The sequence below is a fragment of the Myotis lucifugus genome, unplaced genomic scaffold (assembly GCF_000147115.1).
Source record: "Myotis lucifugus unplaced genomic scaffold, Myoluc2.0 scaffold_107, whole genome shotgun sequence".
Classification (NCBI taxonomy): domain Eukaryota; kingdom Metazoa; phylum Chordata; class Mammalia; order Chiroptera; family Vespertilionidae; genus Myotis; species Myotis lucifugus.
In genome coordinates, this window is record NW_005871155.1 from 3,940,338 (window position 1) to 4,012,426 (window position 72,089).

Genomic DNA, 72,089 nt, shown 5'->3' on the forward strand with positions numbered 1-72,089 from the left:
TATAGGATAGTTAGCTTATTTTCCAACAGACATTCAACAATTTTAGTTTTTTAATGCTTAGACTAAATGATGTATAATGTCAGAAATGTCTAAGTCTTGATTCTAGTGTTAGGCTATACAATCAAAGTCTTCATTAAACTAACTCCTTTAGGCTAGCCTGCTCTTCTCTGCCTGTATCCTCTTAACTTACCAGCAATACCTTCCTAAGGACCTGCTGCTGCTACCTCTGAAGTACTCTATTTCCAACCCCTGCAATATAGTCTAAGAAAAAGGAGCCTGTAGCTAAGGAAAATTTAGCTTCCCTCTGCAGCAGATCCTGAGTCAAAGATTTGAGCTCCCATAGTTTATTTGGAAGGTGATCCCAGGAAACACTGGGATCAGGAAATGAGATCACAAAGGGAAGAAGGTCAATAAAAGGTGCTTTACCATTTGGGTGACTTCAGCTTTATGCCCCCAGGAAGTCACCTTACTTCCATCCTATCTGTCCTACCTACTGGATGAGGGAACTCCTCTGGGTCTGTGATTGAGGGCTGCTCCTCGATGGTGATAGTTCCCAGCACTGTCAAGCTGTTGCATGTCCATGGAGAGCATGCTTCGCTGGCCCAACAAAGCCCTCAAGCAAAGGGAAGCAGTTACCAGCAGTTGGAATTTAAACCACATTACACCCAGAACCGAGGACCAAAGTGATGGTAACTTCACCTATACTTCGGAAAAAGCTTCATGAGTTGTTTTCGAAGCTGGATGTTGAATCTGTTCTGGATATAAAGCACAAAACATATTTGCTAATATTTTGATAACGAGAAATTACTGTTCCTTTCATCTGAATCCTGAAAGGGCAAGACTGCCAGGAATAAAAACTAGGTAGAACGTGAAGCAATATTACTTCCTGAATACCATGAAGAATGCTGAGGGAAAAGTAGTTTAAGCTTAGCTGCTTCAAACTGTGGGTTCTTCCTCTGTCAAATTCCACAGATAATAGAGCAAATGTTGAACATTTAGCTGGAGTGAGCAGTAAACCTTTGGGATTGTAAGCCACCAAATTTAGGGAGTATTTTTGTCCCTGCACTATAACTATAACAGATATCTTCCATTCCCCCCTCCAGATACACTCTCTACCCTTCTCTGCTACAGGAAGCCAGCCTGTAAAGAGTATGTCAATTAACTCTCTTGCCTGCTGGCTTTTGCTTGAGCTCAACCATTAGAGAGACCTGGCAGGAGATTAGAGGGAGGGAGGAGAGTGGGAACAGAGTATTTATAATCCCCAATCTCCCCCACTGTAAGGGTACTTTGAGCTGCCAGTTTCACATGAAGACCATGGCTCTTCTCAAGGTGGCCCAGTCCATAAGACTCTCCTTCCAGGTAACTCACCCCTTTGGTTCTAGGGGTGGAAATAGAGCAGTGTCACGGGTCTGGGGTTACCTTCCCTTGATGGCTTCCTTTATCCCACCTAGATCTTTGTAAATAGCTCCTTTATTGAATACTCTTTGAATTATTCTATTGGAATGAACCATCTATTTCCTGCGGGGCACGGAATGATGCGTTATTCTACCTATACTGTCTATTTTAGTTATTCTAACAATAAAATGTCACATTGTTAAAATATCATTCTTCCTGAACCACTGTGGTTTTCACCACATTCAATCTTGCCAAAATCAATAAAGTGGTTAAAAGATCCAAGTTCCACTGTCATCTCAATATTACTTCCCCAGACAATAATGCCTTTATGTTTAAGAAAGCACTAGCACATCCAACTTACAAATCTATTGCTCTATTGCCCAATCCCACCCTATTTTTAAAACGCAGTGCTAATTTTTTAGTACTTCAGGGATGTTTTCTAAAGCAAGATCTTTGATGCTATTTCTTCTTCCTCACATTATCTCTCTAAACTTTACCCCAGGTTAAGTTTATGTTTGTTTAATGTGTTGAAAGGACAAGCTCCATAAAAATAATATTTATTGAGATGTGATTAGTGATTCCAAATACTGGATCTTGGTAGGAGATGAGGACTGATGTGCTTCTAGTGTGTTGTAAAATAATTCATTAAGCCAAGATAAGAGGAAAAGAGATTATTTACCTTACTTGGGGCCAAGGAAAACTCGTTTAATCCCACACTTAAGTGTTCAATGACATCACCTAAGGAAAATTGTGAAAGTATCTCAAATAAATACATTAACTTTCAAAAAGAGAGAGAAACTAGTAAATTACAGATTATCATCTATGGAATATGTTCAAAAGCACCATTTAGCAAGCCTGTATTTAAAATTATTATACATGAAAGTAATTTTTTCATTATAGTTAATTTATGTTTTATGTAAATTTGACTTACCAAATCATTTTATGGAATTCCAGCCCAAGTTTTTTAGAGACCCATAAACATTTTCTCCCACTGAAAATTACTGTTTTGTTTTTCTCTTTTTGGCATTGCTTCTTTATCCTTAAATCTTAATATTTATATAGTTACACAATTTAATGTAAGATCTTTCTCATCAACAGTGGTAGTTTTCGAACATTTAACAGTTCTCTGGGAATCTGAGGACAATAATGAACACCCTCCCTATAGTTATGTACATGGACCTATACATATACTACTACATTAAATTTTGGAAGGTTCATTGATATCCTAAAATTTATCCAAGTGTGAATAACTCCTATAAATCTATAGCTTAATCCTCACAACATTTCTATGAGACAGGTATTGCTATTTCCATTTTTCAATTGAGAAAGTTAAGGTACAAAGAAGTTAAATGACTTTTTCAAGTCAGGCAGCAGAATTTGGTGTTAAACTCAGGCCTTTGGCACTATGTCCAACGTTCCCCCTCTGACCCATGACTCCCTCCTATTTTTGTCAGTATGCATAATCACTGCATTCAACTATGAAGTATTTTATTTAATTAAGGTAGTTTCAACCTTTAATTAATGAGAGTCCTAGGATATCTGAAGTTTTGTAAATAAATTGCAGGCTGTAAATCCCATCTGATTGTTATAGCTCCATTTTCTTTTCATTTAGTTAAATCTCTGCTCTATAAAATTTATTTACTCAGAAGCATTTCTAATTTATCTCATGGTGTTATACAAAATTAAAAGCAAATATCTATCCCCCCCCCAAATAGATGTGGCTCATTATTTATACAGATTTTTCTTTCCTCTGTTTCTCGCTTAGCACCCATGCCAAGCCCACCACCTTGCATTCTGGACCCACTGCTTTGTCCTATTGATACCCAAGTCTTGGTGTGGAGAAGAGAATGACAAGGACACTTGGCTACGCAAAAAGGAGAGCTGGTTTTCATTTTGCCACTTAGCAGATAAATTACCTTAAGTAAACCACATATACACTGTAACAATTTCCTCACCTGAAAATGAAGATGATATAGTCCATGTCTATTATCCAACAAGATAATATTGCCTGAGAAAGTACTTCAGACATTTTTAAAACACCATACACATTCAGGTTGCTATTATTACAGTCAGCAAAGATATGGGAGATAATAGTGATGGCTGAACATTTGCAGCGAATAATTTAGTGGACATACCTTACTGTTTTACTTTTTTAAGAGCTTTTTCTATTAATTTTTTTTAAACAGAGAAGAAGGGAGAGGGAGATAGAGAAATATTGATGTGAAAGCAAAACATTGATCTGCTACCTCCTGCATGCCCCCTACCAGGAATTGAGCCTGTAACCTGAGTATGTGCCCTGATTGGGAAATGAACTGGCAACATTTTGGTGCAAGGGACAATGCCCAACCAACTGAGCCACCCAGCCAGGGCTGTTATACTTTTTTAAAAATGAAATGCTGATCATTTGATATGTGATACTGACCACACTGGGATCACTTGTGCAGTCAACTTTGTAGAGGAGATGATGTCCTACTTCCTACATTGAACATAAGCCAACAGGTGAGTCACTTAATACACTCAGTGACCTTTCATGGTGCAGTTATTTACCTACTGAGATTGTGTGGTAGATTTACTATCTGATATTAAATTACCACTTCATTATAAATAACACCAACCCCAATGGTCTTTAAAAACAATCTTCAGTGCCGAAACCGGTTTGGCTCAGTGGATAGAGCGTCGGCCTGCGGACTGAAAGGTCCCAGGTTTGATTCCGGTCAAGGGCATGTACCTGGGTTGCAGGCACATCCCCAGTAGATGTGCAGGAGGCAGCTGATCGATGTTTCTCTCTCGTCGATGTTTCTAACTCTCTATCTCTCTCCCTTCCTCTCTGTAAAAAAATAAATAAAATATATTTAAAAAAAATAATCTTCAGTAAGCTCTGTAAATAAAGAGGGGTCAATTGTTTATAAAAACTATACATGGTATTTTTAAAGATATTGTTGTATAATCGGTTTGGTTGATTTTTCAGAATTTTTAATGCAGTAGGGCTTATTTTTACAAATTTTCTTGCATTGTAATTGTTTAGTGAACATCATCGCAGTATATCTTTCAACACACAGTAAATGAAGCCAACAGAATTAGATCATTTGAGTACAAAATGTGCAATGAAAGTAAGTATAAACAATGAGCAGAAATCAAATGGAGGCAGGAAAACTGTCAGCAGCGGTTCTCCAGGATTATAAAACCCAGCTGGGGAAATTGGTTCAGAGAAAGCTTACAAATTATTCCAAGTATTTTAAAAATCATTTTAAGGAAGAAATTGCAATTTCTTTAAAAGACCAGTTTTTTATGATTTGACACTTAACCTATGACTTTAAAACAAACAATAACTGTAAACATTGAAGTGACCTTTGTAACATTTCAGGATTAGATTCTGTTAAGATGCAAATCTGTAGAAATAAAATGTCTCTGAATAAAACAACTGAGGTTATAAGTCTCAGACCTCATCATGCGTGTACAATTTTTTTTTACTTTATGTTTTCTGAAACAATGACTTCTAGCTCAAGCTCCATTCAGTCCAGTGGCCAGCTCCAGGGTTAATTAGTGTGGTCTTTTTGCAGCCTGAAGGCTTTCTCTACTCACTCATTATCCCAGCAGTGGCATCTTTGTTTCTGAGGGTCAACTTAGTGCCACAGTATCAGTGGGGTTGGGAGAATGTCTGGCTCTCAACTGTCATCTTCTTTGCCATAGTCAGATGGTGAAATATTCACAGTTTACCTATTTCTGGCCATTGGTATCGAACCATATTGCAATATGTCATTGCCATCGGGTCTTAGATCTTTGCCCCATGAAAGTCATTTTGCATCCTCAAAGTCTGCTAAAATACTTCTTCAGGTCTACCAGCAATCTCTTCTCTACCTACGTGCCCTTTTAAGAGGGAGTAAAGGGAAAGAATATCATGTAGAATGTAAGGATCTCTACCGTAAATGTGCTTACAATTCTGAGAATATACTTACTATTTTTCTATGCTTTCCTCATAGTGTTCACACCAAGCTTTACCCACTTGCATATGGGCTTTGGATTCATGGTCTGGGTCAAACCTAAGGTTATAAAAGTTTTCATTTTACCTCGGATACCTCATCTATACAACAAATAGAATAGTATTTTTTTCATAAGGTTGTTGCAAAGATTAAAGTAGATAATAGATATAAAAACAATTTGAATGTTGGCTGGCATATAATAATATTTCAACAAATGATATCCATTATTGGCATAATTATTATATCTCCTTCTCCTCTCCATTCTCTCTTGCAACTTGCCCCAAGCATAGAGATTCATCAATATTTATGACTCCACTAAAAAGACAGTAGGATTAACAAATATTGGTCAGAAGACATTTTTACAAGATCTCACATGTCTTTCTTCAATCTGTCATGTCAGGTTATGAGTATGCAGAATTTCTTATTGCTTGGCAGAAACTTTCCCCAAATGCCTAAAAGATGTATTTTCAATGTGGAGAATAGGGCTAATATTTGGATATAGCCATTAATATCTATTTAGTTTCATAACCACAAGTCAGGATTGGATATTTTAAATAAGGAAAGAGAACAGTATGAATTCTGTCAGCTGTCATCTGTTTCTTTTCATGAAAGAACCCAGTTTTAAAATCCAAAGAACCAGTTCTTCCAAAGCATTACAGTAAAAAGCTCCAAAGATGAAATCAACCCAGAATCACCTCATGGGTAACTAGCCCAGTAAGTTAATTACAGGATTCTTTGTTGCTCTTTTTTATTGTGAGTAAGAGTTCTTGATGCAATATTTTTGGTTAATTGAAGATTTTCTTTAAAACTATGCAAGACAGCCTGCAAATAGTACGTTTATGTATGTAATAGAAATGGTTGTAATATATCATTAAGGCACTCCAGGGCATGCTTTATTGGTTCATTAATACAGTACATGCCTTAGGTGTATTCAACCACTCGGGGCCTATATTAATGGACCAATAAAATGTACCCGGGAGTGCCTTAATGCTACCCTAATATGGCTAAGTTTAAATTAATTTTTTCAGGCTTATCTTTTTAAAAATCATTTTTCCCTCCTTGGGAAGGGAATTTTCTTTACAGGAGAAACAAGTTCATAGTGACAGAATAAAAAAGAAACAGGATAATAAAAATATTTTTGTTTCATCAATTTCTTTATCTTTTTGGATGTTTTATCTTTTTGGATGGTTCTATTTCTAATCTTATGCATTCTACTTCCAGTGTCTCCCCACCAATTCCATGAAAATCAATAATCTTGTAGCTAGAAGCAGGAAAATAAGAACTATTTATTTTTGAAAGTAACAGATTTACTAGAAAATTTCATGTCCTCCTATAAAACTCCCATCACCTTTCAATATTCCACTTGGTCAGAACAAATGCTTACCTTGCTGTAAGGACAACCTCCTTTAATTACTTCTTGTCACCTCTGTAATCAAGGAAATATGCTTCCACCAAAAGTAAAATATTACTCCTAATCATCTACATTTCACTTCTATCTTGGCTTTTCAGAAGTTCTTGAATTCTACTTTGGATCATTGAGGAATCTTCTTGATAACAGAAATGTGGGAAAGAAAGAAAGTGTTTAATCAAGCACAAACTGAATTAAAATCTCAGTCTTACCATCTACTTGTTCTACGATATTGGCCTGAAAGCTTTCAGTTCCTCTTCAGCAAATGAAGGTAATAATGCCTATCTCATAGGAATGTGGCATGAATGTTAAATGAGATGATTTATGCAGAACCTTTGGTAAAACACCTGGCACCTAGGAACCATTGGAAAAATGGTAGTTTTTGCTATTAACTTATGAAATGATACTGAAGAGATCAAAATGAATGGCAACAGTTCAATAGTATGGCCTTTCCCCAAACTAATGCTGACAAATTGAGCATTCAAAGTATGAAAAGCAGATATCCCTGCTCACCTCTTCCTCCTCCCACCCCAAAAAATATATATATATAGTCCGGAACTTTCTTTACTTTGATAGTTTAATTTTCCTAAGGAGTCTAGTCATCTGGGGATGTTCATCATCATCATCACAAATGTCATAACTAAGTCCTGTTCTGTGGAAAAACACTAGCCTTGACTCTGTCAGAGTGGGAAATTGAATCTCTGTGTTCAAAGAAGTTATATTTTAATTGGAACAACCTGGCATATGGAAGAGTATAAATAACAGTACAAGATACATTGGAAATGCTATTTGAGTTTTAATTCAATTTTGAACATAATAGAAAAAAACCTCAGTGAACAAGATCAATCACAAAAAAGTCTACCCAGCCTGTGGGAACTACACAAGACTGTTTGCTTAATGGGGGAGAAAGTAAATATTGAAACTGGTCATGATGAATTCAGAAGGAAGAAGTAGAACTCCACATTGGGGAGTGGAAAAAGAATTTTGATGAAGAATGTTTGGTGAGAGGGCTCTTGGAGAACATTAGTAGGAGATGCAATAGGGCTGGATGAGCTCCACCTTTCAAGTGATAGAAAACTAATACAGGAATTTTTTTAAATATTTTTATTGATTTCAGAGAGGAAGGGAGAAGGAGAGAGAGTTAGAAACATCAATGATGAGAGAAAATCATTGATTGGCTGCCTCCTGCATGCCTCCCACTGGGGATCCAGCCCGTAATCCAGGCATGTGCCCTTGGCCGGAATCGAACCTGGGACCCTTCAGTCCGCAGGCTGATGCTCTATCCACTGAGCCAAGCCAGCTAGGGCAATACAGGAATTTTGATCAGGGAAATGTCCTAAATAAAAGTGGTTTTTAAAAATGTTAATTACTGTGATGTTTATGAACTGGTGTAAAGAGAAATGGTGTAAAAGAGAGCAGTTGAGAGAATATTGTCATATTGCATTCTTGAAGTCGTAGGGATCTGAATAAGATAAAACAAAAAGAAAACAGAAAACAATAGTGAATGAAAATCTAACAAAATAATAAATATTTTATTGTAAAATATTAGGATAGTGTAAGGAGCCTCTGGGACAACTTCAATTATACCAACATTCAAATTTTGAGGATGCCAGAAAGAGAAAAGAGAGAGAGCAAGAAATTGAAAACCTAAGTGAAAAAACAATGACAGGAAACTTCCCTAACTTGCTGAAGGAAATAGACATACAAGCCCAGGAAGTTCAGAGAGTCCCAAATAAGATGAACTCAAAGAGGCCCACACCAAGACACATACTAATTAAAATGGCAAGGATTAAAGACAAAGAGAGAATCTTTAAAGCAACAAGAGAAAAGCAATTAGTTACCTACAAGGAAGTGCCCCTCAGGTGTCAGTTGATTTCTCAACAAAACTTTACAGGCCAGAAGGGATTGGCAAGAAATAGTCAAAGTGATGAAAACCAAGGATCTACAACCAAGATTACTCTACCCAGTATAGCTATCATTTAGAATCAAAGAACATATAAAGAGCTTCCCAGACAAGAAAAAGCTTGATCCCAGGCACTGGTCAGCGCTCATGTGGGAGGCAACCAATCTATGTGCCTCTCTCACATGGATGTTTCTCTCTCTGTGTTTCTCCCCGTCCCTTCCACTCTCTCTAAAAATCAATGAAAAAAAAATCCTCGAGGATTAACAAAAAATAAATAATAAAAATAAACAAGTAGAACAGAAACAGACTCATAGGTACAGAGAACATTTTGATGGTTGCCAGATGAGAGGGGTGTTTCAGGGGAGGGGTACAAATTGGTAATTATAGAATAGTCATGGGGATGTAAAATGTAGCATAGGGAATATAGGCAATAATATTCTAATAACTATGTATGGTGTCAGATGTATATGAGATTTATCAGGATAATCACTTAGTAACTTATGTAGTACCTAATCACTAGAGTGTACACCTTAAGTTAATATAATATTGCATGTTAACTGTAATTGAGAAAAATTATTAGAAATGGAAATAAATAAATATGTTATTATAATATGCAAGGGAGAGGAAGGAGCTGAATGGCTGAAGAAATGGGAAGATTGGAAAACTATTTAGTCAACTCAATTTGCTTAGTAGAGAAAAATTTTTCCAAAATCTCACTGTATGAGCCTCACATGTTCCTGAGTAATAATAAAACACTCTCACCACCTTTATCCAACATGGTAATGAAAGACCTAACCAGAGCAATCAGGCAAGAGAAAGAAATCAAAGGCATCCAAATTGGAAATTAAGAAGTAAAATTGGCCCTAGGTGGTTTGGCTCACTGGATAGAGCGTCGGCCTGGGGACTGAAGGGTCCCAGGTTCAATTCTGGTCAAGTGCATGTACCTTGGTTGCAGGCACATCCCCAGTAGGGGGTGTGCAGGAGGCAGCTGATCGATGCTTCTCTCTCATCAATGTTTCTAACTCTCTATCCCTCTCCCTTCCTCTCTGTAAAAAATCAATAAAAATATATTTTTTTAAAAAAGAAGTAAAATTGTCACTTTTTGCAGATGACATGATTCTTTACATAGAAAAACCCTAAAGACTCTGTAAAAAACGATTAAAAAGAACAACAAAAAACAGAGTAAACATTGCAGGATACAAAATCAATTGCATTCCTCTACTAACAATTAAATTTCAGAAAATGAAATAGAAAAAGCAATCCCTTTCACAATTGCAAAAAGAATAAAATATCTGGGAAGAAAGTTAACAATGGATGTAAAGGACCTATACACTGAAAACTGCAAAGCCTTATTAAAAGAGATTGAAAAAGCGTAAAACAGATCAAAGCAGTACAAAGCCATGGTCATTATTAGAAAATACACTTTGAAAGTACATATTTCAGCATAGGTGTGTTAGCTGAGTGCATTAATTCTATGTCTTAAGAAAAACACACTATGTCAATTACCAAAGCACAAAGTATTGCAAAACTTTGAAAGCCTCCTAGAAATATTTCTCAACATCATACCATGCTCCCTGTATTTCTTTCATTTTGCCAAAAAGGTTTCCTTCATCTTCACCCTGTCTTCTCCTTTCCACTTACCTAAATAATATTTACTTTTTAAAGCCCATTTCCTCCAAGAAACTTTGCCTAACAACTCAAACATACATTGAGCACCTCTGCTTCCTTGAACTCTTAGAACCTTTGCTGAATTAGCCTCTTAATTTAGCACTTAATTATATATGTCCACAGCACACAAGTCCATGTGCTTAAAAGAGAAAAAGGCAAAAGTAGGGAATATATTCACTCACATTCCACAAAATTACCATGGCTAGTCTCATTTCTCCAAAAAGAGAAATTCTAAACACAGTTAGAAAAATAATAACATCATTACAATGAGTATGCCTGTAGTGTAACACTCCCTCCACGTTCTGCGTGGAGTAGGGTTCGGTATCTGAAAGTGGAGCCGCACAACAAATGAGAGAAAAAGACACGAGATAATTTTGCAATATTGGGGGACCAGGCGGGCAAGTCCCAAGGACTTCCTCCTGTGCTTAGGTCTCACCAAGCTTTTATTGATCTGGGATGCACTCATAGCATAGCCCTCAGGCAGGCGACCCATTAACAGGCAGACTAGCCCATCAGCAAGGATTTACATAATAATAAATGGGAGAGTAGTTTCAGCTACCACTGTCTGGACAAACAGAGGTGGCGCCTAGCTCCGACCTTTGCTAGGGCTTCAAAGTCACCCAGCCTTCGGGGGGTTTCTTTGTCTACGCTTATCAGATAGTGAAGGCAATAAATGGACTCCTCCGGCATATGCCTACTCTCTGGGTGACTGTATTGTAATCCTCATTTATTAATTCAAATAAAATATTAATTCACTAGTTCAAAATGACATTGCATTATAAGCATCAATTTTAAGCATCATGGAGATAGAAAGGGTGTTTTTTATTAATTAATTTGCCTAAATTGTCCAAAAGAAAATTAGCATAAATATATGATAATTTAGTCAAATAATTATTTGAAAAGTTAAAAGGGATATATATTTATTTGTTCAAATATCTGCCTCAACTCAAGACAATGTGACCAGGACTGTTGCAACAACGGTTTCCAAGGGCATGCCTTCCAACAGCCATCACGTGGTGAGATGGGGCATGAGAGGGAGGAAAGTCTGCCTATCCGAGGTTGAACTGAATAAGAAAACCCAGAATGTCAAGAGAAGCCAAAATCCATTAAGGAGAGCAATGAGTAAAAGCTAGAGAGAACAGAATTTTCATGTGGACGCCAAAGAGCCAGAGGCAGATCAAAGCTGGGATATATTGCCAAGAGTCAGAGCTGGAACTAGTGAGAAACCCAGTGTTAGCATATCGGTCCTAGTGTTGAAAATTTCGATCAACTGTTTAAAAATAGCTTGGAGCATCAAGGTTCTATTTAATGATACTGAGTAAAAGATAATTTTCTAGTTTTTCTTGACACTTTTTGTCTGTTTTTGCATTCATTTTTCTGTTATCCTTTGTAGTTTTAGACACAGTCTCAAAGATGATTAATTGTTAATTTTAATAATTTGCCCCAAACTTAAGTTGTTAATATTTAGAATTTCACTATATGTTTTAGTGTATAGGTTAAATTATTTCACTACCTGCATAAAAGTTAAAAAAAAAAGACATACAACCACAAACTTTGAAGCTGACAACATATTTTAGTGATCATTGAACAATGATATCACAGGAAAACATCAGTCATAACTAAAGACAGGGTTTTTATAGATATCCAGGCACATGGCTCAAACTTTCATATCAAATAAAATCTTCAGGTAGATTTCAGTTTTGCAAATAACTATTCAAGACTACATCATAGAACCTGAAAATTTCCCCTAGTCATCTCCATAACAGGCTCAAAAAGTCTTTTTACCACAGATGGTCTTTCACTACCATGGAAATGATTGTTCCAACTTTCTGGAAGGCAATTTGGCAACTCATATTAAAAGCTTGCAAATGCCCTTATCATTTGACAGAGCAATTCTGTTGCACTGTTTGTGAATTTTTTACCAAAGAAACAGTCATGGATGTGTGCAAATATTTATCTCAACGATATCCATTGTATTATTGTTAATAATAGCTACAACAATACAAAATTCAAATGCACAAAATAGGAGTGTGGTTAAGTAAACTATGACAAACCCATGTAATGACACTAATTAGCAGCAGAAAAGTATGTTGTAAAAGAGCATTTAATAAATATAGAATGTTAGATTACAAAGAAAATGATAAAAGCAAGTTACACAGTATAACCTCTGAGCTTCTAAAAAATACCACGAGAAAAAGAGCAAAAGAGAACAAGTTGACTAAAAATATTAATATTCTTTATCTCTGATTGTTCTTTATTGTATATGTGTGTGTTTATTGAATTTAGTGGGGGTGACGTTGGTTAATAAAATTATGTAGGCTTCAGGTGTACAAGTCTATAACACATCATCTGTATATTGAACTGTGTGTTCACCACCCCAAGTCAAGTCTCCTTCCATCACCATTTATCCCCCCTTTACCTGCTTTACCCCCCTCACCTCTCTTTCCCTCTGGTAATCACCATACTGTTGTCTGTTTCTATGAGGTTTTTTTGTTTGTTTGTTTACTTAATCCTTTACCTTTTTCACCCAGCACCCTCAACTCCCCTTCCCTCTGATAGCTGTCAATCTGTTCTCTGTATCTATGAATCTGTTTCTATATGTTTGTTAGTTTATTTTGCTCATTGGATTCCACATATAAGTGAAATCATATGGTACTTGTCTTTATCTGACTGGCTTATTTTACTGATTGTTCTTAGAATACAATTTGAGTTCCTTAACATGATGTAAAATGTCCTATGTGATCTGGTTTCTGCCTCCTATTCTAACATCCTCCTTGCCACTCCTTTTCACTCCCTGCTCTCTAGTCATTTGGCCTCCTCTGTTCCTGGAACATGCCCATAGACTTCCAGCTCTGCGGTCAGGTCATTGTAGTTCCTCCATCTAGAAGGCTCATCTGCTTTTCACCACTCCTACTCCCTTACCCTTCTCTTCTTCAGACCTCAGATTAAAAAACACCCTCACAGCACTCCACCCTTCCCCCTCAGCTTAGAATAGGTCCCCCTTCACACATTATCAGGGAACCCTGGACTCCGGTTTCATAACATTTAAATCTATTGTAATCATATAGTTGTTTTTGTGACTGTTTTCTATCTGTTGTCTCTAATAGACTGCAAGTTCCATAAAGTCACAGACTATGTATTTGCATATTCACATATTATAATTCACTCAATAAATTGTTACTAAAGTGATATATGGATGACATTACGGGGACTATTTAACTTCTCTATCATTTTACACCAAGCGTATATAACCTTTACAATAAGAAACATAAAGTTTTTTGTTTTTTTATTAATTTCAGAGAGAGGAAGGGGGAGAGAGAGGGAGAGAGAGAGAGAGAGAGAGAGAGAGAGAGAAACATCAACGATGAGAGAGAATCATTGATCACTCCTTTCCACATGCCCCCTACTGGGCACCTAGCCCACAATCTAGGCATGTGCCCAGACCATGAGTCAAACCGTGACCTCCCCATTCATGGGTTGATGCTCAACCACTGAGCCACATCGATGGGGCAAAACATAAAGTTTAATTATAAAAAAATATATTTGAAATAGTGTAAAATGAATGAACATCAAGTTTAGCAATGTATTTGAATTATTCGTGCTACAACAATTCTCCATTTTACTAGATTATCCCTTTAAACCAGAATTTACTATCTCTGTTACTTATTTTAAACTTGAATTTGACTTCAAAATTTTCCACTGTAATCATTAGAAATTCCTCAGAGTAAGAACATAAATACCAAGTAGGAAGTCTCCATGTGGATGGTGAAGGGAATTTTGCCTTAAAAAGCTATTTCTCAGATAATAAGTACTAAAATAGCAATTCCATGGGTCAGATAAAAAGAGATAATTCAAAGTGTGTGATGGTTCAACGCTCTGTGTGAACTGATAATATCTCTCCCTATTCCTTTCTTTCAGCCTTGACCTCTGTAACAAAGAATTTGGTTTCTGCCATCCAGCCAATCTGAAAATGACTTGTCAACCTAGTACATGATCCACAGTCTTAGTTCATGAATCCTTTGTGATGACGACAGATCCTTATGTTTGTACTTGTTTTAGTTTAGGTTTTTTCCCCCCTGAAGTTGCTTCTCTATTTTTAAGCACATAAAATGTATTTCAACACTTAACAACACAAGAAGTATAATCAAGAGCTGCAAAAAGTTCCAGCTAAATTTCTCGTTTGAAGTGATAACCAAGCATTGCTACACAAGGCTGACTGCATGGTAGCTTAATGGTATGTTGTAAAACCCTTTTCACCATTAAACAGGAAAGTAAACCTGCCAAATTTACTTTAAAATACAAAATTAATTTCCTGCCACTGTCTCATTGCCAAAGTCATTTCTTTCAATGTTGAAGATTTATAAGTTGAATATCTTCCTAAATATTGAAAGTTAAATGCTGTGTTCCTAACTGAACCTCAATTTATTATTTCTACATGAAGAAAAAAAAGAACAAATATAGTACTTCTTCAAGTGATCTCAATTGTTCAATATGTAAGTAAGGTTCTTGGTGATATTTTAAGTTCATTATTATTAACCTGGCAGAAACACAGTTTCATAATCGAGTACAATTTTAATAAAATCAAACATTACTACAATATTGTAAGTGCCTCATCTTGACTTTCTTCTAATCTATCCAAATTCAGTGTTTCTGGTAGAACCACTTGAGTTCACATTAGATTTATTTCACACTATAAAAGCACAATTCATTAAACAGACTAGTCTATTTAAAACAAAGGCAATTTTATCACAGTCAATTCAATTATTTAACACTGCTTTTTTAACTCACTACTTAAAGCTTTCTTTTGACAAATATTCCTTTAAATAAATGAGTTGTAATTTAAAGAAAAAAAGATCAAGTGACACTATATGCAATTAGCCTATAGGAAGATGTTTTTCTTTTAATATATTCTATTTTTTTCAGTTAGACTGAATTTCAAGTAACAGAAGCCATCAAGGTTATTTTTCAGCAGAAATAAACATAAAATAACTTTCTATGTTCAATTAACTTTACTTTGCTCTGTTGCTTGTATTTTCATTTAAGGAAGTAACTATTTGGCCACGCCTACATAATTAAAACATGAGAGTGGTCATCTGAATAATTTATTCTAAAGATAATGTAACCTGAAGTCCATAGAATCAACCTTCTCATCCTACTAATAATCTCATTAGTTACTTTATAATATTAATAAGCAGTCAAATGGAAAGTTTAGTAACCGCCTAGCCAAGTGCTAACAAAAGCAAATTAAGCTAGTGTGGTGGGTTCCTTTCAAAAGCTTCCCCACAAAATGTTTTGTTTAAAAATTATTATGAGATTTAAATTTTATTTAAGGTTACAGACTTGAACTTCAGATAATGAGCTGAATAAGGAATGTTTCCATTATCAAAGAAAAAGGAATTTAGATGTGTTTAGCACAAGCCTTATTCATCAAACAGCGTTAACTTTTCATGCGAGTTGTCCTAGAAAAATAAGGTGAAAGGATTCAAAGGAACATGGCACACATGTCTGTCATAGTCTAAGAAGTCTGTCATAGTCTAAGAAGATTATGATTTTAATATGTGATTTATGAAATGAATCTCATGGCTTTTAGTCAGATTTCAAGTAGTGTTGCTCCTAAATGAAAATACTCAAAATAGATTATTGTTATTAAAATATTTCAGATTGAGGGAATGTTCGGTCCTTTATACTTTTATTAAGAAATATCTCTGGATACTTTCAACTTTCTGGTCTAACTACTCACCATATTTTAATAAATAACTCATTGGATCAAATGACTTCTTTTAATATAAATTAATGAATTAATACATTTTATCAAAAACAATTAATAAATGAAATCCTTTGTCACATTGTAGTCACCTAGAAATTAAACCCTGAACACTGGAATATACCAAAATCAAAATAGTACTAAACTTAATGATAGCTATGTATGTCCCCTGGACTTACTTTGCATCTTCTATATCCACAATAATGAAATAATTTTCAACAAAGCACTACAATATTTTAGTGAGATGTAAGTGTCAAATTTAACCAGTCACAAGTTATAAAACCTAAGAGCCAAGTTGGATAGTATCCTGAAGGTCTCATTTGGATATAAGTTTACATGGATTAATTAATTTAGAAAAGCAATGGTAAGCCAAGCTATACCTGGAGGGAAATGAAAGAAAGATCTAGACAAAAATTTCAAAACAAAATAAAGTTGTAGTATGTGTGTCTATTTTAGAGACTTATTTTATCCCTGTCTTTCATTTTCCCCAGTAAATGTGCCTGGTGTCCCAGTCAGGTCTGGTTCTACTCTAAAAATGTTCTTTCGTCCTCCTGTGGGTCACCACTGGCAAAAACGGCCAAGACTGACACCCAAATATATTGCTGGATCTCTGTAGCCCACAAAGTTGATGCCAGTAGCTGGAAGTGGTGGAATAAGCAGTAATGAAATGTGCTACTAAGAGCATTTACATCTTCATCCTAACATGTCATAAAGCACAAGGATGAATCTCTTTGAGCAATCTCCAAGTTCCATTTCTATACCATCATTTCATGTTGCCAATTGACAAGATTTCCTTTTGTAATTCACTTAGGTAGCTTCCATTTGATAATGGGATTTGTGGCTCTTATCCCACCTGCTTAATGTTGGACTATCTTTTTATCCGTTCATACTAAGTATTGGGAGTCTTAGGATGAAAGAGGTAATTTTCAGACTCAGGGTATTTAGGCAGAAAAAAAAAACACAAAACATTCTGTGCATCCAGTGAAGATACATTTGCCAGCACAACTCTCTCTATGTTCCCTCATCAAAGGACAAGAGGAATAAGAAGTCCCCATTCTTAAGAACTTTCCTACCATGTGGGTTTTATTTTCCTTATAACTTTTTGTCATCATATTTTCTTTATTATTTTCTGTATATCTAATACTTATCAAGAGAAAAAATGAGTAAAAAAAACTATATTTCATGTATTCAATCCACAAAAATATACACTCCTCTCATAATCTAAAAATAAAAAAGAGGAACAATAGTATTAATACTAGTTTTATATAAATGAGGATGACCTCCTTTTCCAAGGAGAAATGTTCTCTTATTCATTCATCAGTGAACATCTATTGAGCACCTACAATGGCAAGTCACTGTGGCAGACACTAGGAAGAGAAGTGAGGAGAGAGACATAGTCACTGCCCATGGAAAGCTTAAGTTTTAACAAGGGACGCAGACAGTAAATAATTGCCCAAGTAATTAACCCATTACAATTATGAAAGATGCTACAAAGTGGTGCTGGATGGGATGGAGTGGGTACAGGTATGGGCATATGAGTGAGATTAGACCTAGTCCAATAGATAGGGACAGTCTACTTAAAGAAGTTGCATTTAATATGGATCCTACGGCTGATAGGAATTCACCAGAAGAGGACAGAGAAGGGCAATCAAGGCAGAGTTGCTGTGCCTTTCACAGGAAAGCTGGTTGGAGAGCAGAGAGCCATAAAACTGCTGCGGAAAGGCTGGTAGAGTAGGCAGGGGCCTGATAGGAAGGACCAGGTACAAAGAGCAGTTAAAAGATCACCGCCCAGCCTGGTCAGCATGGCCCAGAGGTTGAGTGTCAACCTATGAACCGGGGGGTTCAATTCCCAGTTAGGGCACATGCCTGGGTTGTAGGCTTGATCCCCAGTGTGGGGTGTGCAGGAGGCAGCCAATAATGATTCTCTCTCATCATTGATGTTTCTATCTCTCTCCCCCTCCCTTCCTCTCTGAAATCAATAAAGATATATTTTTTAAAAAGATCACTGCCCTAAAAAGGTATTTTACCTCTCGTTTTTTTTTTTTAAATATATATTTTATTGATTTTTTTACAGAGAGGAAGGGAGAGAGATAGAGAGTTAGAAACATCGATGAGAGAGGAACATCGATCAGCTGCCTCCTGCACATCTCCTACCAGGGATGTGCCCGCAACCCATGTACATGCCCTTGACCGGAATCGAACCCAGGACCCTTCAGTCCGCAGGCCGACGCTCTATCCACTGAGCCAAACCGGTTTCGGCTTACCTCTCGTTTTTTGCTCAGTGCAGGGGTGCAGGGGTGAGGGTGGTGGTGAGGAAAATGTTCTTTTCAGAAAAACACTGTGTTCTGTGATCTTTCCAAGGTTCAGACCTCTACTGTGGCTATCTTTGACTTCTAGCCTGAACTTATATCTTCCCAGGTCTCATCATTTCATTCATGCTTTTTGTCTACTCTTCTTCAACCAAGCCTGCAGCACACCCACCTAGTTCTGTCTATGTTAACACTACTGGGAGGGTGGAAAATGTATCTTTACTTCCCGTCCTCACGTACTGAAAACAGATGAGCTGCCATTCTGTCTTTGAAATCCACTATTTAACATATTCAATTAATGAAACACCAAATTAACTCCATTTCAAATATGGAAATACCTTCAAATTCCTAGATGTTATTTAAATTAGAATATGGGTAGAGATATTGAAGCATGGTAGCAATCTCCTCGGGTAACAATTGCCGTTTAATATTTTAACCCTGCTGTTCTGGCTTCTGTAATTATTTGCTTGCTAAAATAATAGAAAAGTTATTTTGATTTCCTGAACTTATATAAATCATCCCATTCGATTGAATATCCCATTGATTCTGGATTGAATACCCCATTGATTGTGGTTTTACTGGTCTTTCAAAACACATTCCTCTGCACCTGGAGACCAGGGCAGCACAATTGCTTTAAATTGCTTCAGTGGCTCCAGAAAATGGGTTGCCATTGACTCAGTGGCCCCAAGACCTGAAATTATCATTGATCTTTATAGATAACTAACTTCCTCAATTTAGCTTCTGTAACAAACTGCTTTTGCAAACCAGGTTCCTCATTCCAAACCTCGAGATGTAATCAATACCTTTGTGATATTTGCCTATATAAGTCTGATGTTTCTGCCACTCGGCACTGCGAGATTTGGAGCCGCTTCTCCCTCTCAGTCTCCGGTTTTACTGATTAAATGACTCATTGATTTGATCTTGCATCCTGTGTGTTACGCACGGGGTACATTACAACAATATGACTCCTAAGCCACTTATGTTTTCAAGTTTTAGGTAAGCTCTATAATTTTCAATGCAAATTACATCCCAGTTTCTAATACAGTACACCAGTTTTTATTCCATGAAAAGATACTTTTACATTAGCTATCTATTTATATCCCAAGGTTTTAACAGAGGATATTGAATTTTTGCAAATCTAGGAAGCTCATAATTTCTATATTCATCCAAATAAAAGACTTTTATCTTGAAACAGAGGCTATTCTTTATAAAAGTTTTCAGTTTTCTGAGGTTCCTTGAAAAGTTTGTCAAGAAAACAAGTAGCATACATTTTTACAAGCCAGCTTCAATATGGTTTCTAAGGAAAATCACATCCAGGATGTTTTACTAACTGGTTGATGAATTAAATACTAACTGGTTGATGAATTAAATAGATGTGAATTCCCAGAAGATTCTATGCATAAGAAGAGTTGGTGATTAGCATTTCAAATTGTTATAATCTACCTATGAATGGAATTAAGAAGAAGAAAGGATGCTTATATTTACCTGTTGTTAACTTGAGGATTTTTAGAAGGTAGAGAGACTGGTGAAGCAAGCATTGAGTGTGTAGTACCATCTGCAATATTCCCTGTTATTCCCTGGAATTAGAAAGAGGTTCTTCTACGAAAATTATACCATGAGGCAGCTGTTTAATTTTTGCATATAATTGATAAAATAAAACTATAGACAGTGTTAAATAGCTCTTCTTCCAAAGGTTTGTTTGTTATTCAGAATCTAAAAAACATATTTCCAGAACATAAACACTATAGTATTTGCCTTTTTAAAATTTTAATTAAGTTCATTTTGGTAAAGTTGACTAATAGCATTATGTAAGTGTTAGGTGTACAACTATATAATAGAACACCGTGTACTCCTTTATGTGCTTCCCACTCGAAGTCTAGTCTCCTTCTGACATCATACGTTTGACCTCCTTGCCCTCTTCATCCTCTCTGCAGCCCCCTTTCCCTCTGGTAACCATCATTCTGTTGTCTGTATCTATGAGTTTATTTTGTTTATTTGTTGCTTTTTGTTTTATTTCCTACATATGAGTGAAATCATATGGTTCTTGTCCTTTTCCATCTGACTTACTTCACTTAGCATGATACTCTCAAGATTCATCATGTTACCAAAATGGCAATGTTTCATCTTTTTTAGGGCTAAGTATTCCATTGTATATCTCACATCTTCTTTACCCAATCATTTATCAAAGGACAATCAAGTTGTTTCCATGTTTTGGCTATTGTGAATAATGCTACAATGAACATAGGGGTACATATATCCTTATGAATAAGTGTTTTCAAATTTTTTCAGGTAAGTACCCAGAAGAGGGCTTGCTGGGCCATATAGTAACTCTATGTTTAACTTTTTTAGGAAGTTCCATACTGTTTTCCATAGTGGCTGCATCAACTTGCATTCTTATTAACAGTGTACAGAGGGTCCCTTTTTCTTCATTTCCGCTCTAACACTTGTTATTTATTGTCTTGTTGATAACAGCCATTATAACAAGTGTGAGATAGTATCTTATCATGGTCTTGAGTCACATTTCTCTTATATCTCGTGAAGTTGAGAAATATATGTACACCAAAAAAAAAAAAAAAAAAAACCCACACACACACTCAAATGAATGAGACTACATCAAACTAAAAGCTCCTGACCAGCCAAATAAACTATTAACAAAGCAAAAAGGCAACCTACAGAATGGGAGAAAATGTTTGCAAACAATACCTCCAATAAGGGTTGAATATCCAAAATATATAAAGAATTCATACAACAAATGTGAACAACAAACAACAAATGATGTGACTAAAAATTGGGCAGAGGACCTGAACAGATACTTTTTCAAGGAAGACACACAAATGGCCGACATGAATATGAAAAGATGCTCAACTTCATTAGTTATAAGGGAAATGCCATTGTTAGGTTACCATGCACACAGAGCTTATTCAGGTTACAATAAAAATAACCCTCGTATTTCTCATGTCTTGGAGTTTTTGAATATGAGTAGTTTTTTAATATGAGAATTATGTAAGGTAATAGCACACTGTAAGGTTTTGAGTACATGGTCTGATTGTCATTCCTTCCTGTGGAATCTAGGGACTCGATTGATACTTGTTTCACTTTCCTATCCCTTGTTACTTAATAGGTTGATTTATGGGAGAATTTGTAGGAAGTGGGGAATATTAATAAAAAAGAAAAAGGGAAAAATAGAGTGACTTCCTCAATATCCCAATACTAACTCTGTAGACACCCATTTTGTTTTTTCCTGGTGCTCAAGTCTTCTCACCATACCAACCTATCCATTCTTCCTGTGATCTCCAATTTGCCAATATATCCCCTTGATCAACCCCAGCACTGCTGATACCAGCTAGGTATTTGAAATGAAGCCATACTAAAATCTGAATGCAGTTTTAAGGATGTTTAAAATACTAGAGACTCTAATTTTTAAATAGGGATGGCTTGAAAGCATAATTGATTTTCTAATTTGTTAAAACTTCTCATTTGTGACAGCTTTAAAGAAAATGTTAGAAAATAGGGGAATAGGGGAAAGGTATTTGACATAATGAGTCTACCAGAAGCCATGGCCAGTATGGCTCAGTTAGTTGGAGCATTGTCCCATACACCAAAAGATGGCAGGTTCTATTTCAGGTCAGGGCACATTCCCAGGTTGCAGGTTCAATATCTGGTCAGAACACTTGCAGGATGCAACTGGTCGATGTTTTTCTCTCACATCAAGGTTTCTCTCTCTCTCACAAAGATTCTGCCAAGAAATCCATTCTTGGGGTCACTTTCCCTGAGCTAGACATGATACTGATAGCCCTTTTGGTGCCTTCACATTTAAACCTATGTCATTGTCTAAAACAGTTTATGTGCCAATATATCCTTAGTGGGGAGTAAAGAGAATAGTCATAGGAGTCTCTTCTGTATTGTCTTTTGTCATCCAATAGGACTGCAGCATTACTATGTTGTGACAAAATTTATAACATGTTTCCAAGAATATTTTAAAATACGCAAAACTCAATTCTCGGAAAATGGCATAAAAGGTTTAAAATTCTGTAATCAGTTTTTTAACTGATAAAATTTCAGTAGTTATCATGTCGTAATTATGACAATTTAACTTCCATGTATTTTATCCTATAATAGAGGCCCAATGCACGAAATTCATGCAAGAGTAGTCCTTTCTCAGCGCAGCGGCTGCCTCGATCCCTCCCTTGAAAGCGCAACGGCTGCCTCGATCCCACGGCTGCAGCCCAAGCTTCATCCGGAAGGTCATCTGGAAGGACATCCAGTCTAATTAGCATATTATGTTTTTATTATTATCTATACTAATAAAAGGGTAATATGCTAATTAAGGTAGACGTCTTCCTGACCACCTTCTGGATGTCCTTCCAGACAAAGCCACAGCGGCTGTGAAGGGCCGAGGCTCAGGCCGGCATTGGCAGCAGCAGTGGGGTAATGGGGGTGGCGCCTTCCCCTGATCCACCAGGTCGCCTCCTGCAGAGGGAGGCCAGACTACGGCTTAGGCCAGGCCGAGGCAGAGGTGGTTAGGGGCAATCAGGCCAGCAGGGGAGCAAGTTAGGGGCGGTCAGGCTGGCAGGGGAGCAAGGTAGGGATGATCAGGCTGGCAGGGGTCAAGGTAGGGGCAATCAGGCTGGCTTGTTAATTTGGGGGGTGGGTTGTTTGTTTTGGTATGGATGCCCAGTTGTTCAAGTACCATATTTTAACCATTAAATTACCTAATCAAAAATTAATTGACATTATGTGCGTAAGTCTATTTTTATATTCCATTCTATTAATCCATATTTGTATTCATTTGCCGATATCGTGATATTTTGATTATTGTAATTTTATAATTAGTCTTAAAATCAGGTAGTAATAGTCCTCCAACACTGCTCCTTTCAAAAAAAATGTATTGACTGCCCTGGCCAGGTGCCTCAGTTGGTTGAAACATTGCATCATATGCCAAAAGGTTATAGGTTCGATCCCCTGTCAGGGAGCATGAGAGAGGCAACCATTCCATGTTTCTCTCTTTTCTCTCTCTCTCTCTCTCTCTCTCTCTCTCTCTCTCTCTCTCTCTTCCTTCCTTTCTTTAAAAAATTAATAAAAATATCCTTGGGTGAGGATTTTAAAAAAGGTTTTGATTATTCCATATTCTTTTCATTTTTATAAATATTTAGAATAAATGTGTCAGTTTCTAACAAGTAGCCTGCAAAGTAGTTTCTTCCTTTTTTTGTATTGAATCTTTTAAATCTAGCTTCCTCCAATATTTTATGTTTATCTTTGGTTAAAAGCAATTCATTATTATCTGACTATTATGGATAGGTATGTGTCCTACTTAGAATTCCTAAAGTTTCTTGAATCTGTGGTTTCATATCTTTATTCTTCTGGGAAATCCTAATTGATTCAATGTTTCTAATATTTTCTTTACCTATTTTCTATATTTCACACTTTTCTTTCTAGGATCCAATTACAGATATGTTAGGTCATATGATTTGTCACACAGCTCCTGGATGCTCTGTTCCTTTTATTCACTTTTTCTCCATAGTGTTATGTCCATTTTAATTATTTTAAGAAATGATACTCTTCTAATGTTTTCCTCACTGTTACTTTCCTCAGCTATATAAACTTATTTGCTGAACTGTTCAAAAGCATCCGTGATGATGTATGTACACATGTGGATGTGGGTATAATTCTAGCATTTCTTTCTCATTATATCATGATACATTCTGACTCTCCTCTAAGATTCGCCATCTGTTTTTACATGTGGTTCACCTTTTACATTATATTCTTCAATTTGTTAATAATCTTTTTAAAAATGTCTAATAGTTCAACATCTCAGTAATCTCTGAGTTTGGTTCTGTTGATTGCTTTGCCTGTTGACAACAAATTACTTTTCTTGCTTCCTGTGAACAATACAATGTTTTAGTAAACATTATGTTTAGAACACCAGAGACATGGTATGTAGAACATTATGTGTAGAACAGTGCAGAACTAAGTAATATCACTTATGATATTTATTTTTTGTGATAAGGCACTAGTCATTAATGACATGTCATTACTGTCAGGACTTGAGAAAAACTAGTAAAAAGTTTAACAGGATTTAGGTTTTGATGTTGCTATGGTTATGTTTCTTATACAATGTGTTTCAATTCTTCTAGTGGCAAATTACCATTGCCTTTTGCTTAGGGTAGGGCTTGGATTGTCAGAGGTTTTTCTTAGTGTTTTTGTTCATCCCTGCATACCATACATCCTATAGTTGCTCGTTCACCATCCTCTCACTTTTCCTTCAATGGTAGACTCCTGTTGTTTGTTATTCCACAATATTTTGGGGAAGCAGAAAGCGTTATTTGGGTGCCAGGGTCTCAGAGGTAGGGTTTCCCTTTACTCTCCACAGCAGCAAAATTCTGACTAGTGTGAGTAGTTAGTCTTAAGTTGTAATTTTCCCTCCTTTAGAAGTAGCAAAACCCTAATGTCATGAGTAGAGAGAGTATGAGATCTTGAGCAAAGAAGAGTTTCTTATTTATCTCCCACTCACCCCAACCATGGAATACAGTGTTTTTTACTTCTACCTTTTAGCCAGCTCAGCTACTATATCGGTTCTCTAATGTCGCCACTTCTTGTCCTAGCTGTTTTCACAGAATTGTCCCTAGACTTTAAAAGTTTTGTAAATTATCTGGTTTTCTGTCATTGTTAGGATGAGAACAATATTTTTAATTTTAAATATTTATTTAAATCTCTTTTCCCTATATACCTTGCAACGAAGTCTTCATTTCACATATATACATATGTGTATCCTAAGTCCTGAATTCAGTCAGCTCATATAATTTTAACCTAATTTTATATACATTTACCTTATTAGATTTTGAACTTTTGATCTAGATATATTTTTAATATCTCCAAATGCTTAGAAAATATTTATTTTAGTTTGAGGTATTGTGTTATACTTTCCTGCTTTGTGGTTGTTTAGAAGGGGGAGACTATTCAACAGTGGAAATTATTTTATTCTGATTTTCTGTTCTCTTCTTATAGTAGTTTTATATAAATGTGATCTGTTTTATGTTTTATTTTTTTTTTCCTATTCCTATTCAATTCATGGACAGGTAACTAGTTCAAGAGTGCCCTCTTCTGTTATTTTAATAAAATACAGATGTTTTAATGGATAAGGAGTAGGTGAAGGTACTACCATTCTTCATTTTCTTTTCAACAGGATCCATAACTTCTTACCCCTTATTTCCTTCTTTGCCTTCCCTATCACATCTCCAAAGGGTACTGTTTCTTCTCTCTATATAGGATTTTTCCTAAGAACAATGCTTCCTCGCGTATATTATATCTGGCCCCACTCATTTCCAGTCTACTAAGAAATCCTAATTCTGTGTTTAGTATTTTGGCTCTTGTTCTGGACTATTTTCCTATAGGAGTGTTGTCCTATAGGAGTGTTTTGTGTGTGTGTGTGTGTGTGTTTGATCTAAATGTCCTCACCCATCTATCCTTTTTATAAATAAAGTCTCTGAAGCCTTACCTCCCTCTTTAAACGCACTCTTAGTATCAGACAGAAGAAACATTCTAGAATTTATTATTTTATTAATATTAATAAGTAATTTGAAAGCTTGAGGTTTTTGAATCATATAATGCTTAACGTATGGCTCATGTATGATTTAATTTGGACTTTTGCTTTGTTATATGGTTTTAGAGGGGAAGATGTATGTAGAAAAGTAAAATCAGATATACACCATTCAAATTGTAGTATATTCATAAAATGGAATATCACACAGCATTAAAATAAAATAATTTTTTATAAATATAACATGGATGAACCTCAAATGCAATTCTTGTATTGAAAGTAGCTAGATACAAGAGTATTCATACTTTATGGTTTTTATTTTTATGAAGTTTAACAACAAGGAAAAATAATTTATTGTGATATAAATAAGTTGTATTTAAATAAGATGGTAGATGAATTCACTGCAAAGGATCATAGGGAACTTATTGGAATGATGAACATTTTATATCTTAACTAGTGCAGTGGTGGCTACACAGGTACACAGTATACATTTCTCAAAATTTATCAAATTTTATACTTAAAATGCATTTTGGTAGGTAAATTTTCCCTTAATAGGTTTCATTTTTTTAAAACTCAATGTATGGGTAAATAACAGATTAGATACAGATGCAAAGAGAATAAATGGACTAGATACACCAGAAAGATAAAATATAGACAATATAAAAAGAAAGTTAAGATACTTAAAATAAAAAAGGAAATTCTAATAATATTTCTGTAATAAGAGTTCCAGAGATCAAGAATATACAGACAAAGGAAATGCAATATTTAAAAAATAAATAATTTTTCTGGAAAAAAAAGAAGAAATAATAACTGATTTTTCTGGAAACAAAAGAAGAAACAAACCTTTATGTAAAAGAAAAACAAGCAAACAGAAATTCAAGAATGTTAATTTATTTTAAATCTACATCAAAACACATTGTAATAAAACTGTAGAGTTTTAAAACCAAAGAAAAAATTTAAAAAGAAATCATAAAAACAGAAAGAAAAAAGAAAACCTGAATGATGAGCAATGTTCTTATCAGTAAAAGCAGGTGCCAGAAAACAAGAGAGGAAGAACTGTCAACATACAATTCTATACCTAACTAAATTATTATTCAAACAGAGATAAAAAATGTGAATTCACATGAAGATAGAGTTTCCTATTCATTGCCACATGCTGAACTTTTAAAAAAAAATATGTAATTCAGTAAAAAGAAAGGAAAAAAGTAGCAATGTTGAGAAATATTAGTAAAAAGAAATAATTGAGATTCAAACATTTTGGAACAATCTTAGAGATATGATTTAAAAATTGTTACGGGAATAGTAGAAGTTGTTAGTTAGTTATTATTTTATTTTCTTTAGAATAGAAAAATTATAATAAACCACTAAAGGAATTACTGAAAGGGACAAAGAATGATGTGGTTTCTTTCAAAATTGAAGAAGAAGAATAACTATGAGAAATTCTGAGAAAGTATTACGTATAATAACAACAATTAAAGCATTTATAGAGGCAATGTGCCATCCTAATTATTAGCACAGATTCTAAAAACAGAATGCATATGTTCAGTTCTTGATTCATCACTTTCTAATTGTATCACTCTGAAAAGGTGACTAAAATACCCGTTTCCTACCTATAAAATGGAAAAAAATTATAGGGCCTATCTCAGAGAGTCATTGTAAGGAATAAAGGAGAACAGCTTTTTATGGAAGTTACGCCTGTTATTACTCTCAATACTTGAAAATACTTGGGCATTTTAACTCTGAAAGCTAAGTGGAACTACAATGGATTTTCTTTGCTCAGGTCTGTTTATTTCTCCTAATAATGAATACCTTAGTAATTCCTTTGTGAGTTTCTACTAGAAAATTTACCTGACAATTGTGAGACTCCATTTGCTCATTCATAAAATGGGTATGAGGTTACATTATATTTTGATGCTATTATGATGAGCAAATAAATCAACCAGGCTAAAATGTTTGACTAATCAATAAGACAAAGTTCTGACAATGACTTACATGACTCAACATGATCTAGATCTCATATTAGTCTCTTAATCTCTCACTCCTCTCTAGCCCCATTCACTTCTTTGCTCTTGATTGACTATTCCAATCCATTCCCAAATCAGGGCCTTTATATTTGCTCATGCTCAGATATTGTCATGATCACTCCTCACTACGTTAAGGTCTTTATTCAAATGTCATCTTCTCAGTAAGAATTTTCTTACCACTCTTACTTACAAACACTTCATATACACATTTCCAGCTTGGTCTTCCTCTGACATACCATATATTATACTTATTCATCTCACTTTCTTTTCTTTGTCCCCATCCAAATGCATGCTTCATGAAGGCAGAGACTTAACTTTTTTTTCCTTGTACTGCTGTTTCTCCATCACCTAGAAAAGTGTCTGGTACATAGTTGGCATGTAATAAATATTAGTTGAATGAATCATTTGAAGGCTCTGTATCAGATACTTATCTCATGTTTCCTACTTCCTTTATGCTCTCTGCTTTCTAAACCTCATCAGCTTCCTCCAATCAGGTCCTGCAATTGTGATGCCTGGGCTTTACAGGGATCAGCGCTGAGTATGCTGGCCTGCCCTTTAGCTTTCACTGTGCAGCCATGCCTACAAGTCACTTCCAGACTTGGATGAAACACTGTAATACGCATAGGGCATGATCTGATATCCTGAATGACCATCCAATGGGCCAAATGATGCAATCCAAAAAGGACAGAGAAGTTAACTCCTCCCTAATGAAGAACCTTGAACAACAAGAAATGAGAGTGGGCTGCAATATGCAGGCAGCTACACTCCAGCTCTTCTTCACTCCCACAACTACTCAGTGATATGGATTCTTCTTGAAACCTGTCTGGAGATATCCCTTGTGCTAGGCTAGGCAGACACACCCAACAAGCAATGTACAGAGTCTCTTTGCGGTTTGGTCTGAAGCAAGAGCAGCGCAGTGACACACTATGTCAGTTTGCTTCACGTCACTCTGCTTCATTTGTCTCCCCACCCATTACAACCACCCTCATCCCTTTGCTCCAATTTTGTATCTTTTAAATCAGGCACCAGCACTATAATCCTTGCCTCAGGTTCTGTTTTCTAAATAACCTGGATAAGACAGGGTCTTTGATGTTTCTATTCCTTTGGATTCAAGGGGCAAACTACATTAATCCCTGCGTAGGTGAGGATACAGTGGTATTAGCCATGTCATTGGAGTCAAACTGAACTAGGTTTGAATCTTTACTAGTTATGTGACCCTGGGCAATTCACTTAATCTTTCTGAGACTAAATGTCTTCATGTGAAAAAAGAAAAGAATGATGAAATAACATAATATACTACATTTCCTGACACAAAACTGTCACCCATAAAAATAGTTAAACAGTAAAAGCCACAGTACATTGATTTCTCTTCACAGCAGAGGGAGATGCTATGATCAATAATTTAGAAAAGAGAAATTCAAAGTATGGTATTAATATTTCTTTTATACTGGTGAACTTAGTTTTAAGTAAAGAAGATCAATAAGTAATTTCCTATAATGCCTCAGAATATAGTAAAAATGATTGCTAATTTTTTATATTTGTTTAAAACATATAAAATACTTCTTCATATATTTTTATTTGATGTTCCCAGCAACTCTTTGAGGTAGACTTCCTCATAATAAATGTATTTTGTACTACAAATTCTTACTGCATATAAAATGATATGATAAGAAAAAAACATGTATGTCTCCAAAGTAAATAAATTTCCCAAGATTTTATATTGTATGTATTAGTTTGTACCATAATACTAGATGCTGTAACAAATAAATTTTAGAATTTGCTAGTGCTTGTAGTCAGTCATCTGTCTTCAGTACAGCCATTCATGACTTCTGTCTTGTGGTTCTGCCTTCTTCAAAGGCCTCAGAATCCTCTGCTTTCAGGTAGAGGTGGAAGAAATGGTTAAAGGTTCACCTTTATCCATTTAAGTGGTTTGGCTTAGAAGTGACATTCATCACTTCTCACATTACATAGTCTTCTGATCACAGTTAGATGCAAGGGGTGCTGTGACACTGAGCCATGTTAACTGGAGGTACATACTTGCTAACCAACAGTCTATGGAATGGAAGTTTGGTGAACAATTAAGCATGTCTGTCAGGAAGAGTTAAAAAAGAGAGTCTTTTCTATAACCAAGGTTCTATGACACTAAAGCTTGTGCTCTTCTCAGCAGATATGAAAGACTCAGTGATAACTCATTATAAAGAGAAAACAAAAAAATTATATGTCATAGCTTCCTATGGTGGTGAATTTTATTTACAATATATGGTACATTGCTTTTAATAAAAGGCAATATCATATTACTATTACATAGCTGCACAGATTCTAATACAAATCTAAGGTATATTAATATATTGCTCATTTTAGATGAATAGTATAAAACAGACGCACTTTGCACTATAAATGCTTACAATACATCTTTAATGGACATGTCTATCAACATAGATCAAGCCAAACTTATAAAAATTAAAACCAATTTTTGATTTGTTTTTACCCACTATCTTGATTTCTCCTTTATTTGAGGTGAATTAAAATCATGCAAACAAAAGGGTAGAAAGGTAAAACACAAGGACAATACTTTCAGTGATGTGCTAAAGTTTATTTTCAACATTTAACTGTGGTTTATCCAATGAAACTGAGTCTGTGAATCTAGTAAACAAAAGAATTCACTATTTCAAATAGAAACATTCATGTATGCAACCAGATATTTTTTAAAAGAGATGAAACAAATTCATTGTTTTAAAATTCAACATATTTATTGTCCATCTCTTTCTTCTAATTTCCCCTCTAACCAGAAAAGTTAGTGTTATGAAAAAAAGACACATACCTAGTATATTTGTCTAAAAGGTGCTGACACATCCTGAGAATTTTCAAACATGTTTGTTTACACATGGTTCTTACTCAGCTATCAATTGTTTCCATAGAGCTTTTGAAAAATAGAGAGGATTTTCATAATGGTAGTATGGGCCACTTGTGTGGTATAAATATACATATTGCTAAGTAAACACTGCATACACATAAATACATACATAACACTATTTCTTGCTTATACAAGAGCTAAAGTAAAGACAGTGCCTTCTGGCTTAGCTCACAAAATGTAATTTCTATAATGAATCATTTTTTTCCTTATATCCTTGATAGTCTAGACCAGGCAATAAGATGAAACTTCACACACAAAAAGGAAACTAGGAATGGCAATACCATCAAAAACTAAATGAAGCCCAAATCAATGAATGCTAAATAGTTGAACATTAAAATAAGGGCAGTGAGTTTTTTACTTAAGCCACTTCATTTTCAACATTCATCAGAGTAAGGGAGAAGCTTCCATTAGTTTTGTATGCATGGTAACTAAATCTGCTTTCCTTTTAATATTCTAAAACCTGCCTGGGTATGGCAATGTTCCTCATTACTGAGTGGCTGTAGGTTTCTGAAGGCTCACTGTGTCTGTCTTTTGCTTATCACCTTACAGAGATTAATCTCCACACAGTGATCTTCTGGTACTGCTAAACTTAGGTTTGAACTTTTTAGTCCATCAAGAAAGAAAGTGCAAGATTTCTTAATGGCAGAGAAAATATCTAAAGTATATAAACAAAAGAGAAACTAGTGTAATAAATTCTCATTAAAAAAATCCCTCATTGCAAAAGGAAAAAATCCATGGTAGAATGTTATTTTCACCTATCCCTTTTACGTATTCCAACAACACCCCCAAATTTTCATGAAAATGTTTTTTTTCTTCTTTTCTCTCCTTTCTGATCAGCTTCCTGCCCAGAATTTGATGATGATTGGAAGCAAGTTCTATGTGCTCAGCAATTTATCTTTCTACATCACCTGTTTCTAGGTGATAAATTTGCTATTTTCAAATTAGCGTGGCATTTGCTCAGTTAATTATCTGCATTAGGAATTCTTTCAATGGGAATGTAATTTTCACCACATAGGTGCTAAAGCAGAACGCTTCCCCAAACCTACAATTACTGTGTGTTACTTTTTAGTCATTTTTACTAAGCAAAAATCTTAAAAGGAATATATTCTGGGAAAAATAATAAAAACTTTGAAGAAACAGTAAACATCATCCCCCACAAAAATGCCTAGAAATAAGAAAAAGAATATAGTTCTCTTTCGAATCAAAATAACCTAAAAACCCCTAAAAAAAAAAAAAAGTCTTCCTAGCCTCATCTAACTTACAGCCTAAATTGTGACTTTAAAAAAAATTTTTTCAGGCTCAAGCTATAAAGCAATAGGCTCATTGTAACATAAGCTTATCAATCCTATACTACTTTCTACCCACATTGCTTAAAATAAAAGACAATTACCAAGATTTCTTATTTTGATTTTTTTACTTCAAATTTCTATGAGGCCTTATTCCCTTTTAATACCATTTTCTATAAAGAATAAAAAGCTCATTAGCTTATTATAACAATAGCTGACTAAACTCAAAAAAATCCACCCTTCACATTTGAGTTTTATTTTTGGATTCAGTTAAAATACTTCTAAAATATGCATGCATTGACTTTGCAAAGATGTAATTGTGATATTAAATTTTATTGAAATTTCTCAGGTTCTGATTTGTGTACAGGCTTGTGCTCTGAGTTCCCACGAAGCAGTAAAACGTTTAAAATACTGTCTGTGCAAATGCAAAATTTATGAATTCACACATCTCTGGTTGATTTATGTGAAATAATAATGCACTATTTAATGCTTAAACATGGCTAGGAGCAATGCCAGGCTATCAAGATGTACAATGGAATAATAGATTTATAAGACGGATAACCTTCTTGCCTAGAGAAGCTTGTTTAAAGGTGTTGTACAGATATATTAAACTATATGTAATTTTATACTCACTTAATGCTGTAGGCCTGTACTGCAAGCAATAAAAGATTACAGCCGTGGCATTTGCAATAATAAAATGATCTGGCTATTCAACATAAGGTATCTGAGGACTGAAAAGAGATAAGGAACTTGTTTAAAACTTTTGTCCCTTTTCATTTATTGCTCTTTACAACATATTGTTTTCCTTTAATGTGGCCAATAAACTCCCTGCCCCAGCGGTTATCTCTCATCATGCAACTGAGGGGAAGGATTTCTATGGGGACAGTAATTGGATGTTTCCAGGAGGCCTCCAGGCACATTAAATCATCACCTGATTTGCTTAGAAAACTAAATGTAAACTTATTAGGAGGAGATATAAGAGAAAATAGTAATTGGCGGTTTTCTGCTAATCTCTTTACTCTTTTTATTATGCTGTGCATGTATTTCCTTCTTAATCAGAGATGGCAACTTTTTTTTTTTTTTTAGTTTTGGGGCTTTTTATCATCATAAAGTAATCACTAAAATAGACTAGCTCAACTTTCATGCTCACACAACTTAAAAGATATACAGAACTTTAGAATTCTTAAAGGGATTGTTCCCGGTGTATAATGCTTTGAGTGTTGTAGTGATTTGCTTTCTGAGTTTGACCCTCTTACACAGTGTGGTGAGTTAATGACAAACGTCTCTAAAATAGATATAAACAAGGTTATAAACACATTAAAAGATCTCTATTGTATTGCAATTTCAACTAAGTTCACCAAATATACTACTCATTTATATGCTGTTGAATAGCGATTCAACAAAGTGATTTTCAAAACCAAAGAGTTATTTAAAAAGAAAAATTTATTTCGACTAATACAGAATTTTTATACAATCTCCTTTGAAAGAACAAAATTTTTGATGAATCAAAATGTTAATGCGATTCCGTTTACATTGATTAATAGTTATACCAAAAATATTATGACAAGATGAACGACTAGTTATAAGGAAATAAATATTAGTCCTAAATTTTCATATTATATGATAAAGAGTCCAGTTAAAATCAAATTAAAATTTGATAACATTTTAAAAATAATTATGAGGGGTTTTTTGTTGTTTTTTCCTTTTAACTTCCCAAACTCAACTGCATGTCTGTGGCTACATTTCCTACTTAACACAATTTTTTTTTAGTTTGACAGCGTTATCAGTTATACTGACCTTAAGGTCAGCTATATTTTTCAAGAAGCAGCCTGCGTATTAACCATCAAATGTTCAACTCCCTTTCTGTGTATATAGTTTCTAAAGTGCAAAATTTCAACAGCCATTGTTATTGACATTTCAGCAACTTTTATCCCTTATTTACACACACAATGGAAACATGTATAATTAAGAAATATCCCAGTGCTGAAATATCATCGTATGTGGGCACTAACTGTTGAATGATTTTCAGCATTTCCAACATTGCCCTGAGGAGATGTACAATATCTAAGCAGCCAGAAATCTCGTAACTAGTTGAAACTTGTCAAAATATGTGGTCAATCTGAGTTTTGAAGGTACAGTTTGTGTCCATTGGAACCAGGGTTCCCGCAAGCTACAACTGCCTGCTTTCCTGAAGTCAGATCAACTGAAACATTTGCAAACAGATAATCGTGGGTCCCTTTATAAAAATGAGATGGGAGAAAGGGTACTGTGGCACTGCTCAACCTTGACTGCTAAAGGGATACAAAAGTATTTTTTCCATTAAAACATTAATGCAAATACAAATGTATGATATAATTAGAAAATATGTTAAATTTGCTAAAAGCCATTGTCTATTTGAGTATTCTGTTTTGGGAGTTGAGACAACTTTTTTTAGGTCTCTGTCCCACATATATTATTTTCTATCTTCTTACCCTGCTTTATGTTTTGTCATAATACATAGCACTTCTAATACCTGAATTATTATTCATTTGTTTATTTGGTTATTGTCTAACTCACTCAACCTAAATGTTAAGCTCTGTGAGTGTAGGATATACAAATACAGTAAATCCTCCCTTAGCGTCATCAATAGGTTCTTGAGCCAAACAACCATTTAAATATTCATTGAAACAAATGAGTGCTCTTTTACTAAATAACTATTTAGCCTTGAACAAGTCATTGAATTTTTCTGGGTTCCAGTCTCTCCCTAATTTCAAGAATGAGGGAATTGGACTTAGTGATCTCCAGGTCTTTCAGATTCAAATGTTTTAATATGATTAAAATGCTTTAATGTGACCCTGTAAACCATCCTTTCTAAAATATGGTATGTTTCCATGAATTTGTTTAGACAAATATGAATTCCTCTGCATCACTGATTATAGTTTCTATTCAAATTAGTATGGCAAAAGATTAGATTTTTCTATTTTTAATTGTTCAAATTTGTGTTCAGTTACTTAAAAACTAGAGTGATTATGCCAGTTATCAATGTACTGCTTTTCAGGTCCACATTCACCCTTCATTGCCCTGCCTTGTGAGACTAAAGCTGGACCCTCTAAGCATTTCTTTGCCCACTGGCACAATGCTAACCTTTGTCCTGGAGGGTGACAGAAGGACGCTGCAGGAGAGGAGTCTCTGAGGGTACTCAGTATGCCTTCCTCCCCCTTCTCCCTGCAGTGCCACCAGCATGTGGGCACCAGGTGGTGCTCAGTTACCCAGCAAGCTTCAGCAGTACTCCTGCAGCAGCCTGCAAGCCAGTTCAGCTGCTGCCCAGAGGCTAGCAGGCCCTGGTGGGAGCTGTGTGGAGGGTTCCCCCTGTGACCTACTGACTTCCCAGTGAGCTTCACTAGCATCCCAGCAGGGGGTTTCTGCTCACCGTCCGCAGCACCTCAGCCAGCCTCACCACCAGCAGCTTCACCACCAGCAGCCTCACCACCAGCAGCCTCACCACCAGCAGCTTCACCACCAGCAGCTTCACCACCAGCAGCTTCACCACCAGCAGCCTCACCACTCTCTCCACGTGTGTCCGTTCCTCCAGCACTTTGCCTTAGCCAGAGTCAGCTGCTGCTCTATTGGATATTTCTATGTTCCTTGGGATTCTCTTTACCTCTTCGTAGTTAATCCTTAGTTGCTAGTTAATAATTTTTTAGAATAAGCTTTACTTGTTTGGATTATGGTGTGTGTTTTTGTCTCCTGGCTGGACGCTAAATAATATAGTTATTTTAAAAATGATTTATCTAATAAAAGTTAATAACTTATATTCTATTACCTCAAATTACACTAACATCTATATTTGAATTTTGTAAAACTTTGGAAGTTCTTATAATTATAAGACATTTTTCTTTCTTAAAATGAAAAAATGAAAAAAACTCTAGTCTAAAAGTATGCTTCCTTAGTTTCTAGTTTTATATATGGAGATTGATTTAAAAAGGATAAATTTCTTTATGAGTGAGGGAAACTGATTTAATAAATACACAAGTCCCTAGAGTCCAATTTACTTTATAGCAGAGGATAAAATGCCTTCATGTAGATTACTACACACTCCTTATATGGGGTTGCACATGGTATTAACCACCAGAGCTGAGCACAGTAGCAATTACAGTAGCTTAAGCTGGATTAGGCATGGGTGCTTTTGAGTTAGAATATGGGATTCATAGACCACATGAAGATTATGAAATATTATATGGTTTAAGGTAAAACATACAATAAATTTCAGATTACTTTTCTCCTTTTGAAAGAGCTCTTTAAATAGCACAACATACATATTTTCATGTATCATCTCCCTTAGCTTTCAAAAGCTAAATGTAATTCTCAATATTTGTTAACATTGTTCTTTTGCTTAGCTGAAAGAGATGATGTCATCTAACAAAAATATACACACTACGTTATATTCCTCAGAAGCTGTGCCCATCTGATCTTCTTTCTAAGGAAGAATTAAAGGCAGAATTGGAACAGGGGCCCTACTTTAAACACCAGCAGTAGCTTCTTAAAAATTAACACTTTTCAAATTTTAGTTCATGTTATTCTTTTACTGCTATTGATGAAATATTTTAAAAGTGCCATCTTGATAGAGGAAGGGAAATGGGGCAATAATGGGACATTATTTTTATACTAAACTATTGCACATTGAGGGCAGGCTGGATGGGAGAATTAGGGAAATATTATAAAAGAGAAACCTCCACCTCAGTATATTTAGAAGAAGAGGTTATTCTTACCTGGCAACCAGGCCAGTGATTTCATCCAGTTTGTTTTAACCTCTTTCCCTCTAGGACAGCGGTTCTCAACCTGTGGGTCATGACCCCTTTGGCAGTCGAACGACCCTTTCACAGGGGTCGCCTAAGACCATCCTGCATATCAGATATTTACATTACTATTCATAACAGTAGCAACATTACAGTTATGAAGTAGCAACGAAAATAATCTTATGGTTGGGTCACAACATGAGGAACTGTATTTAAAGGGCCAGAAGGTTGAGAACCACTGCCCTAGGACCTTCCTGCCATTTCAGTCACCTGGCCCAAGCTTCTCATCTTGCAAGCTAGAAAACTAAGATCTGTAGAGGTTAAGGCCAAGGTTACATGGCTAAATTGCTGGACTGAGTTTTAATGCAATAAGAACTGCAATCCTTTTCATCAAAATCAGTGACAGGGTCTGCTAGTTGCCTCCCAATGTCCAGCTTTCCCTGTCTTAACACAGAATCCCACTTTTTAGATGGGCAGATTCCTATTCAGCCTCCCTTACAGCTAGATGTGGCAATGAGACCTCTTGGCCTATAAGATGTGACAGAAGTTTTGTATGTCACTTCCAAGAAACATCATGCGAGGTATAAGACATAGCCTTTCCTTGCACCTTGCTGTTTCTTGCTGACTCAGTTACAACTAAACAGCTGCCACTCACATAGCCATCTTGAACCCTGAAGTGATGTACTAAACATGGCTGAGCAACAAGATAGAAGGAACATGGGTCTTTGCCACAATAGAGCCATTAACACCAGCTTTGCACTGCTTACCTCAGGACTTCTTCTACATGAGAAAGAAATCATCTTGTTTAAGCCACTAATAGGCATATGTGAACAACCCTGATCCTAATGGCTCAAATAATTGCAGGTCCATAAATTTTATAACAGCTCTTCTGGAAGAGAATAACAAATCCTCACCTTGTTACTCAAAGTGTGATTCACTAACCAGCAGAAATGGCATCAACTAAAATCTCAATAGAAACCCAAAATCTCAGGCCTCTCCCTACCAAACCTGGAAGTGCATGTTAACAAGATTCCCAAGTGATGTCTATTCACATTCGTGTTTGGGGAAGCAATGCTATAAGATGATTAAGAGTTCTGCCACAACTGCCCTTGATAGTGAACCCTGTGGGTGTGGGCAATTTTACTGCAGGGTGTTTCTATAACCAACAAACCATATGGTCTCTGGCAAGATGTCCAGATTCTGCTTCATGTATTATAATCACTTGTAGACAATTAATACATGAAGGTCTACATTTTAAATGTAATAATCATCATAAAGCAATTGTAAGCATGACTTTTCTCTGTCTCAGGAAATCCTAGGAACAAAATAGGTCAATGCTCAGTTTGTCATTGTAAAATGTTGCTTTGAAGAAATGGATAGATTTTATCCAGAAGTGTGTTTCTTAATCCCAGTCTAGATGTGTTTGGGTTTTTTTTCCCCCCACATACTCTGGCTAATTTGTTCAGGAAGGAAATGATACAAGAGCTTGGTGTGTATTGGAGAGCTCAAATAAACTTGTCTAGGGTCACACAGGGAGTCAGAGTTACATGAGATTGGACTACCAAGATTCTGTCTAACAACAACAACAAAAATCTATTATAGAATTCTGACCCTGCAAATATTCTTCAGAAAGGTTCTTATGGAATAAAGCTTAAATTTAGTATAATGTCCATATTGAATAACTCTAATTGTAAAACATAGGATCTCTCTTGATGTTTTATTTAAGTAATATCTTAGCTTCTATAATTATTAATAAACTAGAGGCCCATTGCACAAATTCTTGCACAGGTGGGGTCTGGCTGGCCAGACCCCAACTAGGGCAGATCGGGGCCAGGCCTGTCGAGGAGTAGATGACAGGAGGTTGGCCCGCCAGCCCTGCTCCCGGTTGGGGTCAGGGGACTGGTTGGGGGTGGGGCCAGCCAGGGGGTGGTTGGCTGGCCATCTCCACCCCCTCATTGGGCCAGTTCGCTGGCTGCAGTGGGCATCACAGTGACCTGTCATTATGGCATTCCGGTCGCTGGGTTTTTATATCTACACTAATAAAAGAGAAACATGGTAATTGGCGTACGACCGCTACCCTTCCCATTGGCTAATCAGTGTATCCTTATGCAAATTAACTGTCAGCCAAGATGGCGGCCGGCAGTCATGCACTGAAGCGAGCAGGGAGGCTTGCTTCCTCCAGGAACTGCAGACTCCAACGTTCCCCGCCTCACTTGCCGGCCTCTCAACTGCAACTCTAAGCAACTATTACTATGTTGCAAATAAGAAGCTAAACAAAACCAGCTTTCAGTCAGCCCCGGAACGCAACATTGTATCGATGTTTTCAGCAGCGAGGCCTCAGAGCTAAAGCTGGCCCAGAATAAAAAAAAAAAAAAAGAAAACAAGGAGCGGTTGGGAGCTTTTAGTCAACTGCCAGCGGGAAAACAGCCCTCAGCCCCTCAGCCAGCCTGGCCAGGCACCCCAGTGGGGACCCCCACCCTGATCCAGGACACCCTTCAGGGCAAACCAGCCGGCCCCCACCCGTGCACCAGGCCTCTATCCTATATAGTAAAAGGGTAATATGCCTCCCGGCACTGGGATCAGCGGAGCAGCAAGGCTCCCGGCACTGGGATCAGCGGAGCAGCGAGGCTCCCGGCACCGGGATCAGCGTGACAGGGGGCAGCGCCCAAACCTCCTGATCAGCCCTGCTCTGTGCCTGATAGGGGGGAGCTCCCCAATCCCCCGATTGCCCTGCGGCTCTGTGTGTGACAGGGTGCAGCGCACCAACCCCCTGATCGGCCCTGCTCTGTGTGTGACAGGGTGCAGTGCACCAACCCCCTGATCAGCCCTGCTCTGTGTGTGACAGGGGGTGGTGTCCCAGCTCCCCTATCGGCCCTACTCTGTGAGTGACAGCGGGGAGCTCCTCAACCCCCTGATGGGCCCTGCTCTGTGAGTGACAGGGGGCAGCGCCCCAACCCCCCTGATGGACCCTGCTCTGTGAGTGACAGGGGGCAGCGCCTCAACCCCCTGATCAGCCCTGCTCTGTGCGTGACAGGGGGTGGCGCCGCAACCTCCCCATTGACCCTGCCTTGAGTGTAACAGGGGGCAGTGCCCCAACCCCCCAATCAGTCTATCCTGAGCGTGACTGAGGGTGGCATCACAACCTCCCGATCCGCCCTGCTCTGTGCATGATGGGGCGGCACCCCAACTCCCCAATCGGTCCTGCTCTGAGCCTGACCAGGGGCTGCACCTAGGGATTGGGCCTGCCCTCTGCCACCCGGGAGCAGGCCTAAGCCAGCAGGTCGTTATCTCCCGAGGGGTCCCAGACTGCGAGAGGGCACAGGCTGGGCTGAGGGACCCCCCTTCCCACCCGAGTGCACAAATTTTTGTGCACCGGGCCTCTAGTATATAAATAATAAGTATAATCTAAAGCATAAAATACTTAAGAATGAGCCTAATAACTTTAGTAGACTGAGGAGAACAGCTTCCCAAACGACTGAACCCGTTCTCCCATGTCCTTACCCTTGTACTGGCGATTTGGGGAATTACCTCTAACCCTGTCTAATGTGTTAAATGATGTTGCAAGCAGCCATACTTGGTGACACAAGAGTACTCAAATCAGACAGACCAAGGTCATAATTCAAGATTTTCAAATACATTAAATCGAGTAATATGTTTGTTTCTTAGCTTTATTTAATATAATTAACATACACTAAGCTTTATATATTTAAAGTATGCACTTTGATAACTTTGATACTTGTGAACACTCAGAAAACCACCACCATAATTAAGGCTGTAAACATAGACATCACCTGTTAAAGTTTCCTTTGTAATCCCTCCCCCTTTCCATCCCTACTCCCTAATCCTGTTTAGAGGCAACTATTGATCTGTTTTGTCATTAGACCAGTCTGAATGTTCTACAATATTATGTAACTAGAATCACACAGTATGTACTCTCACTTCTCCCGCATAACAATTCTGATATTATCACTATTGTTTTATGAAAAAAAATAGTTGTTCTTATATTGCTGAGCAGTGTTCCATTATGAGGATATACCACAAATTGTTTATTTATTCACCCAGTGATGGATATATTTTTTTTCTAGTTTGTAGCTATTACAAATAGAGTTGCTAAAAATATATGTGTAAAAGTCTATGTGTAAACATACTCTTTCATTTATCTTGGTCTGGCACTTAAGGTAAATGAATATTTAAATTAAAAAAACAACTGCCAAACTGCTTTCCCATTTTGAACCCCACCAGCAGCACATCAGAGTTGAATTTTGCAGCATCTTCACCAGCCCTATTGTCAGTCTTTCTGATTATAACCATTCCAGTGGCTGTGTGATGGTTTCACATTGTGGGTTTAATTTACTTTCCCCTAAGGATTGATGATGCTGAGCATCATATACTTATTGGTCATCCATATATCTTTTTGGTAGACTACCTGTACAAATCAGCTTATTATTATTGTATTTTGAATATTCCTTCCACGTTCTAGTTTAAAATGTATGTTTTTAAATATGCGATTTGCAATATATTTTTCTAATCAATAGTTTGTTTTTTGCATTCTCTTCGTAGTGTCTTCCAAATAAATTTCTTAATTTGGATAAAGGCCAATATATATGAATATTTTTTATTATGAAACACAATCGATGTTGTGTTTAAGAAATCATTGCCAAACCCAAGATAACAAAGATTGGCCTCTATGCTTACTTCCAGTTGATTTAGATTTTTAGGTTTTACACTTAGGTCCATGTACCCCTTATTTTTGTTAATCATCATCTAAGGACATTTTTTCCATTGATCTTTTGAGAGAGAGAGAGAGAGAGAGAGAGAGAGAGGGAGAGAGACTGAGATGCAAGAGTGACAAATTGATGGGCTGCCTCCCGCATGTGCCCAGACCAGGGCGGATATTGAAACTGCAACCCAGGTACATGCCCTTGACCTAGAACCTAACCCTGGACTCTTCCGTGTGCAGTATGACACTCTATCCACTGAGCCACAGCAGCCAGGGCGGTCCATGTGGCACTTTTAATTAATTTTATGTGTTGCAATGAATGGATCAAGTTTTATTTTTGATTTATTTATGAATGTCTAATTGTTCCAGCATCTTTTGTTGGAAAGACTGTACTTTTTTCATTGAATTTTCTTCCTTGAAAATTATTTGACCATGTATGTTTGAGCTTATATCTGGCTTATTTATTCAGTTTCCTCAATCTATTTCTCTACTTTCATGCCAATGCCACATTGTCTGATGATATAAGTAAAACAATATCAGAACAGAGAGTCCTCCAACTTCATTCTATCTTTTCATGGCTGTTTTTGGCAATTCTAGGTAATTTTCATTTCCATAAAAATTTAAAGATCAGCTTACTATCAAAAAGCTGTTGGGATTTTAACTGGGATTTTATTGAATCTATAGATCACCTTAAGGAGAATGGAACCTTAAAAATATAATTTTCCCAACCAAAACATGGGTCATAGTTTTCTAAAATAATTTAAATTTTTAAAGTTTATATCAATGTTTGGTAGCTCGCAGTGTATAAGTCTTACACATCTTTTGTTATAATTAACTCTAAATATTTTATTTTTGATGCTTTTAAAATGGTATTATTTAATTTCAATTTCCAATTGATTATTACTAGCATATAAAAATATTTTTTTTCTTTTTGACCTTGTATCCTACAACCCTACTAAACTCACTTTGTGTTTCTAGGAAATCTTTGGTAGATTCTGTAGGATTTTCTACATAAACAATTCTATTATTTGTGAATACTGACAGAATTAAGTTATGTTTCTCTCTCATCGATGTTTCTACTGTCTATCCCTCTCCCTTCCTCTCTGTAAAACTCAATAAAATATATTTTTTTAAAAAATTATTATTTGTAAAACTGGAAGTCTCTTTCAAGACATCAAAAACAAAGTTCGATATCAAATAATCAATTAATGAAAACATTAAATATTCTTATGGCCTTAATTGGTTTGGCTCAGTGGATAGAGCATTGGCCCATGAACAGAAGGGTCCCGGGTTCAATTCCGGTCAAGGTCACATACCTCCTTTGCAGGTTCCTCAGCCCTGGTCAGGGTGTGTGCAGGAGGCAACCAATTAATGTGTCTCTCTCACATCGATGTTTCTTTCTGTCTTTCCCTCTTTCTTCCACTCTCTCTAAAAATCAATGGAAAATATCCTTGTCTGCGGATTAACAAATCTATACATATAAAGAGGTGATATGCTAATTGCCATTAAGGTATCCCTATAAAGACCACTTTGCATATTGATGTGCGCGCAGCAGGGGCCCGGCTGCTGGAGCCAAGTTCCAGGTCTGAGGAGAGTGCCTGACAGGAGCCTGGACTGCAAAGAAGGGAGAGGAAGCGGCCACGGGGAGCTCTTCCAATCCCCCTCCATGACACATTACCCCAGCCCCTGCAACCCCAGGGGGACAGATGGACACCCTACCCCAGCCTCTGAGGTAGCTGCAGCCCGCACCTCCGACTCCCGATCTCTTCCCCCGCCACCTGCACCAGGGGCGCCCACAACAACAGCACACCGGCGACCTGTCAGCATCCCGGAGGCACAGCGGCCGCTGCTGCAGGGCCCCTTCCACTGGGGCTGAGCACGCCTCTCCTCCCTACAACTCCAGACCCGGGTGGAGGCAGACCTGAGCGGCCCCCCAGGGTCAGACCCTTCCCCCCCACCCCACCCCCCAGCAGCAGCACCATCTCCTCAGCGGAAGCGTGCTGAACCTCTCTGGGGGCACGGCTAAACCATCCCTCCTAGCTTGCCTGGCTCCACCCTGGCCCGACCCCCACCCCGCTCCAGGAGATTGGAGCCCCATTCTGAGTAGGCACAGCTGCAAAACAGCCACATACAAATTTAAAGAATGGCGCCAAGTGGGAAGGTTTGACAGTTACTCCCCCTTCGGCCTGGCCACCCCCCTACATCCCCCCTAGCTCCCCCCTAATTCCCTGCCCCCCACCAGCGCCTCCAGGGATGACCACCACTACAGGACTACTGACCAGAGCCCGCCCCTCCGAGGCCTGTGGAACCCTCTGCAAAGCTTCCATAGCTACAGTTCCAGGAAACAATCATGCCCTCCTCCCCTAATCAGCACCTGCTACCTGCGAGGGTACCCGTGGGCTTAAAAATAACAGTCCCTGCCCTAACTGGTTTGGCTCAGTGGATAGAGCATCCGCCTGCAGACTGAAGGGTCCCAGGTTCGATTCCAGTCAAGGGCATGTACCTTGGTTATGGGCACATCCCCAGTAGAAAGTGTGCAAGAGGCAGCTGATCAATGTTTCTCTCTCATCGATGTTTCTAACTCTCTATCTATCCCTCTCCCTTCCTCTCTGTAAAGAAATCAATAAAATATATTAACAACAATTAACAATCCCTAACCATTTAGACATCATTTACTTGATGAAACTTTCTAGGTTTATTAGCTCAGAACCTCCTCACGACAACCCAGTGAGGTAGGCGGAGAAGAGATTACAATTCCCATGGTGTATGCGTATGTATTCAGAAAAGAAGCTCAGAGAGGAAAAGTGTCAAGCCCAGTGGTTCCCAAGGTGCAGCACACACTCCACGGTGGGGGGGTGGGGGGGACAATTTGATTTTAAATGGGGGCAATTCGAGAATGAGTTAGCAGTGAATTTTTTGCATTTCTTATGCTTCTAGGGGGCCTCATCTACAGTGTATCTAATCTAATAATAGACAAACATGGTAATTGACCATACCTTCGCTATACCTCCCATTGACTAATCAGCACGATATGCAAATTAACCGCCAACAAAGATGGCAGCTAATTTGCATACTGCAGGCAGATCCCACTGCGCCGCCCCAGTGCGAGATCCTGGCCTGCCGGGTCTTGGGCGGGGCGGGCGGGACGGGCGGCAGCACAATCTGAGAGGCCGCTCGCCCCAGCACAGGATCCGGGCCTGCCGTGTCTTGGGCGGGGTGGGCGGGGCAGGTGGGGCAAGCAGCAGCGTGATCCGAGCTGCCACCCGCCCTGGCACGGGATCCGGGCGTGCTGTGTCTTGGGCGGGGTGGGCAGGGCGGGATCCAGGCCTGCCATCTGCGACAGGGGGAGACGGGGCAGACACTGAGGGATTGGGCGTGCCATCTGCCACCCGGGGAGCAGGCCTAAGCCAGCAGGTGGTTATCTCCCGAGGGGTCCCAGACTGTGAGAGGGCACAGGTCCAGCTGAGGGACACCCCTCCCCTGCCAGTGCATAAATTTTTGTGCATGGGGCTTCTAGTCCTACATAATAAAAGGCTAATATGCAAATGACCGTATGGTGGAATAAGTGGTCACTATGATGCGCACTGACCACCAGGGGGAAGACACTCAATGCAGGAGCTGCCCCCTGGTGGTCAGTGTGCTCCCACAGGGGAGCACCCCTCAGCCAGAAGCTGGGCTCATGGCTGGTGAGCACAGCGGCAGTGGTGGGAGCCTCTCCCGCCTCCATGGCAATGCTAAGGATGTCTGACTGATGGCTTAGGCCCACTAAGCCATCAGTCAGACATCCTCCCAGGGCTCCCATCAGACAGACATCCTCCCAGGGCTCCGGGATTGTTACAGGGCGCAGGCCAGGCTGAGGGACCCACCCACATGCATGAATTTCATACACTGGGCCTCTAGTAAATAAATAAATGAAAAGATTCTTATTAACACATTCATGCTATTGTGAGGGCATGTTTTATAGGTTTATCTGGTATTCCTTGTTGCAACTTAAAATCTCTTTGTGCTTCAGAAATAGTTACTATTTGCATTGCACTCAGTCAGAACTTGTTGGATTCCATCAGCTACAGAGGGGACTGATGTTTTGATTCTTGCTTCCCTGTGGTTTCTCATCCTTGCCCCCATAAAAATAGTAATGACAATAGTATCTTAGGACTCCAGTATTGTTTTTTCAGAATGTTGCATGTGAAGGGAAAGTCTATTCTCAACCTTCAACACTTATTCTTAGACTGATTAAAATTCCCATCAACTGTGATGGCAAACATCCTGCTTATGTTCTAGCAACCAACTTCTTAGGGGCAAAGTTCACTTTATCAAATTTGATGAGCACTGGCTGGCCACTTCTGCAGAAAGTGCACACAAATACAAACATTGTGAGCCACCAGGTAATAATATTGCCTTGAAAATGTTCATACCAGAACATTCATAGCAAGATTATTTCTAAGATTGAAAAAAATTTAAATAATCTAAAATAAATAAAATGTGGTATATCCACATGATGAAATATACTGCAGCCATTAAAATAATGTCTTAAGGAATATTTGAGATTGGGGAAATGCTTAACATATAATACTTAGTGTTTTGTTTTGTTTTGTTTAAAAAAAAAAAGGCATGGAAACAAGCCACTACAGTCTGGTCCTAAGTGTGTGCATATGTGATGTCCACATACACACACACACACACACACACACACACACACACAATTATAAAAAAAATGCTAAATGTCTGTGGACACATCTTAATACTAGGATTATAAGTCATTTTTACTTTACTTTTTCTACTATTCTATATTTTCCAATTTTTTTGTATTACTTATTTTTTGTTGTTTTTTATTTTTTAAATCTTTAATTTCTTTATTGGTTAAGGTATTACAAATGTGTCCTCATCCTCCCCTTAACCCCCAACTTCCCTCCCCACTCATGCTCTCATCCCCCTGTTGTCCGTGTCCATTGGTTTGGCTTATATGCATGCATACAAGTCCTTTAGTTGATCTCTTCCCCTTACCCCCACCCTCCCCTACTTTCCCTCTGGGGATTGATAGTCTGATCGTTGTTTCTCTGTCTTTGGATCTGTCCCTGTTCATGTTGTTCTCTATATTCCACAAATGAGTGAGATCATGTGGTATTTATCTTTCTCTGACTGGCTTATTTCACTTAGCATAATGCTCTCCAGTTCCATCCATGCTGTTGCAAATGGCAAGAGTTCCTTCTTTTTTACCACAGCGTAGTATTCCATTGTGTAGATGTACCACAATTTTTTAATCCACTCATCTGCTGATGGGCACTTAGGCTGTTTCCAAATCTTAGCTATAGTGAATTGAGCTGCTATGAACATAGGGGTGCATATATCCTTTCTGATTGGTGTTTCTGGCTTCTTGGGATATATTCCTAGAAGTGGGATCACTGGATAGAATGGGAGTTCCATTTTTAGTTTTTTGAGGAAACTCCATACTGTTCTCCACAGTGGCTGCACCAGTCTGCATTCCCACCAGCAGTGCAGAAGGGTTCCTTTTTCTCCACATCCTCTCCAGCACTTGTTGTTTGTTGATTTGTTGATGATAGCCATTCTGGCGGGTGTGAGATAATACCGCATTGTAGTTTTGATTTGCATCTCTCATATAATTAGTGACTTTGAGCATGTTTTCATATGTCTTTCGGCCTTCTGTATGTCCTCTTTCGAAAAGTGTCTATCTAGGTCTATTGCTCATTTTTTGATTGGATTGTTTATCTTCTTATTGTTAAGTAGCATGAGTTCCCTGTAAATGTTGGAGATTAAACTCTTATTGGTGATATCATTGGCAAATATGTTCTCCCATGCAGTGGGCCTTCTTGTTGTTTTGTTGATAGTTTCCTTTGCCGTGCAAAAGCTTTTTATTTTGATGTAGTCCCATTTGTTTATTTTCTCTTTAGTTTCCATTGTCCTAGGAGCAGTATCAGAGAAGAAATTCCTTTGGCATATGTTTGCGATTTCGCTGCCTGTGGATTCCTCTAGTATTTTTATGGTTTCCCATCTTATGTTTAAGTCTTTTATCCATTTTGAGTTTATTTTTGTGTATGGTGTGAGTTGGTGGTCTAGTTTCATCTTTTTGCATGTATCTGTCCAATTTTCCCAACACCATTTATTGAAGAGAATGTCTTGACTCCATTGTATGCTCTTGCCTCCTTTGTTGAATATTAATTGGGCATAGTGGTTTGGGTCGATTTCTGGGTTCTCTATTCTATTCCATTGATCTATATGTCTGTTCTTGTGCCAGTACCAAGCTGTTTTAAGAATAGTGGCTTTTAATACAGCTTGATATCTGGTATTGAGATCCCACCAACTTTGTTCTTCTTTCTCGGGATTGCTGCAGCTATTCGAGGTCTTTTTTTATTCCAGATGAATTTTTGGAGAGTTCATTCTATATCTGTGAAATATGCCGTTGGTAATTTAATGGGGATTGCATTGAATCTATAGATTGCTTTGAGTAGTATGGATATTTTGATGATGTTGATTCTACCAATCCATGAACATAGTATGTTCTTCCATCTATTTATGTCTTCCTCTATCTCTTTTTTCAGTGTCCTGTAGTTTTTCGCATATAAGTCTTTTCCCTCCTTAGTTAAGTTTATCCCTAGGTATCTTAATTTTTTTGGTGTGATGGTAAATGGGATTGCTTTTTTAGTCTCACTTTCTGTAAGTTCACTATTGATGTAAACTTTTCCAATTTTTTATAATATTTTAGCTTTTAACTACATCTCGTAATAAAATATTGGGAATATTCATAGAAAAACATTCTAAATATATATTCTTAAGAGGCATACAAATTCTCAGAAATTTAACTAGCTGGAAACCAGACTAAGTCTTGACTAGTAAGCAGACATTCTGACTATGTCACATTCAATGGTAAGAAACATTAACACCTTTTGCCCAATCTCCTCCAACAAGTCATGTAAAGGTTTTTCTTCAGGTTTTCTATCAGCCTAATTAAATTTCATGGGACTAACAAGTGATTTACTGGTATTACCTTGGTGAGGTAACTCAAAAACATCGTCCTTAGGTCTCTGATTTTCAACAGAGTATTGGGTTTTCTGGGTAGAGGTAATATTAGAGATACTTGGAACAAAACAGATATTTTTTCCTGACAGGTTTGAGATAATCAGAGACATGAGCAGTGCTTTTAACCACTCATTATGCAGCCTTCTACAAACTTAAAATAATAATTCCATTTAGGATCTTCAGTGGCAGTTAAATTCAGTAATGTTAAATCACCATTATGAATCTGAAATATTGACTGTGGCAATAACAGCTGATATGTCTTAGCCAAATGTGTACTGTTCCATTTCGCGGATGACATTTTTCACGTGAAGTTGAAGAGCCTACCAGATTATTGTCCAAGGGCACTGTGTTTCATTAGGGTTCATTCTGATTTTCTTCATTTATCTCCTAGAACAAAAGGTATGTTTCAAGTTTTCAAATGAGTTGGCGCAGTAGCTGTATGAGCTGCCCCTCAGCCCATTTGGAAGTCTGCAGGTTATGGGGAGCCCATCCTAACTTTATGGAAGGCCTAGCCATGGAGGCCTGATGGTTTGAGCCACTTCTGGTTTGTGAGCTGCCCCCTCTGTTGATTTCTTGGTGTTGCACAGAGAGAGTGCCAAAGTATACATTCCTCCCATGTCTGCCAGTGACAGCTGCTGTGCGGACATGGGGATCATGAAAACTGAATATTCAGTCACAGCAACTGCTTTAATAAAGTGGTAAGGATATGTCATGACAAGCATATTTATTGCTTGTTGATAAACTGTATCCAGGGACAATTTCTACTTTTGAACTGTACTTTTAGCATAAAGTACTACATTTTCCCAAGGCCAAACATCAAAATTGCTTTTTGGTCAATAATGATAATTATCTGGTTCTAGTTTCTGGATTTCACGCTGCTGGATTTAGAATATCATCCTATCATAAGGTAGCAATTTATTTGACATTTTCTGTATTTTGCATCCTTTAAACTACAAACTAATGGTGGATATTACCCTCCATAAATTGAACTGATTTGGAAATGGTGTGGAACACTCAGTCAGGTTTAATGGCTAGACCCAAATGGAGTTCCACTTCTCAGGTATTTCTCGGACACACTTTAATGCAGTACCCCAGATAAGTCTTTTTTGAGATCATTAAAAATATCAAAGACAAGTACATGATCTCACTTATATATAGAATCCAAAGAACAAAATAAACTGACAAACAAAATAGGTCCAGAGGCATGGATGCATGGCACAGACTGACAGATCTCACAGGGAAGCTAGGGGTGGTGAAAGCCGGGGGTGGGGCAGGAACTGGGTGGAGAGGAACAATTGAGGGGAAATGGGGGACATTTGTAATACTCTCAACAATAGATTTTTTAAATGTCAATCTTGATTAAACCAAGAGGTGCCAATGGAAGATTTTATAATAACTTTTATATATAATGAAATCCTATAACACAGCTCAGAAAAATAAATATTAATCAATGTTAACCAAATGGCTCTGCAATATAAGCAGCAAAAAAATCATGTCTAGGTTTACCCCATACTCCTAGACAAGGTCATATACTTCCTTCCTGGTAGAACTACTCTCTGAAAAAGATGGCGAGCTCTATCATTGCCAATAGGTATGTAGCTCTAGGGAAGCTCTAGTTCCAGGAAGTACATGAGAGCACACAGGGAGATAAAAGCAACTGGTTGAGGAGAGAATCTTAAAAATGCCTGGCAGCACCGGCACCATGAAAGCTGCTAATGGGTCAGGCTATGTTGAGTTCAGGTGACAACCGTAGGAATACCACTTGCCTCCAAGACCTTTAAGGCCTTGAGGAGCAACCCAACAGACCACTGGGATTTTTAGCTTTTTTAGTTGAAAACTTCTGTTTCTTCCATGGTGAAAGGGTGAAGAAAAATATCAGAAGCAAGTTAAAGAAAAAAGGATAAAAGAGGAGGAAAGGAAAAAACTAAAGGGGGAGACCCATTATTTTCAGTACTAAATTATATATAAGTTAATAGAATTTATTCATTTTACAGTGTTGCTTCATTTAATCTGCACATCACCTCCATAGGGTATTGCTATAACCTTCATGTTATGCATAAGGAAATTGAAAGCCAAAGAGATTAAAAAAAAAAACAAAAAAACTTGCCAGATGTCAGATAGCTCATAAGAGTCAATATGGGGTTTTCACAAGTCTGTGGGTTTTTACATACAGTGCCCTTACTGTGTGCCCTACCCACTCTATATGACCAGGTATTTGTTTGCTTTTTGCCCCACAGATTTTCTGTGTAAGTAGAATAGCAATTATCTTCTGGGAGGTATATCTGTTGAGATTAGTGCTCTAGAAAAGTTGAATTGTCAGCAAATGAGTTTCAGAAATGCAGTACCCATTGGAGTGGCTATTGTTTGAGAAGTTCTAAATATCTAAACCTAATTTTTAATCTTTTTTGTTTAGCAAGGTCTGACACTCTCTGCCCATATCCTTCAACTCAAATCTCCCTAGCTTAGCCTTGTTGGTGATATACTAAATGGCTCACCCAAAAAAGTCATATCCTCGTCCAAGATATTTATCACTTCTTTAAAGTATGTACTAATCATTATGCATCTCCTCTTCTAAGCTTCTAGCATAACTTTCTCACACTCGTGTTAATACAATTTATTCACTTTTACTAAAGAAGGGGTCCATAAGCTAAACAATGAAGAAAAATAAAGAAAGCAAAGAATAAAAGAAGGAAGGGAGGGGAAAAAAGAGAAAATAAGTAAAAGAGAAGAGAAAGAAACTAAGAAAGGATAAAGGAAGAGACACAGGATAAAAGAAGCAAGAAGAGGGAGAAAGGGAGGAAGACAGGATGGAGGGAAGGAGTAGAGAAAAGAGAAAAGCAGGGGTAGGAGAGGAGGTGGCGGGTGAAAGGGAACTCAAATCTCCTGAATGATATTAGATTGTTTTCCCACCTATAAATCTTTTTATTTTTTAATCACAGAATTTTTAGATATTGAATTTTAAATATCAAGTCTAATTATTTACTAGACACAAGTAGAAAATTCAGCAAAATCATAAAATTAGTGGTAGATTTGAGACTACTCTTTTGATTATCCTCATTATAGCCATAATATAGGCTGTATTCTCAGAAATAAATTGGATATATTTAACATATATCCAAGTTTTGTGTTCAGATGTTTTGCTTAACTTCTTAAGCATAATAAAATACATTACTTAATAAGGTTGCTTAAGAAACTATATTGTTTTATTCAGCAGTATCAGTAGAACTTCTGATGATAATCTAAAAAAATAGAACTACTTCAAGTTTAATCAGAGGAAATATCTTTTTGTGGAAGTAAAACTTTTGTCCCTGGAATTCTGAGTGAACTTACAGACACAGAAAGCCAATTCCTTAAGACTCACAGGTGTTTACTGGGACGCCTGTAGAAGACCTTCAGGATTCCCTTTGTTTTCCTAAATTCTAAAATGCAATAGAAAATAAGAACTATAGCGATTATATACTTAAAGTGAGCAAAGTGACATCATGTAATACTTTAAATTATTTGATGCTTTTTAGAAATAGTATTTATATAAACTATTTCTAGGACTAGATTGGAGAGAAAATCAGATTACTGCAAGATGCATGACCTTAAAATGAAAAGTGAATGATAGTTGTAGAGTCTGTTCATGTTTCATGCTTACTTTATAATTAAGATAAACTTCAAACAGAAGCTTTAGAACAACACACACACACACACACACACACACACACACACACACACACACCTACCCGTGACATAAACTACTGCATTCCACTGTCATAAAAAATGTAAAGCTTAGCTGTCCCAAGGGCAAGTAGAATGAGCTTCTCAGCTACTCATCTGGGGTTCAGTATGGCATCTTGACAAGTGGATAATCTTCAGTACACAAAACAACTCCACAAGTAAAAACCAGTTCAAAGACACCCTTTGCAGAAAATCAGTTCTTTATTTTGACACAACATCATTTAAGCCCTGGATTAGAATCCCTAAATTTGTGAAAGATATTCCAGTAAACTGTTTCTACTCTTTTTTCCTGGGATTTCTTTCTTTAGGTGCTCTAATTAAATTAATTACATTTTTAAAATAGCTGTCATGATTTTGAAATGTTACTGTTTTTCTTTCTTGCAATATTAAACAACATAATCATATTTTAAAGGTTTAAGCATATCCCACCCACACAAAAGGTAATAGGAATGTATGAATATTGATTGAACAGAAAAGATGTTGCTACTGTGCCCATGTTTAACTATTTTTAGTAAAATATTTAAATAGCTCCAACTGAAGTCATAGTAGCACATCAAAGATTGTATGCTTCATGATGATTATAGCTTTGTTGGGCTATTAAAGACTGTCTTTCATCACACTGAATTCAATTTTTGTTCAATTTTCTTCCTGCTCAATATGTCTTTATATTCTGCTTAAAATACAGATCTATTTTTTTCATTTATAAGTAATTTTAGCTGTCTTAATTGAGCTAAAATATTGCGTACTTCAAAATTGAAGTGTTTTTATTCTTTAAAATATTTTATTCATATGTATATGATTTTGTATTTTCTAATATGTCAGAATGATACATAATAAAGAGACTAATATTAATGCCAGGTGACCATTTTTTTAATTTAATGTGTCAAGTAGTAAAATTAATTATAACTATAATTAGTAGTTAGGAGATACACAAAACAAAAATATCTAAAATATGACATCAAAAACATAAAGCATAGCAAGGGAGAGTAAAAATGTAGTGATTTTAGAATACATTAAACTTAAAAACCTATCAGCTTAAAACACAGTTTTATATTAATACACAGTTTATATATAAAACTCAAATATATATATATATATCATGGTAAACCGAAAACCTATAAAATATACACAAAAGATAAAGAAAAAGGAACACAAACATAACACTAAAGAAAACCTGCAAACCACAAGGAAAGAGACCAAAAGAAGAAGGAAAGAACAGAGAAGAACTACAAAAAAAAACAACAATTAACAAGTGTATAACTACATGTCTATCAATAATTATTTTAAATGTAAAAGAATTAACTCTCCAATCAAAAAAGCATAGAATTAGCTGAATGGATAAAAGCCAACCCATTATATGCTGCCTACAAGAAACTCACTTCAGAACAAAAGACACACACACAGTGAAAGTGAAGGAATGCAAAAAGATATTCCATGCAAATAAAAATGAAACGAAAGTCTGGGTACCAATATTCATTACAAACAATATAGACTTTAAGACAAAGACTGTAAAAAGAGACAAGAAAAGCATCCATATTTACACACCCAAAATAGGCATTCCTAAATATATAAAGCAAATATTAAGGACATAAAGGGAGAAACTGAGATTATTATAATAGTAGGGAACTTTAATATCCTACTTACATTAATGGATAGATCAGTAAAAAAAAAAGCAGTAAAGAAACATTAGTCTTAAATGGCACATTAAAGATTACCTTAATAGATATAATAGATCATTCCATCCCCAAAACTGCAGAATACATGTATTTTTCAAAGGCACATAGAATATTCTCTAGTATAGATCACATCTTAGGCTACAAAACACACCTCAGTAAATTCAAGATTGAATTCATATCAAGTATATCTTCTGTCCACAGCAGTATAAAACAAGAAATCAATTACAAGAAAACTGGAAAAACACAAACACGTGGAGAATACAGTAAACAATATGCTACTAAACAACCAATGGTCAACTATTAAAGAGAAAAATTAAAAGATATCTTAAGACAAATGAAAATAGAAACATAGCTCTTTAAAATCTATGAGACGCAACAAAAACAGGTATCAGATAATATTCATATAAATACAGGCCTTCTTAAGAAACAAGAAAAATCTCAAATAAACAATCTATACCTAAAAGAACTACAAAAAGAAAAATAAACAAAATCCAAAATGAATAAAAGGAAGGAAATAATAAAGATCAGAGCAGAAATAAATAAAACGAAGACTAAAAAAACAATTTTTAAAAATCAGTGAAACTAAGAGTTGATTATTTGAAGAGAAAAATAAAATAATAAACTTTTAGTCAAACACTTCAATGGGGGGGAAAAAAGAGAGACCCAAATGAAAAAATCAGAAATGAAAAAGAAGTTATAAATAGCACCACAGAAATACAGAGGGCAATAAAAGAATACTATAAATACCTATATATCAACCAATTGGTCCACCTAAAAAAAATGTATAAATTTCTGGAAACATAACTTTCCAAGACTGAATTGGGAAGAAATAGAAAATCTAAGCAGATCAATTACTAACAATGAAATTGAATCAGCAATCAAAAAATTCCAACAAACAAAAGTTCAGGGCCAGACAGCTTCACAGGGAATCCTTCTAAAAATAGTTTACCCTGATAATAAAAACAGCATTGCCCTGATAACAAAAACAGGCAAAAACACAACAACTAAAAAAGAGAAAATTACAGGCCAACATCCCTGATAAAAATATCTGTAAAAATTCTCAACAAAATATTAGCAAACCAAATTCAATAGCACATGAAAGGATCATACACTATAATCAAATGGGATGTATTCCAGGGATAAAAGGATGGTTTAACATACATACTAGTAAGTCCATCAACATGCTACACCACACTAATAAAACTAAAAATAAAAATCATGACCTTCTCAATAAATGCAGAAAAATTATTTGACAAGATTCAATATCCATTTATGATAAAAACTCTCAACAAAGTGGCTAAAGAGGGAACATACCTCAGCATAATAAAGGCTATAAATTACAAACCCATTGCTAACATTATACTCAATGGTGGAAAGCTGAAAATTTTTCCTCTAAAATACAAGAATGGCCCAACCATTCTGTGTGGCTCAGTGTTTGAGCATTGACCCCCTGAACCAGGAGGTCAGGGTTTGACTCCTGGTCAGGGCACATGCAGGAGTTGCTGGCTTAATCACCAGTAGAGGCCATGCAGGAGGCAGTAAATCAATGATTCTCATCATTGATGTTTCCCTCCCTCCCTTCCTCTCTGAAATCAATAAAAATATGTTAAAATATAAAATAAAAGACAAGGATGCCTCCCTCACCACTTTTATTCAGCATAGTATAGAAAAGAAATAAAAAGCATCCAAGTTGAAAAGGAAGAATTAAATTGTCACTATATCCAGATGACATGATACTATATAGAGAAAATCCTAAAGATGCCAACAAAAATCTACAAAAACTAATAAATAGCTCAGCTGGCCTGGCTCAATGTTTGAGCATTGACCTATGAACCAGGAGATCACATTCAATTCCCAGTCAGGTCATACGCCTGGATTGCAGACTCAATCCCCGGTAGGGGGCGTGCAGGAGGCAGCCAATCAATGATTCTATTTCATCATTAATGTTTCTATCTCACTCTCCCTCTCTTTTCCTCTCTGAAATCAATAAAAAAATATATTTTTAAAAACACTAATAAATAAATTCAGTAAAGTTTCAGGAGACAAAATGAATTTACAGAAATCTTTTGCATTTTTGTACAGTAATAATCAACTATCAGAGAGAGACATTGAGAAAATAATTCCATTTATAATTGCATCAAAAAGAATAAGTTAACCAAAAAGGTGGAAGATCTGTACTCTGAATACTATAAGACATTTATAAAAGAAATTGAGGATGGCACAAATAAATGAAGGGGCATACTGTGTTTGTGGATTGGAAGAATTAATGTTCTTAAAATGCCCATATACTACCCAAAGCAACCTATAGATTCAATACAATCCCTATCAAAATACCAATGGCATTTTTCACAGAATTAGAACAAATAATTCTAAAATTTATATGGAACCAGTAAAGACTCTGAACACCCAAAGAAATCTTGAGAAAGGGCAAAATGGGAGGTATCACTTTCCCTGGTTTCAAATCATGTACAAATCATATACAAAAATAAACTCAAAATGGATTAAAAACTTAAACCATAAAAATCATAAGAGAAAACATAAGCAGTAAACTCTTTGATATTAGTCTCCATAATATTTTTGGATATGTTTAACACAGGCAATGACAACAAAAGTAAAAATAAATAAATGAGAGTACATCAAACTAAAAATTTTTTACAGTGAAGAAAACCATCAATAAAATGAAAGACAACTTACTTAATGAGAAAAGATATTTGCCAATCATATAGCTGGTAAGAAATTAACGTACAAATTATATTTTTTTAAAAAACTCATGCAACTCAACATAAAGAAAAACAATCCAATTAAAAAATGGACAGAGGACCTCAATAGTCATTTCTCCAGATAAGGCAGAAAGATGAACAACAGACATGAAAAGACGCTCAACATCACTAATCATCAGAGAAATGCAAATCAAAACTGCAGTAAAATACCACCTCACCCTGTCAAAAGCAAGGAGGTAGAGAAAGGGGGATCCTCATACATTGTTGGTGGGAATGTAAAGCCACTATGAAAAACAGTATGGAGATTACAAAAAAATAAAAATAGAACTAACATATGATCCAGCAATTCTACTTCTGAGTATTTATTCAAAGAAACTTAATTGGAAAAGATATGTGCACCCCTAAGTTCATTGCAACATGATTTACAGTAGTCAAGATATGCAAGCAACCTAGGTGTTGATCAATTCTAGTAGACGATTGAATATAGAAGATGTGGTACAGGAATACTCGTGCACTGTTGTTTGATTTGAAAATTGGTGGATCCACTACCGAAAACAGTATGAACGTTCGTCAAAAAATTAAAAATAGAACTATGTTATGAACCAGCAACACCACTTCTGGGTGTATACCTGAAGAAATCCAAAACACTAATTCAAAAAGATTTATGCAGCCCTATGTTCATTGCAGCATTATTTATAATAGCCAAGATATGGAAGCAACCCAAGTGCCCATCAATAGACAATTGAATAAAGATAGGGTACATATATGTAATAGAATATTATTCAGAGAAAGACAAATGCCATATGATTTCACGTCTATGTGGAATCTTAAAAACAAAAAACAAGGAAACAATGAATAAACAAAACAAAACAGAGAGCAAACCGATGGTTGTCAGAGGGGATGTGGGTGGTGAGATGGGTGAGAAAGGTGAAGGGAAATAAAAGGTATGAACTTTCAGTTATCAAATAAATAAGTCATGAGGGGATACAGTTAATAATATCATAACTTTGTATGGTTACAGATGGTTACTAGACTTATCATGGTGATCATATCATAAGGTATATAAAGTCAAACCACAATATTGTACACTTGAAATATAATGTGTGTGTGTCAATTATACTTTAATAAAAATTAAAACAGAAATTAAAAAAATATATATTTTAAAGAGCTGTCAACTTTTCTTGGCCTAGCTAACTCTTTGCTGAAATGTTGAAACTTAGCTCAGGAGTCAACTCCTACAGGAAGCTCCCCATATACCCCAAGTGCAGGCTGTTTCCTTTCTATTTGTCCCCATAAGATCTTCAAACCTAACATATTGCCTAGTACATAGTCAGCATTCAATAAATGTTTGCTGTTGAACTGTTTATTAATAATCCTAAAATTGGTACCTGAGGTAACATTTATTTTCTAGGTAACCAGGAATGTGCTAAGCAACTGTTGTGAATAATTTTCTTTTATCCAGAGGGCCTCGATATGAGTTTTCCAGACCAACAACAGGTCAACATTGCCTGAGATCTTGATAGAAATGTAAATTCTTGAGTCCTACCTCAGATCTAATAAATCAGGAACTCTGGGGCTGGGTCCCTGTAGTCTGTGTTTTAATAAGCCTTCCGGGTGATTCTGATGCCTGCTAAAGTTTTAGAAATACTTCTCTAAGTAGAAATGTGTGTTTTGTTACATAAAAAGAATTGTTTTCTAAAAATAAATCATGTTAAATGAAAAATGTCCCCTCTAAAAGAATAAAAATGATCCCGATGGTCTTCTAATTTTAGTCTGCAGGCTCCTTTCTGTGAGAAGAGAGAAAAATGGCTGTTAACTGGTACTGTTGCTTGTTTTCACTGTAGTTTGTTAATGAAAGTTATTGGGTTGTGTGCCCACCACCCAAAGTCAAGTCTTTCATCACTATATATTTGACTCCCTTTGCCCTTTACTATTTAATTAAAATATAAAAATGAGTTATTGGAACAAACTTGTAAATCATTATACAGTAAGAACTTGTTTAAATTAGTGTTTCTAAAATCCATTCTAAATTTGTTGTCCATATAAATAGTCAAAACGGTGTCATGACACAATTATATACTTGGTACTTGGTACAAATCCTAAATTTACTGACACTGTTACAAGCAATTTAGCAGTCAGCACTGCAATCCCTAAGTGGTGTTGCACAGTATAAGCATTAAAATATCACAATTGTTTTCTATTTTTGCTAATGGTGACTACAAACCTGCATTGCTACATTTTCCTCCTAAACAGGATGAGAAGCTTTAGAAGACCAAATTGTCAACTTCATATCATTAGTTATGAATAAACTTCTTTGAAAAGGGATTGGGTGTGAAGAATTATGTATTGGTGTATAGCAAACCATCCTAAAACTTTTTAGCTTAAAGCAAGACTAATATAATAAATAAAATAAAAGCATTTATTTTTGCTCACAAATCAGCAAATTTGAGTAGGGCTCAGAATGGCTGACTTTTCTCTGCTCCATACAATGAAAGCTTGGAAACTGCACGAGGGCTGATGTACATACGTCCAAGGAGGCTCCTCTCATGGCTGGTAAATTGCTGTTAACTCTCAACTCGCTCAGCCAGGGGCCTCTATTCCTTCTCATATAGATCCCTCCGCAAGGCGGCTTGGGTTTCCACATGGCTTTGCAGTTGTGGTCCAAGAGCAAGGATTCCAAGGGACAGGAAGCAAAAGCTAATTGCTAAAGTCTTGGTCAGAAAACCACCACCTCTTCACTTTCACTATGTACTGCTGGTCAAGAAGTCACAGAACCTACCTAGATTCAAGGGAAGGAACACAGACCCCCACTTCTTGATGGGAGAAATCTCAAAGAATGTGTGGCTATCTTCAGCATGCCACGAATTATTTATTCACTTAAATATAGTATAGGTTTTGAGCTAATTATATTTCAAAACTTTTTTGGATTTATGTTTTTTCTTTCAGGTTCTTTATAAAAGTTGTCCTACTTTGAAGTTAAATCAGAGTGGAAAGAAGAAAAAACAGATAAACTATATGCAAGAATAAAAAGTATGGAGAAAAAATTCAATACCAGTACCACCTACTAGGTCCATAACTGAATTAACAGTAAATAACAAATTCACAGCGAGTCACCAGGAAAATTTATTTCTGTAAGGTCTAACTGAATACAATGTATCATGAGGCAAGCAGTTCTAATTCTTAGCATTCTGTTGTCTTACTGAAAGTGTGTGGATGTCTAAACACAGCTAATCTCAACTCAAAATAAAGAGGGAAATATGCACCCTCTTTGCCTAAATTTCTATATTTACTCTATACTAGATGTTTATTTTTTATTAAATCATCCAGAAAAAAATTTTTCTTAATTCTCTACTCCACATAATCTTTGGAGTACAAAATAGTTTAGGGAAACATTTTAGATGAACTCTAAGTGTTACCAAATATACTAGATGTAGGGTAAGAACAGGACAGTAAAAGAGAGAAATTTAAGGGGCTGATTCCTTCTTCACTTAGAAAAAATCAAAACATATGAAGATAAGAAATATTTGAGATAAAAACATACCATCCTATGTTGTCATGGGCTTGCAATTAATTGTATAGAGCAATTAAGAAATATTCTTAAATCAGAGGCAAAAGTTTACACCCTAAACATACGGTGGGCTTTCCAGTTGTTTTGTTACTGATTTGCAAATCCATTGGTAATGCCTTGACTTAACATAGAGATTGGCCATGAGGTGGCAAATCATTCATTAAATTTCATAAACAAACAAAGTCTAAGAGAAGCCAGCAATTTCAAGGAGTAAATAAATGAAAAGAAAATGCACTACTGATACAGCCATAATTTTACAAGGTAGCACTTAAGAGATATGCATTATTTTAAACTATTACATTGTTGAGTGGTAATTAATTTGAAGTAAAAAAACGTTTATTAGAATCATGGTACATATGCTTCAGATGTAGTCAGCTGCTTCCCTCTTCTGGCCAAAGGTAAAGTTTGATTTTTATATTGAATCTGAGCAGGATTGTCTTCATACTCAGCTCTAAAATGAGGTCTTTTACAATGAAAGTTTGCTATACTTTCAATCACTAAGATAAAAGCAATATAATTCAGAAATCATAGGTTAAAATATCTAGGAATTCTTTTGTAGGAAAGTCCACTGAGCTTTTCATTTGTAAGATTTTCTGTAGTGTATACATGATTTAACATTTGGCAGTCTTCAGGCTAAGAAAAAAGGGGTTTCATTGTACTGAGGTCACTGGGGGTTAATATATTTTGATTGTCAACTAAAATTATTCATAGATAGTGGAATGAGCACTGGTGATTCTTACAGGGAAGAATGAGAAATTACAAAGATAAACTCCAGAGATTTCTACCACAGGTTATAGAATGAAATGCAATTTCTCTTCATGATCTTGCTAACACTTGCAAGTATTATGAAAAAAAGGCTACAAGATTAAATTATGAGATTTATTAACTCAAAAATATTTTTCTTATTAGGAATAATTTAAATCTCCCTGTACATCTGTCTATTCTGGACAAAAATATTTTACTGAACATTTCAAGAGAAAATAAACTTTCACAAAAAGGTTTTTATAAAGTGTTCTTTGTCTAATGTATGTAATTATAAATCTGTATGCATAATATCCATCTTTGTTGATAAATGCCATTCAATATTTCATTCTAAGGAATAAAGCCTAGGATAATAAATTCTATTAAAATTAAGATTTGTGGACACGTGCTGTGAAATATTAAACATAAAAAGCAATTAAAGGAACTAAACTTACTGATTTGAGAATATATGATACAAATAATAACTGAAATTAAAATGCCTGTTTCATATTTACTTTTTAAAAATTAAGTTAAAAACTCTCAGAATGAGCAAATGAATTATTAAAAATCAAGAAAGATGAACTTGCACTAGTATTCAAGGAATACTTGGTAAACAATAATTTTGTCTCCTTCCTTTTGACAATCATATTCATTTATTTTTTAACTAGAGGCCTGTTGCACAAAGAGATTCGTGCAATAGGCCTTCCCTTCCCTTAGCTGCTGGCACCAGTTTTCCTCCCGCACCCGGGACCCAGGCCTTCGCTCTGGCTGGGATCCGGCCGGAGCCACCCCGGAGCCATCAGGCTTCGCTGCTCGGCAGGCCCCAGGGCTGTGAGGCCTCTATGCTCCACCTGACACCGGGGCCGTGTGGCCTCGCTGCTCCGCCGATCCCAGGGCCGTGAGGCCTCGCTGCTCCGGCCCCAGGCCGTCAGACTTCACTCCACCGCTTGGAACCTAGTATGTAAATTAACCGCCATCTTTGTTGGTGGTTAATTTGCATATCTCACTGATTAGCCAATGGGAGGCATAGCGAAGGTATGGTCAATTACCATGTTTGTCTATTATTAGGTAAGATTAAAGGATATTTGTGATTGTGGGCATCATGTTCTTACTCCTGACTTCAATGGAACAGCCATTAATGATAGTAATTTCTGATTTGAGACATTCTTTATAATATTAAGAAAGAATTTATGCAAGTTACTAGGATTTTTTATGAATAAGTAGTTTTTCACATTTACCTGTTGACAGATGAAATTCTATAAACAGATGTCCAATTATTAACCACCCCTGAATTCTAGGAATAAACCCTTAGTCACATGTCATTGTTGGTTTTAGTGCTAGTATGTACTTATATTTTATTTAGCATTTTTATCTCTATGTATAAAGAAGTTTAACCTATATTTTTTCTTTGTGCAATTTTTGTCAAGTGGCAAGATTTTGCTAACTTTATAATAGAAATAGAGATGTTTCCTATATTTTCATATCCTCCAGAACATTTCTTAACTGGTGGAAATAATATTTCCTCAAAGAATTTTTTAAGTTGCCTATGTAGTCAACCTTGACTTAGTGTCTTTTTTAAATGTAATTATTTTTTTAAAAAAATTTTAAACATTTTTATTGTTGAAAGTATTTAATGTAATTCTTTAAATTAAAAAAATCTTAAAATCTTATTAATCATTCAAAAGTTTCCTCTCTTTTTCTTTACTCAGTAAATACTATATTTCCTTGACGATCATTTGATTTATTAAAACATTTTACTAATACACATAAAACATTTTAGACCTCTCCATGAGAGATGCTCCTGGAAACCTACCCAAGCTCTATTGTTGCCTCTCCTTTACTAATATTTAATCTCCCAGCCTCCTTTGCAATTAGGATTAGCTGTGCAAAATATCCCTGATCAATGAAAAGACAGTGGGTAAGTTATTTACTTTCACTTTCTCCCTTCTTCATTCTTGGGCTGCAGGTGCAACCCCTGGCAGTGTACCAGCAATCTTGTGACCGTGGGGGTGATAGCCACAGAGAAAGAATAGGAAAATAGGAAGTTATAACTATTCCTGGTGCTTTTATTTTCTTTCAGTATTATTAAATATAGTTGACATGCAGTGCTGTATAAGTTTATGGTGTACAAAATAATCACTCTATATTGAAAAGCAATTACCACAATAAGTTCAGTTAGCATCCTTCATCTCATATAGACTTTTAAAGAAGAAAAAAAAATTTTAATATATTTTTTGATTTTTTACAGAGAGAAGGGAGAGAGATAGTTAGAAACATCGATCAGCTGCCTCCTGCACACCCCCAACTGGGGATGTGCCCGCAACCAAGGTACATGCCCTTGACTGGAATCGAACCGGGGACCCTTCAGTCTGCAGGCCAACACTCTATCCACTGAGCCAAACAGGTCAGAGCAAGAAGAAAAACTTTGTTTTACTTTGTGATGAGAACTTTCCTCTTAGCAACTTTTAATATATAATATAGAGCATTATATTTATCCTCTTGTGCCTTACAACCAGAGTACTTATTTATCTCAACAAGGTGTTTGTACCTTTTGACTACCTTCATCCAATTTCCACACTCTTATCCTCCACCTCTGGTAACCACAAATCTGATCTCCTTTTTAATAAGTGACATCATATAGTATTTGTCTTTCTTATCTGACTTCACTTAGCATAATGTCCTCAGGTCCATTCATGTTGTCAGAAATGGCAGGATTTCCTTTTTATGGCTGAATAATATTCCATTGCATACAGTGTATATATACCATGAAGTCCTGGTGCTTGATGGTAGTGTTGAGCTGTCATTCTAGCTCTGTACTGCTTACTTCTAAAAGTCTTGGATAAATTAAAAATGATTCTTACTTATTTAAGCCAATATACTAGACATAATTATTTGCATCAAAACTTTCCTAAATGGTACACGCTCTTCCTGTAGCTCAGAACTTTTGTGCAGTATGTATAATATGCCTCACATTGCTGTAAGCAATTTATGTTTATCATATAAACTCTTACACTCTCCTGTGAAGTAGGCAACACTATTATTCTAATTTTGTGAAAGAAGGAATAGAGATAGCTACTAGTTCACAGTGATAAAATTTAAGTGCAGGAAATGTTCAAATCCAAAAGTCTTAACAATTTTGTAGATAAAACCGTCAGCACAGTATTGGTCCAGAGTAAGTACTCAAAAAATGAAGTTGTTGGAGATGTTGTTGGTAATCATTATTATTAGATGTACTAGAGGCCCAGTGCACAAATTCGTGCACAGGTGGGGTCCGGCTGGCCCATCCCGATTAGAGCCAATAAGGCCAGGCCAGCCGGGGGGAGGGGATGCGGGAGGTTGGTCAGCTGGCCCCACCCCCTGGTATGACTCCTGGTCAAACTCCCAGTCAAGGGGACAATTTGCATATTAGCCTTTTATTATATAGGACTAGAGGCCCAACGCACAAAGATTCATGCAAGAATAGGCCTTCCTTCCCCTGGCTGCCAGCGCTGGTTTCCCTCTGGCACCCAGGACCCGGGCCTTCGCTCTGGCTGCCGCCTCCCGCCTTTGCTCCGGGGCCGGGAGCCAGCTCCCGCCTTCGCTCTGGGCCAGCCGCCGCCATCTTTTTCACATTAATTTGCATATTTCCTCCTTATTGGCTGTGGGCGCTGCCATCTTTGTCATGAAGTGAGGGTCAATTTGAATATTCCATCTTAATTAGATAGGATACTGACACAAATTTACATATTCTGGTTTTCCTGTTAGCCTTGCTAGAGGTTTATCTTGTAATTGGATAGTTTAGAAAAGTTGTTTTTGGAATATTTTTATCAATTCAACTTTTTCTATTTTGTAATTAATAATTTTTCCCATCACATTTTAAATTCCTGCTATGCCTTTTAAGTTATTTTTGTGTCTTTATCTGGTTTCAAATTTATTTTAAATATATTATATAATGAATCTAGTAAGAGCAATACATTTTCTTCTAAAACTATAGCTTAGATATCAGTGTTGACATTAAATTATCATTTTTTTCTTTTTGATTTAATATGTAACTAGAATTAAAATAAAGCTGATTTTTAAATAATCAAGTTGTAGTGTTTCATGGAATTAAATCTTTGTTACTAATTTTTATTTTAACCATTATCATACAATATTTATTCTTTAGATAATCTACTAGTATTAAGATATTTTTCTCTGGTCTTATCAATTTTTATGAATTCTCAAAGGGCATAAAAAGAGGTACATTTACTTTTGTTGGCTACAGAGTTCCTTATGTATCTATTAAATTAAATTTAATAATATTCCCTTGATACTTGATATATTCACTTGACCACAGAGACTTGGAGAAGTAGTTAAAATCTGACTAAAAATGTTTCCATCATTCACTCCTAATATTTTAATAGTTTTACTTTGTATATTTTGATCATAGATTATTCAGTACATTAAAATAAATATTATTTTTACCATCATTGTGAATTGTTTTGGCCTTTGTCTGATTTTAATGTTTCAACCTTGATTTCTTTTTTGTTTTATTTTGTTTCATTTTCCTGATTCAATTTGAGTCTTTGTATGTTTTCAATGCATTCATTTTTGTTGTGGTAAATATTACATTTTGTCTTACTTTTGTCTTCTGGTTCTGTTTTCCATTTTTATGCTTCTTTTGCTCTTTATTTGCTATTTTATTTTCTACTTAGAAAGTATCTGTCTGCTATTTCTTTGAAAATATTTTTTGTAATTTTTAATTCAGCTAGTTATTATATTTAAGATTTTTAAAAACATTTTAGCTTATGTTTCTCTAAATGTCAGAGCTAGAAGTGATTTTAAAAAATCTCTTTGAGTCTTCCTATTTGAAAAGTCTTCTTTCCACTTCTTGCAATTGTTATAAGTCCAGGTTTTCATTACAACAATATCCCTTTTGATATTTACATATATCTTTTAAAAATAAATTTTACACCTTTCACTAGCTTACATTTTTTTACGATATTAAATAGCTTTAAATACACTATTTTTATATTATGATTATCCCATTGATTTCTTAAATTTTATCACCTTCAGTTGGCAAGAATATATATCCAAAGTCATATATTACCTTGAAATTTGAAATATGATAGACCTATGTAAAACATTATAGTTCAGAATCTTTTTCCTCAATATTTGACAAATTTTCTTCTGACTTTTGATACTGCAGCAGAGAAATATGAGTTAGATTGGTCTAAGCCGATTTTTATAGTATTTATTTTTTATTAAGATTTAATTTATATACAGATCCACCATTTAAATTGTACAATTCATCATTTTTAGTATAATCACAAGCCTGTGCAATCATCACCACTATCTAATTCCAAACCCTTTTATTAACCCAAAAGAAACCCTATATCCATTAGGAGTCACTTCTCACTCCCTCTTCCACATTCCCTAAAAAGCATAATATACATCTTCTGTCTCTATGGATTTGCTTTTACTGAACATTTTATATAAATAAAATCATATATTTTGTGAACTTGGTGTCTGACTTCTTTCATTAAGCATAATGTTTTCAAGGTTAATCCATGGTATAGCATTTATCAGTACTTCATTTCTTTTTATGGCACAATAATATTCCAATATATGCTATAACACATTTGTTTATTCATTAGTTAAAAAACATTTGTGTTGTTTACACTTTCTGGCTAGTATAAATAATGCTGCTATGAACACTCACATATAAGTTTTATACAATAATATGCTTTTAATTTTCTTGGATATATATTTATAGGTGGTAATTCTTTGTTTAAAATTAAGGAACTGCCAAACTGTTTTTCCAAAGTAGCTGCACCACGGTACATTGCCACTGGTAATGTATGAACACCTCCACTTCCTCACCAACAGTTGTTAGTTTCTGTTTTTGTTTATTTATTTGTTTGTTTAATAGCCATTCTCGTGGGTGTGGTGTGGTTTTGATTTGTATTCCCCACATAAAAGTATGCACCTTTTCATGTCCTTAATGACCGTCTGTACATCTTCTTTGGAGAAATGTTAAACAGCTAAAACCTTTGCACATTGTTTAATTGGATTATATTTTTGTTGTTGTTATTAGAGTTCTTCATATATTTTGTGTACTAAACCCTTATCAGATATATGATTTACAAATATTTTCTGCTATTCTTCAGATTGTCTTTTCTCTTTCTTGATGTATTTAAAATAAGTTCATAAAATTCCTCAGTCAAATATGAGCAAACAAAATGCAGCAGCATTTGAAGATTACATACCATGACCAAATAGAATTTCTCCTAAAAATGCAAGGTTGGTTCAACATATGAAAATCAATCATTGTGATATACTATTTTCACAGAATAAAGGGGAGAACTTTATCATCTCAATAAATGTATAAAAAGTATTTGACAAAATTCAATGTCTTCTCATGGTTAAAAAAACACTCAACAGATTACGAATAGAAGGAAATTTGTGGATTACTCATTGCTAGTGTACACAATTGCAAGTGATACTTGTATATTGAACTCTATCCTGCAGCTTGTTAATCTCACTTATTATATCTAATAGTTTTCCATTGATTTTTTTATAATTTTCTATATTTTTTATCATGTCATCTGGGAATAAAAATAATTTTACTTCTTCCTTTCCCATCTGGATATCTTGTATTTCTTTTTCTTGCCATATTTCTTTGGCTAATATTTTCAATACAATGTTGAGTAGAAGTAGTGAGACTGAACATCCTTGTTTTGTTCCTGATATAAGGGGGAAAGCTTCTTAGTCTTTGCCTATTAAGTATAATGTTAGCTGTGGAGTTTTTGTAGATACATTTTATCTTGTTATAAAAAGACAGATAATCCAATATAGTATATTGTTTTGACTGGTTTTCATATGTTGAGTCAACCATGCATAAATTCCATTTAGTCGTGATATATAATCCTTTCTATATGCTCATATTTTATTGAGGAGTTGTCTGAATTATTTTAAATACATCAAGGTTGTGTATAGTGTCTAAGTCATAGTGACCAAAGATTTGGTTCACATCCTGACCCTGTCACTTAAATACTGTGAAACCTTTGATCTCATTTTCTCTATGCCTGACTTCTCTCATCTGTAAAGTGGGAGCAATAACAGTACATGTAGCATAGAGATGTCATAAGAAAAAACAAATTACATTTCCAAAGCATTTAAATAAGGTCCAGAATATGATTAATGATAAATACCACATTATTGCTCTTTTCCTACCTAAAAGCCAATAGAATTTGTTTTATCATAGTGGTGTAACATTTTGACCTATTCTGTTGACAAGTATGGCTCCTTATACTAATTTTGCCTATAACATCACACATATTTTTAATTTGCACACACACACATTGCATACACATGCTTTTCTCTGGCTAAATAGTCATAGTTTATCATATTTCTCTTTGTTTCTTTATTGTATTTGTGTTACTCTCTTTCAACATTCAAAGATTAAAATGCTGCTTTCACATCTATGTCCTTCACAGACAATCTCTCCTCATTTTTACTGCTGCATTCTGAGAAAGGTCTTATATGTATTCAGTTATCTGCCATTGCATATCTACAGGATCATTGTTGTGCTTGCCTGACTCTAATATTATTTTTAAACTGTTCTTATATATTTAGTTCTGTACAAACTCTTTATTAGCTTTTTCATTAGCTTTTTATTGCGTTTTATTCTCAACCTAGCCTCATCTTATTCTTGCAATTCCTGATTCTTCCTTAGTAAAATTCTTTATTGTAAAATACTTTTATTTGCTTAGTTCCATGTTATTTTCTCAACAAAAGTATAAGAAACAATTATTTACATTTTACTGATGAAAAATTAAGTAATTGAAGTTGGTCACTAATCTGAGGCAAGAACCTTCATCTTTTCAACTTTTAAATAAAAGTATTTTTTCACTTAAGCTTTCCAGGTTTTGGACTCCTTTAAAACTTTCTTTAGAGTCCCAGCAATATAACATTTAGTGTAATTAAACTGTTGAGAGAACTACTATAGTACTATTTTACTAATAGGCCTGAAAGGAGAACTATAACAATGCCCAAGAATATTGGAGAGTTCAACATTCTTTTCAAAATAACTGATTCGTAGTAATAAGGAAAATCAACAAAGATATTAAAAAGTTTATCAACACTGTCAATAAACCTGACATAAGTGACATCCACACCAAAATTGTTGAATATACATTCTTTCCAAGTGTACTTAGAAAATTTATCAAAATGGTCCATATTTTAGGTCATAAAGCAGGTCACAAATAATTATTAAAATCATACAAAAAATGTTATCTCATCATAGTAGAATTAAAAATATAAACCAGTACACAAAAGACATCTAGAAATATTTGGAAAGTAAATTACATAATTATAAATAATTCATGATCCAAAGAAGAAATCATATGGGAAAATATTTTTTGAAACCAGTACACAAAAGACATCTAGAAATATTTGGAAAGTAAATTACATAATTATAAATAACTCATGATCCAAAAAAGAATAAAAAAAAAATAATAAAAAATAAAATAAAATAGAAAACACAACACATCAAAATGTATCTGAAACAAAAAATAACTTGCAGGGAAGTTCAAAGCATTAAATACTTATAAAAGAATAAAGATCTCAAAATAATAATTTAAGATTCTACTTTAAAAATCTAGAAAATGAAAACAAAAGGAAAAATTAAAATAAAATTAAACAGAACCAAATAAATAGTAAATTAAAAAAAAAGAAATAAGAGGGACATAACGACAGGTCCTACAGACATTAAAACAATAATTAAATATTATGAATAAGTCTATGCTACAAAATTTCACAACTAAAATGCTGTGGAAAATTCCTTTAAAAATGCAAACTACCAAAGGTTCCTCAAGAATAAATAACAGGAATCTTCCTATCTATAATAATAAAAATGTAATATGCTAATTAGATTGAATGTCCTTCCAGATGACCTTCCAGACAAAGCCGTGGCAGCCGGGGCTGAGGCAGAGGCAGTTCAGGGCGATCAGGCAGGCAGGTGAGTGGTTAGGGGCAATGAGGTAGGCAGAGTGGTTAGGGGTGATCAGGCAGGCAGGAGTGCGAGCATTTAGGAGCTAGCGGTCCCAGATTGCGAAAGGGTGGAGGCCAGCTGAGGGACCCTCCCCCCACAGTGTACAAATTTCATGCACCGGGCCTCTGGTCCTATATAATAAAAGCCTAATATGCTAAGTGTCCAGTCATCTGGTTGTCCACTCAACCAATCCTATATAATAAAGAGGTAATATGCAAATTGACCATCACTCCAACACACAAGATGGCTGCCCCCATGTGGTCAAAGATGGCCACCTCCATGTGGACACAAGATGGCCAGCAGGGGAGGGCAGTTGTGGGCGATCAGGCCTGCAGGGAAGGGCAATTGGAGCAACCAGGCCTTCAGGGGAGGGCAGTTAGGGGTGACCAGCCAGCAGAGGAGGACAGTGGGGGGCAACCAGGCCTGCAGGGGAGAGCAGTTAGGCGTCGATCAGGCTGGCAGGGGAGTGGTTAGGGGGTGATCAGGCTGGCAGGCAGAAGCAGTTAGGGGTGGTCAGGCAGGCAGACAGGTCAGCAGTTGGGAGCCTGAAGTCCTGAATTATAAGAGGGATGTCCAACTGCCCGTTTAGGCCCGATCCTGGTGGGATCCCAGATTGGAGAGGGTGCAGGCTGGGCTGAGGGACACCCCCCCCCCCAAGTGCAGGAATTTTGTGCACTGGGCCTCTAGTCAAAGCATAATATGCTAATGATATGCTAAGGCTGCTCAACTGCTCGCTATGATGTGCAATGACCACCAGGGGGCAGATACTTCAACTGGTAACTTAGCTTGCTGCTGGCCAACCTCCTGTGTCCTTCCCTGGCCTTGATCGTGCACCAGTTGGGTTCATCAGCCTGGTCTGTGCCCTCTCACAATCCAGGACCGCTCGGGGAGATCAGAGAGCCGATTTCAGTCGGATCCCGCAGGCCAGGCAGAGGGACCCCACTGGTGCATGAATTTATGCACCAGGCCTCTAGTAGACTATAAAGTAAAACACATTACCAGAGATAAAAAGTTGATAAATATTTTTAGTGTACCAATTCACCAGGAAGATATAACAAGTATGAATACTAATAGTGTAACCTCTATATATGTAAAGTTAAAGTTGTCAACTCCTCAGTGATAGTGAGAGATTTTAAGATAACTGTCTATAAAATCAGTGAAGGTATAGAAGATATGATTGCACAATAGCAACCTTAAGCTAATGGCTACCTAGGACCGCACTCCAAAGCTGGAGAAGACATTCTTTGCAGGTCGTACATGCAGTGGAACACTGTGACCAGGTGTTAGGCCACAAAGCTAGTTTCCACAAATCTTAAAGAATTTGTATCATAGCAAAGTCCTGAAGACAATAAAATTATATTAATATTTGGTACTAAAAAGAACTAAGGAAACAACACTTATTTGGAAATTATAATACTCTTCTAAACAATTTATATGCCAAAGAAAAATTCATAATAAAATTAGAAAATATTTAAGATTTAAAAATGAAAAAATATACAATAACAACTTATGGGGTGTAGTTACTAAAGCATCAATTAGTGGGAAATTTATGCCACTAAACACTACAATATGAAAAGAACTACAGAATAAGCCCAAGTTATGTAGAAAGCACATGATTAATGATACAGAAAATATACTATAGAAGAAATAAAAGTTGGTTCTTTGTAAAAACTCATAAACAAACCATTAGCAATAGTCATGATAAAAGATTTTTTAAATTCTATTAAGAATAAAAAAAGGAATGTAACTTTAGAAACTGCATAAGTGGAACAGATAATAAAATAATATTATGAATAATTTTATGCCAGGTAATGTGAAAACTAGCTGAAATGGGTAGATTTTTAAAAATCACAATTTAAAAAAAATATATATATATATGAATAGTCTTGTTACCATTAAGGAAAATAATGTACATTTAAAACACTTCCCA